This window comes from Neomonachus schauinslandi, chromosome 5 (assembly GCF_002201575.2).
Source record: "Neomonachus schauinslandi chromosome 5, ASM220157v2, whole genome shotgun sequence".
Lineage (NCBI taxonomy): Eukaryota > Metazoa > Chordata > Mammalia > Carnivora > Phocidae > Neomonachus > Neomonachus schauinslandi.
In genome coordinates, this window is record NC_058407.1 from 110,566,536 (window position 1) to 110,638,624 (window position 72,089).

At 47.0% G+C, this 72,089-nt stretch overlaps 1 protein-coding gene across 1 annotated transcript; it reads right to left on the reverse strand.

Annotated features, from left to right (window-relative positions):
• Nucleotides 1-2,986: 2,986 nt before the first annotated feature.
• Nucleotides 2,987-28,950, reverse strand: JCAD (junctional cadherin 5 associated). The gene is given in 4 exon segments (XM_021686520.2): nucleotides 2,987-4,980; nucleotides 10,623-14,425; nucleotides 28,672-28,778; nucleotides 28,780-28,950. Coding segments are annotated over 4 exon segments (4,116 nt in total). The 3' UTR covers nucleotides 2,987-4,945.
• Between the last annotated feature and the right edge of the window lie 43,139 nt (nucleotides 28,951-72,089).

The window sequence follows — 72,089 nt, forward strand, 5'->3', positions numbered from 1 at the left end:
GGGAGCTCGGTCACCCAGGAAATACTCAGTGGAGACCAAGAGGTGCTGGAAGTCCTTGGACCGCCCGTTCCTGTTAGGACACCATCTGAGCTGCAGCCGGTGCAGGGACCAGCCCTGAAGGCCCACGGGGCAGCTCGTGCACCCACAGCCAAGGACAACGGACAGAGGTACTTTCATGCAAAATGTTTATTTGGAATACGTGTGCTACTGAGCAGGCCAACCATCCGGAACTAGCAAGTCTTTACATTGTGCGGAGATACAAGAGCTCCCTGAACACATTCATCTGGGCTTTACTCCTCTTCACCCACCTCCACCTCTCGTCACCGTAAGACCTCTGGTGTGGCCTGATCTGGGGGTGATGAGCCGCGGCTGGAGACTGCCCGCTACCCGTTGGGTCTTTTCCTGGGACCCTCTCTACCTGCCTCCTTCCATCTTCATGGTACCCAAAGAAATGATAAGCAGATACAGAGTTTCTGTGGGGTTACGGGGCCTTGTATTCACATTTGGGAAGTTCTTCTTTGTTGTTGTTGTTCTTCGAGATGCTTCTGCTTAGCTTTCCTGACAGGCCTGGGCGTGAGGGCTCAAATTTCAGCTGATCCAAGTGGAGAGTAATTCATTGATTTTTATAATCTGTAGGTTACTGCTTTTCTCCCTGGCTGGGACATATGGTTTTCATTTCTAATTTCTGCCATATGCTTCTCAAATTGAACTTGCTTTTGTCTCTCTCTTGCTCCGTGACAGTGAGTGTCACACACGTCAGCCCTGCCACGGGGTGGGGGTGGGGGGTGAAGGAGAGAAGTCTCGCTCCTCTGGCTTGGCTACAAGCCGCAGCAGACCCGGCTTCTGTACGGAGAAGGGGATGGATCACCTTATGGGGAGCGCTTCCTCCTCACCCCGCCGCCCCCCAATCAAGGCAATGGGACCAACGGCTAGATAGTCTGGACTTGCCTTTGGGTTCAAGTTTCAGTCACTGCACAGAGGCCACAGAACAAGGACCTCCCTGTCTTCTGTAATAAACACAACTGTGACAGGGGCTCTCAAAAGTCAAAGCCAGGAATCTGCAGGCACTCTGCCCGCCTCTCCGCACTGCTGATGAACCCAAGGACTGTTTCGATGGGCAGCTGGCTAGACCATATTGACCTTTTAAAGAGGCCTCAATCTGGACTGTAGTCTTAACCACTTTTTTTTTTTTTTTTTAAGTAAAATGTGAAGGCTGGGGACCTATTCTCTCCTTAACCTTATTTTACCATCCCCCTCCTTCTTCGCTTGGTGGGTCCCAGGGTGGACCAACCCACTCTCCTGGAACAGGACCTCCCACCATGCAGACTCTTAAAGGTCACTTGGAATCTGTCTCTTAAATCCTGTCCTGAGTAGCAACTCTCCTCCCACAAACAGATGCACAGAATCTGCAGTTACAAACAAAAGAAAAAGCAAATGCGAAAATCCCCCAGGCCTGGGAGCGCTGCAGCCGGAGACTCATCCCACCCCGAGAGCACAGACAGTCTGGCTGAACAAGGCCCGGACATGCCAGTAACTGCTCACGAGAGCTCAGGAAACCGGGAGGGTTTCTCTGAGCCCGGCTCTTTAGGGAGTGGGAACCCGGCTGTACTGGTCACTTTCCAAGAGCTGCTAACCTGACACTTAATTGTGTCCTACTTCATCATTTTAAACAAAACAAAACAGAGCAAAACAGCCAAGACGCCCAAACACAGTCTTTGGCGGGGGGGGGGGGGGGGGGGTGTCACAGATGAAATGGTGGCTTCATCATATTTTCCACCAGTCCTTTCTGCTCCGAGCTGGGAAGGAGTCAACAGTGGGGCGGCTGCGCCCTTCCTCCTCAGAAGCCCGAAGCCAAGCCACCACCAGAGTCCGTCATCCTGCTGCTGCAAAACGCGGTCAGGGGCTAGTTCCAGAGTCATCTGAGTTCACACATTTGAACTTGCATTAACCACAACACTTCAACCAACAGTCAAACAGAAGAGAAAAAGTTCGACTTAGAAATTGCACATGGATCGAAACCTTCACCTACGATTCTAGTAAGGAAACCAGGATCTCAGCAGATACGTTTTCAGGGACTTTTAAAGAAGAAAAGCATTCTGCAAACGCGCGCAGGAGCTGTGTGCCTTGGGCAGGCAGTTTTCTGCAGCCTGCAGAAACATAAGGTTGAAAATGATATAATGAAGGTACTTGGTTTTCGGTAATTTTGAAATTTTCTTCAAAGCAAGGCAATTACAGCTCTATTACCAACATGTTTTCCCTTCTTTTGTAAATCAAAAAGTACAAATACATTTCATGTGCAATTCCTCATGTAATGTTGAGTCCAAATGGCCAAAGGTAGAACTTTTAATTTTATAAGCCCCAAATTATGAAACACCAACAGTTAGCATACATACAAGAAAAACAATGACAAACACAAAATAGGAGAACTTTTTTTTTTCCGGCCACAAATAATAATGGATAGTTATATATGCATGAGAAGTGGTAATAGTAAAAGAATAATTAGCATTAAGTTCAAAACTTCTGGGAAGCTATTTTGGATTAGAGAATGTATTATTTACCTCAGAATGTGCAAGCTTAAAAGTCAAATTGTCAAAGTTATCCCCCCAACACACAACAAAAGATTTATATACAGGCTGGAATCCAGATACTAAGGTTCAAAGTATAAATATTGATAATTTCAACTAAATTCAGAATGGTTTCAGAAAGATGGTACAACTTAGAAGAGAAACTGAAAGAGTATCCTATTTTGCTTTGTGATATACGTAGGTTACCCTATTTTTTTCTCTTCAGGATCCTTTTCTTTCTCTTGAGGAATAAGCTAAAATGTAGTTATTTTGATTAAAAGAAGTTTTTAGACGGGATCAACATTTTGAAGAGGAAGTCAGAACAGAGATCATAGATATGTGTATATGTATGTGTCTATGTATGTACGTCTATATACGCACACCTTCTTCCTTTTGCAATTGAAGGAGAGAAGCAGACCCCACAAAGACCTCCAGGTAGCCACCCTCGTTTGGTTCTAGTAGACGACTTGAGTGATTCACCAACTATAACAGGCTAACTGACCTCTTCCCCATTAAATGTTTCCTGGGAAAAAGTTTCTAACCATTCCAAATGCTGAGACTTGGCCCATCTCATTTGCTGGGAAAGCAAGAGCCTACTACAGCCTTTCACAAGAGCCAAAATCTGGAAAGAAGTAAGAGTAAGAACCAAGAGTGCAGATAAGTGTATTTGAAACGATTGTTCAGAATTACTTAGATTCTGTGTTGTTTATTACAGTCCAAAGACATGAAGTTCTTATGAAATAAAGTCATATGGTACAGATAAAAATGGGCCAGAGTTGTTTGCAGGCCAAATTGCAGACCACCCAACAGTTCATATTTTAGGAATTTGAAACGCCTAAAAATAGATAAGGTGGTTTCTCAAAGAAAAAGAGAGAGAGAAACAGAGAGGGAGAAACAGAGGGAAGGAAGGAAAGAAAAGGGAGGGAAAGAGGAAGGAAAGAGACAAGAAGCCATTCAGGAAGTGTTAGCTAACAAGATACCTTACTTCAAAAGAAGGGGCAAACGCATAAAAATGCATAAAATTTGTGCAGGCTACTGCAATAGTAAACACAGTTGAATACATAGGCCTTGGAGTAGTTTTGTATTGGCATATATATAATGTCTCTGGCACTTTTAAAAAATATGCAGAGACTAATAATTAAGGATCATTCTAGATAAAAAGACAGTATTTTGTAAAGGGGCAGGGGGAGGAAAGTCTGGTCTCAGGGGAGATCTCCACAGACAGATCGAGATGAAGCTATGTTTTTTGGTAATTCTAGTGGATATGGCAGCAAAAATAGTTGCAAGGATGTTGGCTGGTTTTGAGCAGGTTATTTTCAAATATCACCTTACAGCTACATTTGCAAAAGCATCTTTGTGAAAAGTTCATTTTATTAACCCTGTAAAATGTCTATATGGACATCTCTTTCTAAGATAAAAGAAAAGGAGCTGAGTTGTGAGGGGGTAAGGGATGTGTGCTTTAAAACAAACATGAACCCTTTCTGGGTTCCTCTCACACAAAGGGATACAGACTCTTAAATAAAATAATACTTCCTTAAAAATCTGCCACCTCACAATTGTTTACATCATAGAAAAATAGCATTTTTTGTAAAAAGAAATATAGTTACTTTGTTAAAATGGTCTATTTTAAACCAGCAATTATTTTTCATATAAAGAATTTCTAAACAACCATACAGAACATAAAAATAGATAATACTGAGGGCAAAGCAGATGATGGCGTGTTTGCGAATGATCAAAAGTATTTCATCGCCAGATAAATAATACTCTGAGTACATTATGGTACAAGTTTTAATCTTTTAGGAACTTAAAAAGATATTGCTTTTATTCTCTGATGGCAAGTTACTTATAAATAGAGTTACTTGCAGCAGCAGAAGGCCAAATTGATTAGAAATGGGTCGTATATATTCATCCCATTTCCCCTAAACTCAAAGTGCTGGAACGCCGGGCAGTTGGCCCAAGTCCCAAACTCCTTATTGTGAGCATGGACCACAGGCCGTGGAGATGCACAGGGGAATTTATGACATTCACAGTCCTTTCAAAATCATTCACGTTCGAATTTTCACATAGAACCAGATTAACACCAAACTATTTACCAGCTTGGCTAAATCCATCATTACGGAAAGTTTATGTGACTCTACTTTCTAAATAGAAGTATTAACTCTTCATATTATGAAAACAGATGGTTTCAATGGACTACTGCTTTATTTCCACAAAGTGATTCTGTAGGGACGAGGAGTTTCTTGGTGGCAGTGGGAGAGGCTGCGACGGGATCTACAAGCCAGCAGGTTCCAGCCTACACGCGGGCGAGCCGGGAGGGCAGGCCAGACGAGACGACACCCGGTGAGTAAACTCTAGCGATCTCGGGCTTCACTGGCATCTCCTCACACCCTCTCCACTCTGCTAGGGTCATAGGAATCTGTGAAAAAGCAAAAAAAAAAAAAAAAAGCAAAACAAAAAAATTAGTGGTATATTCAATTAGTGTGTTTTCTGTTTAATCCTCAGACCATAAATAAGTATGTTGAGGGAACAAAAAATCCACAAGTGTAAAGTGAATGCTTAGACATTTAAACAATATTGATTTCACCGAGTAAGAAACTATCATCAAAAGAGTGTTTTAAAAGGACATGTATGATCATTACCTAATCACAGATGGAAACATGTGAGTTGCTTAATTTTTTTTAAAGATTTTATTTATTCATTTGAGACAGAGAGATAGAGAGAGAGAAAGTGCATGAGCAGGGGGAGAGGCAGAGGGAGAGGGAGAAGCAGACTCCCCAATAAGCCGGGAGTCCGATGCTGGGCTCGACGTAAGGCTCGATCCCAGGACCTGGAGATCACGACCCAGGCTGAAGGCAGATGCTCAACCATCTGAGCCACCCAGGCGCCCCGTGAGTTGCTTAATTTCTGATAGTTCTTTCCTGTGGTCCACAGTGGAAGAGGAGGGTATCGGTAACACTAAATGCAACACTGGTAAACCAGCAGTGCTATGTCTGGCTGATACTAAGGATCTTTTCTTTTTTCTTTTCTTTCTTTCTTTCTTGTTTCTTTTCTTTCTTTCTTTCTTTCTTCCTTTCTTTCTTTTCTTTCTCTTTCGCTTTTCTTTCTCTCTTTCTTTTCTTTCTCTCTTTCTCTTCTTTTCTTCCTCTCTCTTTTTTTGTAAATTACAACTCTAATGAAATCTTGCTTTAAAAAAAAATGCATCTTGGGGCGCCTGGGTGGCTCAGTTGGTTAAGCGACTGCCTTCGGCTCAGGTCATGATCCTGGAGTCCCAGGATCGAGCCCCACATTGGGCTCCCTGCGCAGCAGGGGGTCTGCTTCTCCCTCTAACCCTCCTCCCTCTCATGCTCTTTCTCTATCATTCTCTCTCAATAAATAAATAAAAATCTTTAAAAAAAAATTTCATATAAATGGAAAAAAAAATGCATCTTTGTGGGGCACCCGGGTGGCTCAGTTGGTTAAGCATCTGCCTTCGGCTCAGGTCATGATTCTGGAGTCCCAGGATCGAGCCCCACATTGGGCTCCCTGATCTCCTCTCCCCCCCTCCCCACTCATGTTCTTTCTCTCTCACTCTCTCTCTCAAATAAATAACTAAAATCTTAAAAAAAAAAAAAAAAGCATCTCTGTGATCAAATGCTGTCCCTGAAAGGCTTGAGGACCCTGAAATCCTGACCACTTGGCTGGCAATGAGAGGCCTGCTGTCCCTGACTGCCACCAGCCAGCAGACAGGCCCCAGGATGGACACATGATTGGTAGCACCCTCTTCTAGGCCTTCCCACACACCCGGGTGTACGGGCCTGGGCCATCGCGCTGACCCATTCCACAGCCCACACTGGAAAATCCCAACCTGGGCCCAAGTGAGCGGTGGGGTTTCCAAATGGGACACCATACACAAAGGACAATGGTCTGGGGCTGCCATGAGGGCTACAGCTGGGTGATGCTGAATCTGACCCCCTGGGGACTCAGATCTCTGGGACCCAGTCAACCTCGAGCTCACTTGTGTGCCTCCTCTAATCAGAATTTCCTGCCACAGCAGCACAAAGGTGTCCTAACTGTTTAAGAAAAAACACTTACGAAATTCGGAAGGATTGGTAGAATTTGACAGTTATAAACACTACTGCAAAACAATCTCTGCTCAAATCTGTCTGGACCACTGTACATGACGAAGACCGTATAGATCCCAATTTCTCTAGCAGCCGAATGTTCTCCCACGCCTCCCCCCACTGTCTCAACTCAGCCCCGATCCGGTTACGATCCATACTACAACCGTGACGACGACGACCGTGCTTAGGGCGCAGAGTCAGACGTTAGAAACCAGATAGGACACAGTGCCTGCATGTAGGAAAAGCAGTCTGCTCCACCTCCAACATGATTTGCTGCACCAAGTGCCCACGTGGCTAAAAGCAAGGGGGGCTCAGGCGGGTCTGCTGCCTTCTGATCTTTTACACTTGGCCACACCCAGTGTGATGACACAGGATACCGACCGCCGAGAGCAGCATTTCTGTGCTCAGTCAGCCTCCTGGGTGCGGAATCCGAGGGGGCCCTCCTCTGAGCAAAAACATCTTTTTCTCCACTGGAAATGGGGTGGGCGGTCACTAACGGATGACGCGGCGGGAGGGGCACATTTTCAGCTGCTGAGAGGCCAGGAAGAGCTTGAGCATCTATTGAGCCTCAAGGTACATACAGTGGGCACTGAGCAGCTCACCTTGGGCCGGGCAGAGGGAGACACCCCCACAGAACAGGCCTGCACCCCAGAGCCTCACTGCTGAAGCTAACGGCCCAGAGCCAGGGAGCCGGGGAAAGAACTCTGGAGGACAATAGGCTCCTTCTGTGGGTCGTGGATGGTGTAGGTCCAATAAAAATACAATGTGAGCCACATAACGTTATTTTAAATTTTTCTAGAAGCTGTGTTAAAAGCAAATAAAAGGGAACAGGTGAAGTTAATTTTAATAATATATCTTATTTCACCAAATACATCCAATTTCATTTCGACAGGGAATCAATATAAAAATAGAGAAACTTAAAAAAAAATTTAGACAAAGTCTTTGAACCCTGGTGTGTATTTTACACTTGCAGCACCTCTCAGTTTGGATGAGCCCCATTTCAGATGCTCAAGGAACCACATGAAACCAGGAGCTATCATCCCAGCTGATGCAGGTCTGGAGGACAGAGAGGTTACTCTGAGTCGTGAGAATCCTGGCTCCGGTGGGCAATATTTCAGCTGGAGACCACTCACTAAGGCCTACCCTTGTGGGTATTTTGTGCATTAACATGCTTGAGAGCTACTGACCTCGAAGCTGTGCTGATATCCAGCCTTCCCCCGAGTGCCATTGCTTGGCACCTCACACCCTCCCAGGATGCAGCCCCGGCCTGAAGCAGTCTCTCCGTGTTCTCTTCCTGCGCCCACACAGACAGAGTCTGCCACGGAAGCTACGGAACCAGCAGGCTCTGAACACTACCAGTGCCTGGATTATGCTTCCAAACTGGAACACGATCCATCCAGCACAGATGGGATTTTGTCACCTGAGTTAGTTTTGAGGTGCTGCCTTCTTAGCCGGCACCACTAAAAAGATGTCAGCTGAAAGGACCACCTTTAGGTTGCAATAAAGGTATTTATGATACAATGGGTACTACACCACCACACAGATCATTAAGTTCTAGAAGGGCGTGTGTGCGTGTGTATGCTGGGCAGGGGGACGTCACAGATATCCGTGACATAAACTTATTTTAAAATTCCAGAACAAAATCTGGATCTAAGTGGGCTGTGAATTTGGGAGTGGTGAAGTGGCTCCTGCCCACCGGGATGACGGGAACAGAGGTGGGGTGGGGATGGAGATGATGATTCATGTGTGTAACATGATAAAATACATCAAGAGGAAAACAAAATCCAAGAGTTTATCAGCAAAAAAAGCAACAAGGCTTTATTCTAACTTGTGAAACAACAACGAGGGGAAAAGCTAACATCTCTCAAAGCCTGACCATCTCCATCCTATGATCTGCATTCCTCTCAAAATGATTTGGGACAGGCCTGGTGACTGTCCCATGAGGGGCCGATGGAGGTTCACCTGAGCCCCGGCACGTGTACGAAATCGTCCCTGATGGCGTCCTGCTATGCAATTATTTAAGAGGGTCAGAGGGAGCCATGTGGCATCACGAGGAGCTCTCTGCCTTTAGATTTGGGGTCATTTTATTATTTTATTATGTATTAATAAATGCATCAGATGGAGAGGGAAAAAAATTCTACTGATTGTCAGTAACTATAGTTTAAAAAAAAAAGGTTATGAAGAGCTGTTTCTAATGGCTGGCTAACATTAAAATTGGCATTATCTACATGTTTTCAGATACCTGTCCAACCCCATCCACATGCCAAATGATCAAGCTAAAAAGTGAGGGAGTGCTTTACTGAACTAGAAGTTTTGTGTTAGAAAATCCTCCCAAAATATGTGGGCCGTGGACTGAGACACAGAAATCTTGACAAACTGGCGTTTTAATATAACAGGATTTGTCTCATTTTAAAATCCTTACAGTTCTTGGGATGAGACAGGACAGAGGAAGAAACTCATTTTAGCTCACACTTAAAAGCAAGTGGGCATATTTTGGGTGGGGAGAGGGAGGGACCAGGAGAGGAATTAGGCTGAAGCCTAATAAGTCCCAATAGCTCAAAAAATGGGCCATGTAACACTTTTTTCCACCATTATGGCAAGAGTTGCACATCTTAGTGTTCTCTTTCTTGGCAAAGACCAAATTTGTCAAGTCAGATGATCCAAGAGGGCCCTGACCAATGGGTTATTTCAATCATGTATTTTGTATAAGCAACTGAGCAACACTTGGCTAACACTCCCAAGAATCATAGTGCATTTGTGGGAAAATGTAAAAACTGCCACGGGGATGTTTTGTGGAACAAGAATTCTGGACTTTTCTAGCTGAAATAAGGAATCTTGGCCATTGACTTTTAAATCCTTGGATTTCCAAGTAGGAAACAGAGAAGGTGGGGGTAAGGGCACCGCCCTACAGTAAGACCAGAGGGCGTGGCTCAGGAGGGGGGCCCGGGGCCCCTGGTCAGCGAGGTCACACACACGAGGGCGCAGTTTCCCCTTACTGTAAAAAGGTCCGAATGAACGATTCAAGGTCCCTGGCTGTCTGCGGTTTACGATCAGGCCTTTTGACATGTCCCTCCACTCTTCTTTCTCATTAGTTCTAGAATGTATCATTGCTAATTCCCCAGCCCCTGAAGAAAATGCTGGAAACAGAGTTGCCTGTTTGTGACAGAGCTGAGAGGTGAGAAATCCCTGTTGCTGCCACCAGGAACACACCTCGTGGTTTGACCTGGAGCAGCTCTGAAGGCGTTAGGGTGACCGAAGGGAGAGGCCCGCAGGCCTGCGCGGCCCTGCTGCCAAAACCCTCCGTCCTAGGCTTTAGCACTCAGGCCTCAGGGGGCCTTCTGGGACAGAGCTGATGGGTGAACCTTTTATAAAGGGGTAGGGTGTTGAGAAAGTACAAACTGTTCCTTTTATCTCCTAAACCTTTTTCAAGTTTCATAAAAGGTGTGGTAGCAAAAACAGATAAAATGGGGGACAAAGGATTTTGGAAGGTGCAGTGTGAGACACAACATCATGGGCTGGGCAGTTTATATCATTATCTGGGTACGTTTTTCTTATCAGAGTTAATAAAGAGCGTGCGGGTGGTCTGGGTGAACGCTTGTTTTGGGAGAGAGAGCAGACTACCCACGTTATGGCCTCCCGCAAGGCTCATCAAGGTGTTGCGCCAAAGCTGGAATACTTTACTGATTTACCTCTTCATGGTAAGGGACCCAACACTTGTTTATATAGATAACTGTATATAATTGTTTGCATAGGTAATTTCCATAAAGATATAATCCTTCACAATACACCACAGGATCTTGATTTTTAAGCAAAGCCTCTGGATAATTCTTTGTAAAAGGAAGAATCTTTTGGAACAATAATTCATAATCTCAACTTCACCAATGCAGGATTTTCATCATCCACCAACCTGGTGTTTTCTCTACTCTGAGAACGCCCGCCTGCTCGCCCAACTCCTCACCTGGGCACCAGAAATCCTGCTGGACGTTCTTCTTGTCCCTCTGTGCCGACGGATGCCCGTCTTCTTCCAGCGAGGGGGCACCCCTGGAGACAGAGGGGGGGTGCCCGGCCTTCTGCGACAGCTCCCCAGCATTCAGAGACACTGGGCCTCCAGGTGGCACCCCGGGGCCCCTCTCGGCCTTCAGTTCCTCAGCCTCCTCCATGGAGTCAGTGCTCCAGGAGCTCAGGAGCCTCATCCGAGACACAGAACTCACCTCCTTCATCCTCATCAAGCGGTCAGGGTCTGCTCTCCTTGGGGGGGAGGCCAGTTTCTCTTGTAAACTTTCGATCACTTTGGAAGTGCTTCTGAGCCTCTTTTCCGAGCCTGACACACTTGGGGTCCTCTCTATAAAATGGAACAGAGTGGACCTGAAGGGTGGTTTTGTCCCCAGGTCCTTGTGATTGAAGGCCTGGGACTCCTGGGGGCTGGGCTGAGGCTCGGGATTGGGCTGAGGCTCGGGGCTCGGGGCCTTGCTGGGGACAGTCCTGTCCACACCTGAGTGCTCAGCAGCCCAGGGAGCCCGACGGGCATTCTCCCTCTCCCCGACAAAGAGAGGGCTTTCGGTCCAGCCGCACTTTCTCCTGCCATAAAAGGCGTCCATGGACACCGAGGGGTCATCCGGCTGGGCTGAGCTGGACACAGACTCCTCCCTGGGGGCCTCCGGCCCGCGGGCACTTCCATCAGGCCCGGGATGCTGGTTCTGTCCCGTTCTCCTGGCGCCCGGCAGCAGGGACTCCACGGCCACCTCAATGCCCAGGATCCTCGCAGCCCTCGCTTGAAGGGACTCATTCGGGGGGATCTCTATTGCACTCGCTTCTCCTAAAGACCCATCTAACTTATCGGTACTCGGCTTCTGTGCAGGTGGCAGCCCCACAGACCTCAAGTCCGGTGCGGAGAGTCCTCGGGGTTTGCTGGCAAGAGAGAGTGGGAGCAGCGGGCTCCTCTCCCCTCCAGCCCCAGCCTGCCGAGGGGGTGCTGTGCTCAGCTCCCCAGAAATGGAAACACCGGGCAGCTCCTGACTTCCCTGGGGCTGCCTCGGTTCAGCTGGATCGGACGAGGGCGCTGGTTTTGTGTCACTTGACCTAGAAGACGTCACTCTTTGCAGCGGACCCGGGCTGACAGCTAGCTTGTTCATTCTGTGCTCCACCTCCTGGTGCCCCTCCTCTGCGACCGGGCTTCCGTGTGCCCACAGCGAGGCTGCACCCCTGCCACCACCCGGCCCCACCGTCGTGGGGCCCGGGGACTGAGGCAGGACACAGGGCCCCCCGGGCTTCTGCTCCTCGCTCCAGCTCTCAGACTTGCTCTTCACTCTTCCCGGCCGGGCCCCGGGCTCCTCCAGCGCCGGCCTCCTTCGGGGTTCCTCAGCTCTCCAGGCCCGGCTGGCTTCACCGAAGCCCCAGTTCTTGCCTTCGCATGGCCACTCTGTGTCACTGTCCTCACTGCGACTGTCACTGCCACTGTGACCGCTTTCCTCCTCTTCCTGAAGCTCCTTGTTAAAACTTTCTAGCTGGCTGATCAAGTCCCAGGGGCGCCGGCTAACGGGCTTCAGGAGAAACTGCCCGAACAGCTGCTTACTGTTGCAGGGGCCGGTGGTCTCCCCCTTCACAACCTCGCCCCGGGACACGGGGCTGGCCTCGCAGCCACGGCCATCCGCGCTGGCCCGACCGGGCCCTGCTTTCGGAGCGGGTGCCTGGTGTATGCAGGACGTAGTCCTTGAGAAAGCGCTGTTGCTGGAGGGGCTGAGGGACATTTGACCTTCTAGGGGAGGCGCCTTTGGCCTCTGGTTCTGGTCACCGGAAGCTAACACCGCGGGCGCGTGAGCTTCGGAGGCCAGGGGGTCTGGAAGTCTGGGAGTCAGTACGGCTTTTGGGGACCCTCCCAGCTTCTCAGCAGAGAGGGGCCGTGGGCTTTTGGAGTCCTCGGTGAAAGTGGTTTGTGTTTGCTGATCTCTGTACTGGTGTCCTGGCCACGAGCCAGAATACTTGAGCTCTCTGTGTTTTGTAGGGTGAATGAATCTGAGGTCATTTGTTTGTTTGCCTTCTTCTGGTTCCCCCAGATCTTGTTTCTGGAACTCTGTTCTCCCAACCATGCTTCCTGTGAGAGCTTGCAGCTCCAGGTCGGTGGAAGACGTGCTCAGCAGACTTTGTTCTTGCAAAGCCAGGCTCTTATCAAGCCCATTCTTTTTACCAGTGCTCTGTTTTAAGTCATTGTTGTTCCTATCTATATCTGGCAGATGCGATTCGGATTTAACTGGGATGGAAACCAAACAAAATATCGTCTCGTTCATTTTTTTCTTTGAACTTTTCTTGGTCAGAATCCCAGTTTCAAATTTCTTGAGCTTGGTTCGAGTTTCCCAGGTACTCTCGCCCTGCGGGCTGGGGGAGGAGGCTGGGCCTTCTGTGTGTCCCTGCTGGCCACCCCCCGTGGTAGGCCACTGTCCTCTCATGGCCCCATGGTCTCGTTGCTCAGGGAAGCCGCTGCTCTCTGCATCCCTGGGGCGCGGGCCCCACAGCCACCGGGGACTGGGATCAGTGGTGGAGGAGCCACTCACACTGCCTGGCGGCGTCACTGCACTCTGCGGGCTCGAGACGGTGCCATCGTGTTGACTGTGTCCATGCTCAGGTGCCGGGGTGGCGCCGGGGCTGGGGTTGTAGGGCTGCCCATCAGCCGTTGCTTCCTGACAGAAGCCCTGCAGGTGGGCCAGTTTAAAATGTCGGATCCGTGGGTCGTCAAAGGGAATATACAGAACAGAGCTGTCATAAGCGGTGGTAGGCCGGGGCTGCAGGGGGACCCCGCGAGGAGAGTGTGGGCTCACACCATACTCGTTCTCGGGTCCCGGGGGGCCGGGAGGAAGCGGACAACCCGGGCCCGGCAGCTCCACTGGATGCTGCTGCTGACGGGGACCACCGCACTCGGGCCTGGGCGCTGCATCCTCCACGTAGGGGTTGGAGATGTGCTGGGGCGGTGACCGGTACGATGGCGGAGGCACGTACACCGGAGGCTCTAAACCGGAGTCAGATGCACACAGCTCCAGCCTGGGCTCGTGAGTTCTGCTCAAGTAGGAGACACACAGGTCTACCTGCTGGCTGACTGGAGAGTCGCTGTTCTCCACTCCCACCCTGGAGTGCTGGTGAGAGTCGTAGGACGGGGGCTTGAGGGGTCGCCCAAACTTGGGCCGGGGTAAAGGGACCGAGGAGCCGCTCTTCTCAGGGTTCCTTGTGGATTCCAAATTTGGTGCACAATTTGGGGGATAAAATGGGATTTTAGGAACACCTGGAAAATGTCCATCATTTAATGGAATGGGGATGTCCATGCAACTCAGGCTCTCGGAGGAAAGAACCCTGGGCAGGGACTGGGATTTCCCTTTGCTTTGGGAATTCAATGCCTGCTCTCCTTGCATGAATGGGTACAGATCTTGAAATAATTTCTCCCCATCACCATCGGACATCTGCCTCCCTAATTTCCTTGGCTGGTTCCAGCTCTCGAGGCTTATATTCTGCCACTTGGCAGGTCCCGCCATTCTCAGCTCTTCTTCCCAAACTGCTTTCTTCATCACATTCTCTGTCCTTCCTCCAACTTCCCATGGACCCTCCCTTGCGTGGATGGGCAGACCTTGTGCTTGGGCCATGCCTCTGACCTCCAGATCTTCTCGGTCCCTTGGCCCCAGCAGGCCACTGACCTCCTGCCCTCTTCTTCTCCAGTAGGCGTGGTCGTGAGCAGTCTGGGGTTGAGAGGACCACCTTAGCACGGGCTGATGATAAAACCTACAAAACAAAGAGGCACAGAGGTTATACCGGGGCAAGAACCACATAGAAGAAACACGTCCTTCTCTGCTTCTGTGACTGGCGTTCCGAGTCAAACTCAGGTCAGTACTTCTGCAAAATATCTTCCTAACCAGAGTACTTACAGACTTTAAAGAGAACATGTCCCACTAATTATGGTTGGAAGGCAGCCACGAGTTTTGCCACCAAGGGCCTAGGAGTGGCAGCAAGAAGCTGCCCACAAGAACATGAGGATGTTGGTGGTACTTGAGAGATGTCAAGGCTCTTAGAACTTCGAAGTGCCCGAGGGAACAAGGGTCAACTCGAGAGCAGCATTTCTCAAAGTGTGGTCATGGGCCACTAGGAGTCCACTCCCTTCTGAGTCCTGACAACTGAGCTCTCCCGGGAGTTCGTCTGGGAACCTGCTTCTCAGAACTCCACCCCAGGGCCATGATTCTTAACTTCAGCGTGGGCAGGAAGCATGAGAAAGGGTTGCTTAGGCACAGACGGCCGGGTCCCATCCCCAGTTTCTGATTCAGCAGTTTCAGGTGGGACCCCACAAAAGTGTATTTCTAACATGTCGCCAAGCGATGGGGTCCCAGGCACCCCACTCTGAGAACCATCACGGCCAGTCACTGTGAACCAGGACTTCATGTTAGAATCCAGAGGGCCTTCCCAAGTCCCGAGGCCCAGACATATCCCTGCTCTGTCACGTCAGAGTCAGAGAGGCGGGAGGCGGAGCCGGCAGTGGGGTTTCTCCAGGTACCCGGATATTCCCAGTGTGCGACTGAGACAGAACCAGGGCTTCAACAGAGTTCCCGCACTTCCCTGATGACAAGAAGCCCCCAGTGGGCTCGTTAAATACACACGTTACCAAGTCTCTCTGGTAAAAGTTCAGATTCGGGAGGTCTGGGTCAGGGTCCAGATGCCCACATTTGTAGCGAGCACTCCAGGGGAGTCTCATCTTAGGTGATGTAGGAAACACTGCTCGGGCTGACCTGGAAACTCACCAGGAGAAGAAGGGCTCTGTCGTGCGCCAGGACCCCCAGGGCAGGCAGGAAATGGAAGTACCAAGTGCCAGCCTGCTCCCAGCTTGCCGCCCATCACCTGGCCACATGTCAGAATTTCCTTGAGAGCCCCCCAGTCTAGCCAGCAGCATGACACCAGTATATTTTGCCATCCCCTCAAATGATCCTAGCACGCACCCGGGGTTTGGAGTCACTGTTCTAACGCAGCCAAAGAAGAAATCTGCACAGCACTGTTGCCCTGCGCAGAAAGTCAGAGGCTGCTACAAGCGACTGGAGGCTAGGGGGCTAGTTTCTCCATAGCGCGGAGAAGCCATCAACCCAAAGACATCATGGCACGCTCAACTGCTCTCATTAACAGACAGTGTTCCAACTCCAAAACCGCTACTGGGTTTTGAAATTATAAAAGCAATATGCATTTGTTGTCCAAAATCTGGAAAAATAGAGGAAAGTACAAAAGACAAAACCTGCTTGTCATCTTTCTCACCCAGTGACAGTTATTTTGATACATATGCTCTAGGCCTGGTGTAGGTGAGGATGCGGACTTTCAAAGAGCTGTGGTCTCTGCTAGGGATCTGGTTTATGTGGACATTCTCCTGCACGCGTAGTGCGGCCAGCAGCTGCTACGTACGTGGCCGTTACTACATGCTCGGCCCACGCCACGGGCCTTCTGTCCGTTAACGCACCTGTGCTCCCGAGACAGGAACTGCTGTCATTCCCATTGGACCGAGGGGGAAACGGAGGCACAGAAGATAAGGAACTTAACACTAACGTGCACTTGGGCACGTATGCTGTCTCAGGCACTGTGGGAAGGATGCCCAATATCCACTGCTCTCTCTCCCTTTTGCAGATAAGGAAACTGAGGCACAGAGAGGTTCGACATCTCTCCCAAGTTACACAGCTTGCAAGGTGTAGGGACCGCTTCAAACACAGTAAGTTTGACCCTAAATAAAGCCCATTTGGGTAGGCACTCCATGTCACGTCTTCCGATGTAATGCAAAATTCCTCAAGTGCATAATTTTAAAGGATGGTTGTTAGTATTGTATCATAGGGACAGGATTCCTTTAATCACTGTTAGGCCTCTGTAGAGGACATTCCAACACTCTCTGAGAAACACTATTGTTCGCAAACACTAAGCAGGTCGCAGATTATACAGAATAAATCCTTAGAAAAGGAATTAGTAGATCAGGGGCGTTATGTTGTCTCTATTGTCAAATCTGCCCTTAGGCCCACAGTTGCAATTTACTCTCCCCCCCAGATGCAGAGGAGAGCCAGTCTTGCTGATCCTTTCCCATCTCTGGTTGTTACAATTAAATTGTTTCCTTATTAGATAAGTGGAAATAACTCCTGATTGGTTTCAGTTTGCATTTCAATGATTACTAGTGAGGGTAGCTTTTTTTTTTTCCATGTCCTGAGGTGTCCTTTGTGGTTTCAAAGGATTTCTACAGCGCAGCCCACTTTTCAGCTGACAGTGGAGTGAGGATGGTGGGAACGGGGCCCGTGGGGCTGCTGGTTCTGGGCAACAGCAGATGAAGGCCTGGGGTGGGGCAGGAGGGTGAAGAGCTGCCAGGAACTGGCTGAAAGGGGACCATTCCCAACACCCGGGTGGAGGCTGCTATTCCGCGAGCCTGAATGGTCAGTAAACAGTAAACATCCATGATCACCATCATCATCATCATCATTACAGGCATACCTCACTTTACTGCGCTTCTCAGATCTGACCGTTTTTACAAACGGAACGTTCAGGACTTCCGTGGAAGAAGTCCCTGCAGATGGGGCGGAAACAGCAAGAGAACCAGAATTAGAAGTGGAGCCTGAAGATGGGACTGAACTGCTGCCGTCCCGTGAGAACACCTGAATGGATGAGGAGTTGCTTTTTACGGACGAGCAAAGAAAGTGGTTTCTTGAGATGGAAACTACTCCTGGCGAAGATGCCGTGAAGATTGTTGAAAGGACAACAAAGGATTTAGAATATTCCACATATTGAACTGATAAAGCAGCACCAGGGTTTGAGAGGATTCAGTCCAACAGTGAAAGAAGTTCTACTGTGGGTCACACGCTATCAAAGAGCATCGCATCTCACAGAGAAATTGTTCATGGGAGGGAGAGTCGACCAGTGTGGCAAACTTCACTGTTGTCTTATTTTAAGAAATTGCCACAGCCACCCCCACCTTCAGCAGCCACCAACCTCGAGGCAAGATCCTCCTCCAGCAAAAGGATGATTCGCTGAAAGCTCAGATGGTGGTTAGCATTTTTAGCAATATTTTAATTTTTTAATTTTCTATTTTTTTAAGTAATCTCTAGGCCCCATGTGGGGCTCAAACTCATGACCCTGAGATCAAAAGCCGCATGCTCTACCAACGGAGCCAGCCAGGTGCCCCCATTTAGCAATATTTTTTTTATTAAGATTCTATTTATTTATTTGACAGAGAGAGAGACAGCGAGAGAGGGAACACAAGCAGGGGGAGTGGGAGAGGGAGAAGCAGGCTTCGCGCCAAGCAGGGAGCCTGATGCGGGGCTCGATCCCAGGACCCTGGGACCATGACCTGAGCTGAAGGCAGATGCTCAACGACTGAGCCACCCAGGTGCCCCTAGCAATATTTTAAATTAAGGTACGTACTCTGCTTATTTAGACATAACACTATCGCGCACTTCAAAGACTATGGTGTGGTGTACACAAAAGTTTAATATGTATTGGGAGACCACAGAATTCATAACCGGACCTGCACGCTCTCTAAGGCATGCCATCATCAGTACCACCATAGTCGTGGTATTTTGGAATTCCTTCTTTGCCTCAAGTCCTGCTCCCACCCCTGCTCCAGATAACTTTTTAAGCAGCCACTTAAAGCAAAACTGAGTTATCGGTTGACAAAGCAGAAAATACTTAAAATCAGTTTGAGGTAAAGCGTTTGCCACTGAGCAATCTAAATGCTTCTGCATTTACCACTTACACAGAGTGGCGGTGGTCTTAACACGGGGCACGGCTGAAGGTCAGCTTCTTCGTTTGCTCTTGCTGTTGCTGAAACTTTGTTCTGAGCACTTAGGATTTGAAAGCTTAGCAGAACTCTTCTTGGGGCAGGTTCCATAGGGACCGGGCAGGGTGGAAGCCCTCACCTGCACCCTCCTTGCACAGCCCCGCCCCCACCTGAGTGAGCCAGCAAGTCGCCACCGTGCGCTCCAGAGGCCACAGGCCCTTCCCTGAGGAAGTCCTCTCTGACCGCCCGTCCATCACAGATGCCCCGAGAAACAGCAGAAGATGCACGGACTGCAGGGTCTTAGACTCTACACGCAGTCCAAGGGCAAGACTGAACCACTGCAACTTAGTAAGAAGTGACAGTTGTCATGGACCCAATTAAGAGAGAGTCAAGAGGGCGCCTGGGTGGCTCAGTTGGTTAAGCGACTGCCTTCGGCTCAGGTCATGATCCTGGAGTCCCAGGATCGAGTCCCGCATCGGGCTCCCTGCTCGGCAGGGAGTCTGCTTCTCTCTCTGACCCTCCTCCCTCTCATGCTCTCTGTCTCTCATTCTCTCTCTCTCGAATAAAAAATAAAAAATAAATAAAAAATAATAATAATAAAAAAGAATATTAAAAAAAGAGAGAGAGAGAGTCAAGAATCTCCTTTCTTGCCTCTGTTCTTCAGCAGATAGTGAGTGGGCTTTATATACCACACAGCTTTAATAAGCACCGTTCTTACTCCTTACAGTCCTATAAACATTCTCCTGGGGCACCTGACTTTATGAGAAAAACCACATTGTGTGGCTTTTGCTCATTTTCTCAATGGATATTCTGGTTTCTCAGTAAATGTGTGGTGTGCTTAAGTGCCAAGAGATGGCCGGGATCCCAAGGTGCTATTTGTCTATGGACGTTCCGTGAACATGATCAGAAGACAAATAAAGGATGACATAAATAGGGCAAGAATAGTCAGACTGTAACTACCTACACTAGTAATGTTGTCAGTTTATTCAGGTTTAGGTACCCCACCTAAAAAGGTTACACTGTATCACTTTAACTTTGTCACAACTGCCCTATCTAACTAACCAAAATGGCTAAGCATTCTGGATTCAACTTTTTTCTATTTGTACAAGACAAGGTCATCTGGGAAATAATAAATAATCTATATAATAGAATATGCTAAAGAACCTATTTAACAAACATCTGTCCTGTACCCAAGATGCCTGACTCAGACAGGTTCAAGTGGACCCCACCTGGTGACAGTTCTGGTCAATTTCTCCCTCAGACAAGTTATCAAGCATGGGTATCTACTGGCTTCAATATGTGATGTCCATTCTCCGCTAAATTGTGTGTTCCCTCACATGGCTTCAAGGCCAAGAACATTTTCTCGTACCTTTGAGGAAATGAGATGAGATCAAATTTTTCTTTTGAAAAAAATGAGAGCTAATAATTTACATCTTAAACAAGTTAACAATGTGACGTTTTACAAAAACAAGCTGAACACATTAATACAGGGTGGGAAAAAGATAAGAAAAACAAAGTGGAATGTGAGAACTCAAATAAATTGTGTGGACAAGTTCAAAGAGACAGCAGGGTCTTTCTACGGAGCGCCTGGGAAAGCAGGACAGAGGTGAGGCAGACGTTACACTTGCTGACAGCCCCACGCCTTATCACAGAGAAGAAACAACTGATAAAAACTGTTTGGAAAGTATCTGAAAGGTGAACACGTGAAAAACAACATGTCCAAAGGAAAAGAGGCAAGCCCATTCGCTGAATATATAAAAGCTAGTGGTGAAAAAAAAAAAAAGAGACATTTCTATGAGTACATTCATGACTCATTTTCAACCACAACAAAAAATACTGTTCTTTTTTTTAAAAAAAAGTAAAAGCCTACTTAGAATGGCAACATTTGACATGACTTGTAAACACGGTTTCACACGCTCCGGGATCACCTTCTCAGTAGACTCCAGGTCCTCAGGAGCTGTACTAACTTCTCATCCAGGCACACAACAGCCTAGCTCTGCGTCGATACTGGTGGGCATGGGAGAGATGCCCTCCCTCCTCCATGAACAAAATCCTGAACCTGGTTTCCCGGGGACAGCCCCCAAAGTCTAGCCAGCAGTGCTTCCCAGTGGAGGTCCGGGTGGAGGGTGGGAAGTTCCACTAAAGTGGACTCCAGGTCCCGTGATTTCTTCCAGTTGGCAAGCCTGCCAGCCTAGCAGATGCTGGTGCTGCCGATTGCCTCCCCACCCTACTGGTCACATCCTACAGGATGTGGGGGACAGTTGTGGCATTCTGCCAACACTATTCCTTCAGAAGCCACTCCCTACTCCAGATGGGCCCATCTTACCCAGATGCACAGTCACTTAAAGAGCCTCCCACTCCTCGAAGGAGAAGCTCTCTTCTTCTAGATTGGCAGAGGCGTTGGGCCATCTCTTTAGAGTGACTCATATTCACCAGTCCCCGTGTGAGATGTCTGTCTGACATGTTTCTGTGATGGGGTCAGCCATCTACTGCTACAGAATTTGCTCTTAATGCTCCCCGGGCCTGGAAGCCTGCAATTCTATTTTTCAGTGTGCCCTGGTATATTCAATACGCTATACTGTGTAAATAACCCACTGACCCAGGGTAATAAAAAGGTCATTTTGGAAAGGAAAATATGAGGTCAAGAGAAGAGTAAGATTCACATATGGAGGGTAGCATAAATATCAGTCAGAGAAGATAAGGCTCCTTTGGAAACATTATGGATCAATATCACTGTTGAGCAACAATTCAATCTGAACGAGAATTGTTAGTTGTATTTACTACCGGTTACTAGTCACCATCTGATAAATTTCTTAGCAGCAAGAAGACGACAGAGCAGAGGGGAAAAAGATGCTGGTGCCTGCAGTCAGGCCAGAAGGAGCCCAATGAACCTATGTCCACCCCCAGGGAGGGTTGCTTCCGGTCCACAGGAGAGTCAGGGCTGTGGTCCTGCCCCGGGCTACAGGGAGCATCGGTGGCTTTGGGCTTCTCAGTGCACCAACAGGGAGGGTATGCCAATGCCCTGAGGGGATCCTGAGCACCCAGCCCACACACCGGCTTTCCAGACCGTGCCTTCCGCAACATCGCTTCCCTTCGCTTTGTCTCTGATTCTTCATTTACACTCCAGTGATGGGAATAGTTCCTTCCTTTCTGAGTTCGTTGGGAGGGCTTAATGAGAAGATACATTCAAACTGTTTTGCGAAGTGTCTAACATACAATAAGCCCTTGGTTTTTTTTAAAAAAACAAGTATTACTATTATTAACCCAATTAAATTCTCAGCAGCATCGATCATTTTGAAATTCTTTTCTTTGCCACGTCCGAGGAAGGAGGTGAGGGGCACAAAGGAAAGAGAGAAGAACTGAGTGTTTGTCTTTTGTGATGATTATTTTAGATCCGTATTGTCTTTTCGAAGTCGTAATCAATGGGCCCTCACAATAACAGGAAATAATGATATAGCTGACTGTCATAACAAGACTCCGCCCCTCCGGTGATGGCTGGTCTCTAAGGAAGAAGCTACACCCGCTTCCACAGTGATGATGGAGAACAGACCAATATTTAGTTTATTAAAACAAAGCAGGAAGAGCAAGCTCTGACCCATTTTTTTGCCCATAACTCTAATAGGTGAGGCAAATACTGAATTTCCCCTTTTCTCTTTAATAAGGACATAGTTCTACTGTGAAAATGTCTTCGCCGGCGCAGTCTATATGGTGTCGCCATCAACAATGAAGAAAAGCCACCCCTAATTTCTCGCTTCTCTTTCACGATCCTATCGCCACCAACCCCGTGCTCACGTGGACATGCAGCGAGCCCTCTCTGTGCCTCACAGGTTAAGCTCCGAGCAGTGAAGAGTGGGGGAGGCAGCCTCCAAGGAAGGTCAACCAGACCCAGAAGGGGCTAGAAGGGACGAGCCCGCTCTCTGTGTAGACAGATGAGGACACTGTGCCCATCATCAGGTACAGCAAGTACACGTTAATGCATCAGCTTGACTCTGGTCTCAGGTTCTTTGAACCTCGTCAAGAACTCAGAGGTATCATCATCTCTGAAACAAAGTAAACTGGGACTAAAGACGCACTCAGGGCTCTTTTTGGACCTGTGTTTCGTCTTCTTATCACCCAGTGCGCCTCTCGCTTGGGTATCTCCTGGCTTCCTTAATGGACCTAGTTCTCTGACCAAAGAAGGCACTCAACTCACAATTCTCCTCTTGACCAGGGCCCAGCTACCCAGACCAATGAAGCTCTAGGCTGTGCTGCTGGAGTCTCCCCATTAATTCTAGAGGCACCTCCTCATCATCATCGCTGTTCTTCCTGAAGTCTCATGTTCAGAGGGTCTAACCTGCTTCTTGTCGGGAAGCACTGGCAACAGGAAAGCTACGTTGAGAGTGTGTGCCGGAGGGGGGACCGGCTCCAGGCACGTCTGGATGGTGGCAGCGCTTACAACCAGAACAAGGCACCTCGCAAGAAGGGTTTACCAAAAAGACAACGGGAAGCATAGGGGGTCGGAATCTGCCATGTGTGTTCACGAACTCACCAGCTCAAACAATTCGGACCTTCCTCTGTGAAGAGGTCAGAATAATACCACCTAATAATTAGGATATGAAGCAAGCAGCTAAAAGACAAATAATGTTTGTGGAAATATAATTTTGTAAAGAAAAATAGATACACGGAAACAGATGTTAAACTTGAAGGCTTCCTTTTTGGAAAACCATTATAAGCAGGCTATGACTTGAGAGAAGCTTAAAAAGCCTCTGAGAAGTGACTGTTTCCCATATCCAGTAGCACCATCGAGAGCAGACATCTGCTGATCAAATAGAAACCTCCCAAGATGAGGCCCCGACCACATCAGAGACTCGTCTAGGTTGCTACGTCTCTCCTCAGTGACGCCTGCCACTGATGACAAGATGTAATTGCAAGTTATTCTCATGGTTAACTAACAAACAGCTTTACCAGAATTCCTGGGGCCAAGCAGAGAAGAACCTATTATGGTATGACTTTCAGATCCAAACTCCTGCTATGTTAAGTTATTTTACAGCTTCCTCTGATTATAGTCTTTCAGCGGAAACACAGTAAGGAAACCGTGAATGCCTGATAACGGCCTTCTACATATTTTAAAAGTAGCGAAGTATTATGCAGTAATGGCTACTTACATCTTAAGCATGCCGTTTCCTCCATGTATAGATAACAGCTCGCCTTTCCCCTATGCCCACTTCCTCTGTTCTCTCCTTAATCTTGGTGCGTGCGCGCGCATGCGCACGTGTGGACAACCCAGCCTTGGAACAACACAGTATGTGCATCGATGGCTCAACTTCATGCAAACTGATGAACCTCTCGTTATAATCTTTGAACACAGATGTAAACGTAAGCTTTCAGAAACATCCTTTCCATATTGCCAGAGGGAGGACACAGACGTTACATACAATGCACTCCAGAAGTATCTGTTGTTGGTTATACGGCAAGAAGGGAGGACACACTAAAAATCTAGCACCAAATCATGTGATATATAGAATGCTGTCTGCAGTTTTAAGACACCCGTGGTTTTCCAGCTATGAACCTGTCGATCCTGTAGTGACATCTGATGTGGCCCATGAGGTTTTTCCTGTACCATGTGAGTGACTTTCGTGCAAAGCCTGCAGCCAGCTCCAGCAGCACAATCTGCTAACCGAGACCATTTAGGAGTGGTTTAGCCTCGAGATAAGCTCTCCGGAGTAACTGACTTAAGGGGGAAATGCCAAGTCTCTGGAGTTACTAAATGAATGACCTGTGAAAAGAGCACATGTTTGGGGGTGCATGGTCAGCACTCGCCTCCCTCACCCGCAGCCCCTTTATCAAGCACAGGTGAAGATCAGACATCCACATCTGGTCATCTCCTCCTCCCCGTCCGCCCTCTCTTCCCCTATCCAGCCCCTGCTCCCTGTCCCCGCTGATGGGACAGGGCTGAGAGGTGCTAACCAAGGCCCAAGCCCAACTACTGAGTCCTTCTCTCAAAAATTTAAGAGGCATGGGTGGTGGTCATCAGGGGCTTCCTGAGCCATCACGTAGAAGCAAGAGCAGAACAAAAGTCACTCTGAGCCAAAGTTACTAGCCAGTAGGGGCTGTCAGTGAAGGGAAGAGGCTGGTCTGCAAAGGAGGGAGCAGAAGCACCGGGAGATGCAGAGCCAGGCGACAATGGGGGACAGAGAGCGGAGAGGCCCCCAGGGGAACCACTCACGACCCCGAGAGAGGGCGACTGACTACCGATCTTGGGTCCCAGCTTTCTCATCCCCACATCAATGAGGCCCCGCTCATCTTCATTTCCTACCTGTGGGTGCTCCGCGAGACTCCCCATTACAGCCTCACGACAACTTGCCCTTGTCATTCGAGCGGGCTGGGGTCTTGCACCCACAGAATCTACAAAGGAGGGACACTTCCCTGCCAAGGCTATTCGGCCTCCTGGGACTTTTGCTGAATCCCGTGTCTGTTCCTTCCTTTCCCTTCCACCCTGTTCGTCCCCCAGGAGGTAGTGGTGTGGACGAAGCCATCAAAACTGCCTCTTCGGCTGCCCAGCCTGGGAAGTCGGTGCCCCTCTTTTCCACAATGGAACCTTCCCAAACCAGCCTCGCCCAGGTCCTCTCGCTGGAAAAACCTTCTCTACTTCCCATCCCGTCTTCTCCCAGTGTTCTGAAATACTCAGCATTTCCACAACTGCCTGGGCATAGAAGTACTAGGTTTCATCCAATTTATTTTTAAAAAATGTGTTGAGTGTTTAATAAACGCAAAATTCCTTAATAGGAGTTAGCAAAACCAGAGATGAATTCGCAATGGTGTCAGCTTTCGGGAAGCGGACAATCCTGGGGACCAGGAGATGGTGCTGGTAGAACACCCGGGAGCGAATCATTCCCCCAGAAGGCAAGCTGATAGGAGGGGCTGCTGGTGGGAGCTGGGAGGAGGGGCTAGGGAGGAGGGCTCTGGGTCGTCCCAGGCAGGGCTTGGTGCACAGAGAGCACACAGCGGTGTGCCCAGGAGAGGGCACAGGACTCGGGCTTGGAGGCGGAGGCCCGTGGGGCCCATCCCGAGCTGGGGGTTGACATCGCAGGCAAAGTCGAGTCAAGGCTCCATATTTGAGGTTTGTTTTCTTTCTCAATTTAACTGGATCTAACCAGCCCTTACATAAGAAACGCTGTTGGAAGCCGAGGTTAATTACTGAAGGAAAGACCGAAGTGCATCATTCTCACCAGACTACCTTGACGTTCGAGGCGTGCCCCCGACGCGGGACAACACGGCCCTTACGACACACATGGAGCGGCAGCATTGCGCACGCGCGTCTCATCTAGGTACGGCAGGATGCATTCCTCATGGAGCGCCCCAGACAGGAAAGGGACGCAGCTGTGCTCTGAGAGACACTGCACATCCGCGCATGCCAGGGGGAGGGCAGAGGACAAGGAAGTGAGAGACGACAGTCCCCCACACAGCAGCAGAGAATCCCATGCCCCTTTCAAACGGGGACAGGCCTCACGTGGGGAGAGCTGGCCACCAGCCTGCCTGGCAGCCCCGGCCTGAGGCCCGAGCCGGGCGTCCCTCCGCTGTGGCCCCGAGTGAGTGGCCCTTACGACATGCTCTGGGCTTCATGTCCTTTGGCTGTAAGGACACTGCTAACCTGCCATCCTACCAGAATAAGACAAACCCACCTTCTTTGGGCCCCTGTGGCCTTCCCAACCACTCTGACCATCTTCTTTGGGGAGGCTGTGGGCACTGAGGCCAGGTCTGCAGTGTGGGGACACGCTCTAGGGCAAACCTCACCCCACCCAAGACACTGCCAGAAGAGGAGGCCCTCCTGAGCCGGCCTGGTCTGCTGGCTTGGAGTTGGGGGCCCCACCTGCCCCTCCAGACCCAGAGACCAGCCCCAAGTGTTACTGTGTGGGAGAGGCAGGAAGCAAGACCTAGCAGACGGAAGGCTGGGACTTGGCAGAGAACCACTGATTCATCCCGATTCAGAATTCACATAAGCCAAAGTACTGTTGGGTTTTCTTTTTCTTCAATTTCCAGGCTTTAACTCCTAGCACCTATTTATTTCCTCTCGAGACATTTTTTTTCCTGAAAAGAAATTCTCCTGCCTACCTTTCTGTTCGCTTTTCTGTTTGCCTCCTGTTTCCAGTTCTCTATAAGCTACTAAAGGAAGAAAACATCTTTTCAATTCAATCCAGGAAGCCTTGCAGCTGGTCTCTGAGGCTCTGGGCACTGGCATGGAGTTTTGCAAACATGTATGCATATTCTTTTTACTCCCCAAGGCAACCTTCCATCCAAAAGCTACCCTACATCTCATAAGTTAATCAGCCAACCTCAGAAATGGGGTGGGGGTGGGGGGAAATGGCCGGATCTGTCGAGAACTCTGTCATCTGTATGAAGACATCCCAGTGCTACCCAAAGCTACTTACATGAGCACTTTACTCATGACAGAAAGAAAGACTGCCTATAGATCCGATTATGCCTACCTACCTAGAGGCTGGGCTGTGAGTGCTTGTGGTCTCAACAGCCTGTTAGCACTAAGGGACTAGAACATCTGAGCAGGTTGTAGATGAGGCTGGGAGCCACGCGGCCCGCCCAGAATTCTAGAGGGGATTTTACTGCCCCCTCCTCTGATCTGTGAGACTGAGGGAGACCCCACACAGCCTATAAGGCCCATCTGCAGGGATTCCACTGCCACAAATGGAGTCTCCTGCTCCTCAACAGTTGTTACAACAGTGGAAGAAAGAACTGAATCCATGAGCACACGTTAGACACACTATGTATCCAGCACTGTAACAAGCAAAAACAGACACGGTGGAGAGCCTCAGCGCCCTGAAATCCTAGACAGAAGGTACAGACACACTCAGCACAAAAGCTAGAAGCAACAGAAGGCAGGACAGAATCGTGCGCAAGTCTGCGTAGTGTGATTAGGGCTGTCCTAACTCTGCCGACTCATGCGTAAGCGGCCTCTCCCCAAATCCAGCGTGGGCAGGTATTTCAGGGCACGTGGCTGAAGAGACTGACACCCAAGACAGTAGTGGACACAAGTGTGAGTCTGAAGGGCAAGGTTAAAAAAAGCAGCTTTAAGTCTCTTTCCATTCCGGGTTTCCTCCTGACCCTGCCACATCCGTGGTCGGAGAAACACAGCTCCCGGGGCAGCATCAGCCTGCTCGTACCTCCCCGGGCACCAGCAGGGCAATTGATCGCCTTCGCTTTCACTCGATAACCAAGGTGCTGAATGCCGTACATTTTAAGAATAAAATCCCTCCCGTTTTCATCTGAAAGCTGCCAACCAACAAGGAAGATCCTCTCCGTGAAAAGGTGACTTTGAACCATGGGAGGTGGGTTCATTTCCCCAAGACTGAATTCACTCCCCTTTTTGTTTGCTTGGTTTTCTGCTTGTTTGTTTCCTTTGAAGACAGGCTTCTGCTTCCATTTGTGTGTGGGTCCATTTCTTGTCAGTTACGCACAATTACATAACATGCTCTCCACTGGCAGAGCCCTCCTCCCCCAGGCTGAGCCTGGTCCCAACGCAGTGCTGAGGACAAACACACTTTTATGAAGTGATGACATGGGTTTCCTCTCGCCTCAAACTGTGTGCATGGGGGTCGCAGGGCTCCTCTCCCATGCTGGCTCTGTGGCAAGCTGCCCGAATTCCCTCTTTTTTAGCCCTCCCTCCCCCAGCCAACCTGCCCTCTGGTTGGTTGTAAGAAAACACCCACAGATACAGCTGTATTCAGACGGGACACCTATATGGGGGCCAGTGTGTGCAAGGGAAAGATGGGTCAGGAGCCAGTGGAATTATACGCATATACAAGAAGAAAGGTTTTCTTCATCACACACCGAGGGCGATATATACCTCTTTCAACTCTGTAATGTACACAAGATTGAAACCTATTAATAAGAAAGCCTAATGGACTAGGAATGTGTGCCTGACAGAAACTAGCTTTTACAGAGTTTTGAAATGATTCCTAGCTGAGGCAATATGAGCAGCTTGTAAGGGAAAAGAGAGGGCGGGTATTAGAATGCCGTGTGTTTCACGTGATAGGATTCATCTACTCACCACTATTTACTGAAGGCCTCCTATGGCCAGGCCCTGGGCTCCGTGCTGCCTGAACACCCCAGATACCCCAGTGGAAAGAAGTGTCCTTGTCTCTCACCCTCTCCCTCCCCGGCTCCAGCCAAACACAGGCACTGAGGGATCTGACTTCCGTACCCACTGCCAAATCCCCAAGACAAAAGACAATGGTGGGTTCACATGGACGCTTACCCCAGCTCAGAAGCTCGAGAAGAAGTGCTCTGGGGCTCTCCATGGGCTCTGGGAGCGCGGTGGCTGTTCTCTGAGGTGCTCACGTGTCCCTTCCCCTGGGACGGCTTGCTGGGGGGGGAGGGCTGCCGGGCCATGGTCACACCCATTCAGCAGGCCCTGGCCAGCTCTGGTGCGGTTCCTCGCTTGCCGGTGGCCCTCGCGCTCATCCTCGCCGGGCGCTGGGATACTTCGTGACACCTTGTATCCATGAGAAATCAGGAGGTCTTCTACGCTGTACATAATGCCCTGGCTTCATCAAAGCTCAGCCCCTGGGACCGTGGCGCTGGCAGGACCCACACTGAAGGGACAACAGAGAGCGGGTTTGTGAGGAGTCACTGATGCTCCCGGAACCGCGCCCAACACCTCCCGCTGTCTTTACTCCGACCAAAACCAGGGCCCGGTTATGCGCACAGCACGGTGCCCACATCGGCCGGGAAGAAGAAGCAAGGATCGCTCTGCCTGAAGTTATTCTCCATCACATTCAACCCGAGAGGGTGGCCGTGGACGCGGCACGGGCCCCGAGGGACGTGGCGGGAAACCCGGGGGCCCCACCCTCTGCCGGCAGCGTCTTGTAGCAGAGTCTGGGACCGTGTTTAAGCAACGAGATGATTAACAGTGTCCACCGTTCCCTCGCCCCGTCCTCTGAAAACAAGGGGTGTAAGCAGAGAGGACAAAATAAACAGAGATTTATTTTTGTGTAATTGTGGGGGAAGCCACAATTACGCCTGGGAGTCTCTAAAAAGAGCAACGACCAGTGCCCGGCTTTACCTTATTACCCTTCGCGCTTCCATCCTGTAGCCCTACCTTTGGCTCTCCGAGGGCCGAGCGGGCCCTGTCAGCAGCCGAGCCCTGACCCAGGAGGGGCCGCGGGGGAAGCCCCTAGACGGCACCACAGCAAGGACCCCACACTTCTCCCCTCCCCTGGGAAATCTGTAAGAATCAGATTTCTCCCCCAAGAAATCTTGGGGCAGCTTTTCCCTCTCTGAGCCTGGGGTGGCCACATCCCAGACGCCAGCAGGGTATATGACTTCAACAGCGCCTCCTTCCCAGGGGGCCGCCGTCCTAAGGCCCAGCACCTGCCGAGAACAAAAGGAAGGGACTTGAGAGCCCATGTGTAAAAACAGGTGGGGCTGCCATGTTTATTTTTACACAAGGGAATCTTCTTTCCTGTGTCTTCCGGCGGTTCGGGGATGGGCCGCGCCTGGAAGAGCTGCAGGAGGAGGCCAGCGGCAGCCCCACTCGGCCAGGGCGGAAAGCGCGCTGGCAGCCCCCGCGAACAGTGGCCGGGAAATGCCTGCGGGCCGCGCACAGGTGAAAGGGAGACGCATGTGCTTCCTGCCCGTGCCAATCCCAACTGGGGCCCGCCGTGCCATTCTGCTGACTGGGCGCCTCCCTGCTCTTCATCACGTGCTAGATGATGGGGGAGGGGGCCCCCAAAAGTCCGCCGTCAGCACAGAGAGAGCATCAGACTTTGGAAGTGGTAATTTCCCATTAGGTCCCTACAATTCATGGAAGGCTGACGAGCTCTGGCAGTTACTGTACTGGTGGAAAACTCTCCAGAGCAATTCTGCCCCTCCTGACGCCCCTGCTACGGGTCTTGCAGGGGGTTGTACCACTTGGGTCATTCACGTAGAAATGGAAGGACCAGAGCGGCGAGCACTTGTTCTTTGATTCAACAGAGCAAGTCACTGGACTAGAGTCTGCAGGGGAAAGTGATCCCACTACAAACACGGGACTATGGGAACACAGAGGCCAGGCCACCAGGCCAGGGTCCTCGTTTTGTTCAGGGCTACCCGCCCCCCCAGCATGTAGCACACAGTAGGCTCTTATAGATAACTGTTGAATGAATGCACAAATAAGAGAAAGGGACATCTGAGCTAGGTTTGGAAGAATGATTAGGAGTTCACTAGCTCAACTGCATGCATGTGTGTATGAGAGAGGGAATATAGATTTGGGATACAGTTATCTCAGAAGTAAAGAAATGACATGGCGGGCGCCTGGGTGGCTCGGTCGTTAAGCGTCTGCCTTCGGCTCAGGTCATGATCCCAGGGTCCTGGGATCGAGCCCCACATCGGGCTCCCTGCTCAGCAGGAAGCCTGCTTCTCCCTCTCCCGCTCCCCCTGCTTGTGTTCCCTCTCTCGCTGTCTCTCTCTGTCATATAAATAAATAAAATCTTAAAAAAAAAAAAAAGAAATGACATGGCAACACAATCCTGGTAGCCTAGACCAGGGAGGGTCCCCACACAGGCTGGCTCAATGTCCCACATCCAGCAGGCACCACAGTTAACACTGGAAGTTAGGTCTTACTACACTCAGTTTCTCTCTTGTGCTAGGTCAGGCTCTTGAAAAGCCGAGTGTGCTATCCTCCAAGTGGCCATGCAGCACTCAGAGGAGAGGGCCGTGTCCACCACAGAGCCAGCAGGGCTGCAGTCCACTGCCAGGGTGGGAGAAGCATGCATGTGGGGCATTCTCCTCCTGGGGGAGGAGTTGGTCCAGTTGGTCTAGCATGGCCACGTCAGCAGGGTAATCCTATCTCGCAAACCCTCGAGTGGCATGACGACCCAGGCCAAGCCGTCTTCCAAAAAAGATTCAAAGTCTAAAAGCCATAACTTGACCTTACAGGTCTGAGGTCAAAGGTGTACTGATTACTGGAAATGTCTATCTAACTTGTTCTGTCTCACGGAGGCCAGTTTCCCGTGGGGAGCGGGAGCACAAAGCACAGCCACTCCAGCATGCCCGGAGCCGTGCAGGTGAGCCAAGACGAGAGGGGTGACCCGCAGGCCCCACAACCCAAACGAGTGTTCCCAGCCGCCACCCCATCCACGAGGGCTTCTCTCCCTTCGGCTGACACTCTGCACCCTCGGATCCCAACTCAGAGCTGGGGTTTCTCCTCATTTCCACAGCCCTGCTGAACATCACTGCTCCCCTGAAACCGACATAGTTTTTTCCGATCCCTATCAGATTCAGCTTACTTTCTTTAGCATCCTTATCTATTTAAGACTTAATGGGCTGCCTCAAGAGGTAGCAAGCGCCCCATCACGGACACATCGATCCCAGCGGCCACCAGAAGACACTGACGTGCTGAGGAGACAGGCCTCCGGTGAACTGCTGGACAAAAAGCTGTCCTTTTTAAAGCTTCTTTCTGATCCTGAGATACCAGCATTCTAAATCAATAGTAATTAATTGGATCGCCCACCCACCAACTTAAACTCTTGCTGTAAAGACAAACACAGAGAAATCGGACATAAACGTAAGTTATTAGAACACTAGATTTAACAACTTGGAAAGGTATGTGTACAGTTAAAATAATGCCGTATCAAGTGTGATGCTGACACCGTCCCAGCCGTGACCCCTGGACTAAGTGACTAACTGCACCAAACCGCAGTCTTCTGGGCTGCTAAATGGCAACGCTCCTCTCTTCCCCTCCCACCAGACTGTTTTGAGGACCAAGTAAGAATGTGTAAAAGTGTAAATCAGCACGTAAACACAAGACGGTGGATTTAGCATGCTACAGTGGCCCTAGTTTGTCTCTGTAGAGTTACTTGCCTTATGGAAAGACTTCACATCAGTTATTAATTTTCACTATGAAATTCAGACCATTTCCCAATTCCTCTTGTGTCACTTAGGATGTAACTTTTGATTTCCAAGGTCATGCCTGCTTTATATCACCCATATATCTTGGATGGATACTTCAATCTCCATCCAAGTCACTAAGAACAGTATTATTTTATATAGTCCAAAACATTAAGACACAAGTCCTGAGGGCCTATAATGCACCAGGCCCTGAAACTATAATAATGAATAAGACACATTCTTTGCCCCTGAGAATCTTACTGTCTTGCTGTACAGACTGCAGGAAAATAGGCAGAAGGGACCCTAACCTGATCTCAAGGGGTCAAGGAAGCTTCTGGAAGATTGCTTCTAAGCCAAACGAATCCTCCACCTCAAGGTAGACCTACACTGTAAGTATGATTTTCCAGACAGTTCACTTAAGAAATTTTTTCCTTCACTACTTCTGTTTGTTTCCTTGTATTGAATACTCATAGTGGGACATCTAGGAAGAGTGTTCACAACACTGCAGGTGTCTAGATACAATCTCAGCTACGGGGGTGACGTCCAGCATGGGCTGGACCAGAACACAAGAGACAAATGAAGCCACTTTAAATATCTTTTTCATCACATGAATATCTAAATACCATTCATACAGAGGAAACATTTAACATAAGAACAAACAGGTTAAAAGAGAAAGCACACCTTATTTCATTTTATGCTCCCAGCAAGCTTCTAAGGTAACCATGAATGTCTCCATTTTACAGACAAGAAAACTGAGGCTGAGAGCCTGAGCTTGTAAGTGAAGATCTGAGGTTCAAACCAAGGTCTGTTTAGCTTCAAAGCCCTTGCTACTTGCCTCTATTTTAGGCTTGCCCATCTAAAGTTCCTTCCTATTAAACAACAGAAGTTTCCTAATTTACCCAATAATGCATAAAAATAAACAAGAAAAGATGGAAGGCATGGTGGCATTAAAATGAAAAACTGTATTTAAAAGGAAAAAAATTTCCTTTGTTCCCTTGGATTAGGATGGCTCTTCTACAGGATTCTTTCCTTAAGCACACCGGCACACACAGGCCATGCGCACACTCGTATGTACATACGTGTCCACCCGTACATGCATAAGTGTACCCACGCACAAGGCCTAATGCCTCGCTTGACTGTGATGGTTTGATGGCAGGGCTAGTATTAATTTTAAGTGCTCAGGAATAGGATTCATTCACAAATAGACTGTCATTGCTTCGTGACCTTGAGCAGACCTCAGATCATTTTTGGTTTCAGGCTCCTACAGAGCTATCATAAAACCTGTTGCGTGACTCTGAGAAGCAGACAAACTACATCCACAATAAATGGGAAAGGAAGGGGAAACTTTGAGGAAAAAAAAAAAACCCTAAATTCTAAAAGAAAAATGATCGATACAGAAATAGTCACTCTTATCTACAACACGGATAGGATTTGGACTTCGTGTGAGCAGGCACTGGGAAACCACAGAAGTGTTTGGGCAAATGGGAAAGACTGTCTGACAGTCTGGCAGGAAGGTGGAGGATGAAAGTGGTTAGAACAAGGACAGACGTGGGGACAAGCAGTTATGAGTCTCTTTTATTGAAACATGCAAGGGTGGTAATTTTCAAGAAAAGAAGTGCAATGGATTTTAGTCTTGGGTAACTAAGATAATGGTCATTTCATTTAGGAGAAATACAGAAATCATAAATAACTATTGGTTGGAGAAGATGACAGGTACTTTGATTTTAATTTAACCAACCTAGCCCCACAAGATTATCTTTCCCCAAATCACTTCCAAATGGATTTTTATCAGATTATTTGTCCCATCCGAAAAACCTGAATGAGACCACTTCAAGTAATTTTATTTTGTGGTAGATTTCTAAGTTCTTTAAATATTAGCCATGAGTATTTAAGCACAGAGTTGTCCACTCCTTCACTGTAGGGATGAGATTCTGTTTCTCCACGTTGCTCAGTACGTATCTGTTATGTTGAATTGGGCCTGAGACACTGCACCAAAGAAGGGAACTTCCCTGGGCTTCAGTCTTCTCCAGAAGAAGTAAAATAAAGTTGAACTAGAAGTTCTTCGGGGTCCTTCTAGCTCTAGAAATCTGTCCCTCTCTCGAGCCTGTTCACCCTTGTGATGAACAGCATGCATTTCTAAGTCAGCTGGCCACAGTAAAAAAGATACAGCTTGTGGCCATGACACAGAGCAAAGCTAAATAGGTCATGTGAAGATAGAACCTCTGACCTTGGCCCCATTAGCACCCAGAAAGGCCAACCAAGAGAGCAGAGCTGAATGGCCACATACAGAGAAGAGGAGGCGGCGGGGCTGGGCGCTGAGGCCACAGACTACACCAGCTAGTAACTCTCCATCCAGAAGTCCCGGAGCACAGGTATTGAACACTTCTTCCAACTTATATCGCTCAGGACACTTGGGTCACAGTGAACGTGCCAGGCACGGGGCTCTGTGCTGGAGAACAAAAAGACACAAGCCCTTTCAACACCCTCCCTTGCAGATGCTATGGTCTAGGTTGTGGTGTGTCTATTACAGGCATGCTCATCACCAGAGGCTAAGATTGGCACATGAATGTTACTTTGTAACAAGTACCATTTCCTCCTCCCTTTACATTTATAAAAATAAAAAGTTTTTATTCTCATATTTACAGTTACAAGGCTCCCCAAGACAGTGAAATAAAACTATTAAAAAACACATTAGATCAACCAAAACTTTTCTCCCTTTTTAAAATTTGCCTCGAACATGAACTGAAAATTAATAAAGGAAAGAGACAATACCCAATTAAAAATGTAAAACAGATGTTTACTCTCAGCAGTAATCAAAGATATGCAAATTAAACCAAAATGCTATTATTCACTGATCAAATTACTGAAGCTTTCAGAAGGCAGTATTTGTTGTAGGTGAGGGCATGATGAAGGGTTTTCCTATTTGTGGGTGTATGACTATGTGGGGGGCATCTGTGTGTAAATGGGTATTTCCTTTCTTAAAAGTGATTGACATGCTATAAAATCTTCAAAAATCAGAAACCCTATGGGCTAATAACCTTATATCTTGGAATCCATCCTATAGAAATAATCAGAGATACCCACAACGTCATCTATAAAGATACTTACCCAAGTTTTAATTATAATAAATAAAAATTTAGATCAAATAAATTTGTCTAATTTTTTAAATGTCCTTTTAAGATATGGTTTAAAAAATCCTGATGCATCCACATGGTAGACTAGTATATGTATATGCATGTATAAAATATGTTTTCAGATATACAATGGCACAGGGAAATGCTCATGGTACCACATTAAATAGTAAAGACAGGATACAAAACCCTATGTTCTGTACAATAGCAATTTCATACACAAACACACACACACAGGAGAAAAGACACCAAAAGGAAACATATCAAATTATCAAAGGTGATACGGGATTCTGTTTTTTTTTAATGTCCTTATTTATACTTTACTATATTTTATGAGGTCCTGTCATGAAATATATTTGGTAGAACCATATGAAGTTGCCATGTTGCAGGAAAAAAACTGGTCAAATACTGGCACTTTCATGTACTTTAACTTGATATGATTTCACCATCAGAAAAAAATTTAGGGGCACCTGGCTGGTTCAGTCAGTAGAACAGGCAACTCTTGATCTCGGGGTTGTGAGTTCGAGCCCCATGTTGGGGGTTGAGTTTACCTTAAAAACAAATATTTTAAAAAAAGAAAAAAATTTAAGAACAGTTTCTTAAGTAGGATTAGGAAAACGTATCTTTGAGAATTTGGAAGACTTAATGAAAATAAAAGAAACACTGAAGAAAAGAATAAACGAACAGTGAATTATATAAGGTTATAAGGGTCTAGTATATGGTACATGTGTCATATAACCTGTTTCCAGTAAGCCAAAAGTTACATGTTCTGCTGATAAAATCTAATACAAGATTACAAACAGCATCATAAAGGTCTTGATGAGACATTGTTACTCTTCTAGAAAACCTAAAACTTCGCAGTTATATTCACTGACATTCCATACTTAAGATGTAATTAGTCCCTCAAATTGTTGGCAGTTCACTGTAAATATTTCTTCAACTGATAACTTTTCAGTCTAATGCTGTGATTAATATATAACAAAGTACTTGCTTTAAACAAGAGGTAAATAGCTAAGACCTAAAACAAAGCAGAATGGGGCACGTTGCTAACTGATATACGGACATCTAATGCTTTCTATGGGTTTTTTTTTAAATCACAGAACTATGTGTTTTATTATGAGCAGTAGGATTCCATTTCTCTTTTCAGTCTTAATAATTCAATCAAGACCTCCACAGTCCCAGGTGAAGTTCTGGGACAGTAAGCGCTCACACACTGTTGTTACCATTGCACAACAGTGTGATGGCCGGCTCTTGCCAGAGCCCTCAAGTTGTTAAAATCTCCTAAACATAAAAAGCGTATTTAATCTGTGAAGCATTAATTTTAGTAGAGCAAACATCACTGAGTAGAGTTTCTTTAAGGTGACCAAAAAAAAAAAAAAAAAGGAGGTGAAAAACTTGGGTCTGAGATCAAAAGGATCCTGGAATGCTAATCTTGCTGGGTTGGGTCAGTGTTAAGGCACTGATTCCAAAACACAGAGAAAGAGAAGGAAAGTACCAAATGTTATGTACTTTATTATTTTCATAAATACTATCTCTTCTAACTTTCTGTCTTTTCCCCCCAAGACTTGTGTGAACACACACACACACACACACACACTCCTGTCACCTCTTTCACCTCTAAATTCTGCCACACAATTATTGCTTTGGCGACCTCAACCTCTTTTTATGAGACCCTAAGTACCTCATTAACATTTCTGAAAGATTAGCAGTCATTAAGAAAAGGAGTGAAATTGGATAAGATTTTTTAAATCTTCTGGAATTTTTGGCTATTTGCAAAAATAACTGTAAAACTTACAACAGATTAGAATGTAATCCCACTACCATCATGTAAATCAAACTCCATGTGTAAAGATTCCTGATGTAGTCTATTAAACTTAGAACACACATAGTTTTCTTTTAAAATATCTTTAGGATAAAAGAGCCGAGGTCTTATGATAATGTTAAAGTTTAAATTATTTCATATAACTTGTACATTATTTTCTAACTGCAAAAGTCATGTAAAGTTATTCTAGCAGTAAACACTGCAAAATTCAGTGTTTCGGTAAAAAGTAAAAGTTCCAGTAACCCCACTGTGCCAAGAGATAACCACCACCAAGAGTTTGGTTTCCATTTCTCCTACTATTCTTTGTATACACCTACAGTTGCTTTCTGTCTCTCCCCTTTTTTTTCTTCTTTGAAATATATCTTGGTGTCCCTTTATAACAAATTATTTCATTTACATACAGAAGAAACAAGCTTAGAGGTAAGCTATAGAGAGATCACCAAAAAGCAGCAAATTACAAGGATATTTTGTGGTCTAATAATTAATCTTTACCAGTTTGGCCTGGCTGTTCCCAACTATATTGTCTACAGAAAGTTTTTGGAAAATATACTTAAAGACAGTAAAGGTAATAATCCAAATTTTAAACAAGATACCATCAATTTAAATCGAGATAATTGAGATTTTAGTATCAGGGCAGTTCCTATAGTTTTTCAATGACTTTTAGCGTTTAAAGGCTATATCAAAGTATTGGAGACTGACCTCGCCTCCCCTGGGCTGCTAGCCCCAGCAAGTCAGTGTCCCTCGGCATTCCTTAACTCAATAGACTCTTGAAACAAAGCACAATAGCAAGGTTTTAATGAGTGAGATAACCCTTGCCATCCAAAAAGTGAAAAACAACATCTGTTAAAAAACCAAATAAACTGCAGTAATGGGTTCAGCAATAGGCCTGAAATAGGATTTCAGAGAGATAGTCTTTGCTTATCAAAGTAAAAACTACAACAGAACAATTGTTTCAAATCCAACGCTCTGTGTTCTAAACTCTCCCTAGATTAATTAGCGTGAAGTCCCGCCAAGCTCATTAAAAGAGAAACTCTGGACTCCTACAGCAGGGTTGGTGTTTACTGTCCTCCCAAACTAGAGGACTCTCTAGCAAGGACAATGAGAACTTGGCGGAACCAAAGACTTCTGGGCTTTCTTTACTGATAGCATTTCTAGTTTATTTTTAAACTGCACTTAAAAAAAAATTATACTCTAAGGATCTTTTCAGATTTGTGTGCTTTTTTTTTTTAACTGAAAAACTGGTCCTGATTTATTCTCCTTATGTACTTCCAATCTCTAGTTACATTTTCTAGCTATTGAACGATAAGCCCTATACCTCTGGAGTCTGTGACTACTCGGATAGGTCATTAGATAACTCTGATAAGCTTGTCAAGCACTCCAGAGCATGTGAATACTTGAAGTTTTAGTCCAAGGAGGTAGAAAGACAAAATTCTCTCTCTCTCTCTTTTTTTTTTTTGGCACAGACTTTCTCCACCCACCCAACCCCCTTAAATCTCTTGGGCCTGCCAAGGGCCTGACCTTCCATTCTCTTCAGCACAGGGGTGAAGTTTGCCAGGAGGAAGGCCCAGCAGATTAAGGCCTCCTTCAACAAATATTTGCTCACCCACTCTTGGGGGAGTGAAACTGTTTGCTACATGCTGTCTGCCCAGAGTAATAGTTAGGGACCTTCAGGACCGCTCTTCAGCTGGTGGCCAAGATTGAGACACCTAATATCAAGGTAAAAATTCAAACCCACACAACATTATGAGAAACCAAATGAATTTACCGAATTCCCAATTTCACATGCAAACCATCACAAGTCCCCTGAAATAGAATTTGCATGTGATTTCTAAAACAACTATACACACTTGCCTTGCTGCATGGTCTTAATCCAGTCACCTTAAATTCTAAAACTGCCTGACATCAGGCACTGTTTTCCTGAAGTTTAGCCTGCAACCACTCACGTGAATACTGAGTCTGCCATTTTTGTCTAAGTATTTCTGGCTGCCTGAATCCTATGTCCCTCTTCTCCCAGGAATCCTCTCCCTCCCCCCCACCCAAGCCCCCACCACACACACACACACACACACACACACACACACACACCATCTTCCAACCCTCATCTCAAATCAAATTTCTTTGCAAACCTAAAGACAAAAAGTCAGAGAAGGAAGACATGAAGATGTAGGGAAAATCTCCCAAATGTATGGTCCACACTACTTCATCCCTCTCCCCAAGACAGGCCAGGCAACTAGATTAAGGGAGGGACAGGCGAGCATGGGGGTAGAGGGAGGAGATGCAGGGGATGGGAATGAGGGTGGCAGGGTGTGGGGGTGGAGGGGAGGGTGATCTGCCTAAGCTAATTCCCCAAAGTCCTCTGCTCCTACAGAGTGTGGATGAGCAAAGAACAGGGCATGACCAGGTTGCACTGGCGTAGAGTTCTACGTTTTTTAAATTTTTTCTCCAGTAGTGAAATCACAGCTTCTTTTGCAAACCCCCAGAAATATCTGAGGCGCAGGGCGCTACCTCAATGACAAGGAGCAAGAAGGGAGTTTTCAGCTGTAGGTGCTGAACCCCACTGTGGCCAGGGCATCTACGCAAACCCTAGCATTCTAGGGTGATCTGATGGCGACTGGAGGGTGGGCGGAACGAGGGTGCTCAAGAGATCGGAGTGCGGAGACCTGGACAGGCGGGCAGGCAGGCAGGCTCCAGATCCCACAAACGAGCTGATTAACGAGATTTACAGCACTCTCAGGCGGGGCTCTTTCCTTTCTCCCACCCTTTTCCCTCCCCTTTTTTTTTTTTTTTTTTTTTTTTTTTTTTTTTGCTTAACCACCAGCGGCCGGGCGGGCCGCCCCAGGCACTTGCTGGGAAGCAGCGGCGGTTAGCGCCCTAATCCGCGGTCCTGACTCCGCAGAGCCGGGCGCGCAAGGCCCGGCGGAGACCCGAGCAGGGAGCGCGGGGCGCGGCGGCGAGCTCTCAACGTCCCGCGGGCTGGTCCGGACTGCCGGGGGCGGCGGAGGGGGGGAAGGGGGGAGGTGGCCACCGTGAGAACCGGGGACCTCGGGGACTCTGAGCAGCGGCTGTCAGTTCCTGGGGTGATGTCCGCGAAGTCGGGGCGCGCAGGCGAAAGGGGGGTTGGCTGGAGCCGGGCTGGCGGGGAGGACGCCGAGAGGGGAGACAGCGACCCCCGCCGTCCCGGGCCCTCCCCGCGCAAGGGGCCACGCGAGCGCTAACGCCAGCCGCGGCCCTCGGCGCCGGACCCTGGAGTCCCGCACCCGGGCTGGACGCCTGAGGGGCGGGGACGCCCCCTCCCCGCAAAGCGGGAGCTCCCTCACCCCGAGGCTGCGGGCGTGGGGCCCGCGGCGGCCGGCCTGGGCACCGTGCGGGACGCCCGGGGCGGGGGTGCGGACATCCCCTAAAGCTGGGGGAGACTCGCACCGGAGCTACGTCCGGGCTGGAGAAGTTGGGGGCGAGCGCGGGAGGCTGGGGGCGAGGCCCGCATAGCGCCGTGGAAGCGGGCTAAACGGACGGCGGGAGTCAGGAGGGGCGAGAGACGCCGGGACTTACCGAGCGGCTCCCTCATGCTGCCCCGCGCCGCCGCCGCCGCCGCCGCCGCCGCTCCGGCCGGCCGGGGACCAGCGCGACCCGCCCGGCTCGCTGCCACCACGGCCGAGCATGCCCGGAGCCGCCGCCGCCCGCCCCACCCACCGCTCGGCCTCGCCCCGCCCGGATCCCCGCCCACCGCCCGACTCGCCCCGCCCTCTGCCCCGCCCCTCCTGCTAGGCGGCCTCCAGGCTCTGGCTCTCTCCGCCGGGGGGCGGCACCTGGGTGGGGAGCCTAGCTAACCCGCCTCGTGCGGGCCCTGCCTGGGTGGGTCGCTCTAAAGGCACAGGTTAGCTGGACACCCTTCTCTCTTTTCCTGTCACTTGGGTTTGGACGGCTTTGACCCTGTGCTAATGTCCACACACACACATACACAAAACAAATATTCATATACAGATGCACACACATTCATGTATAATCACACACAGACGCACACCAACACACGCATATACAGTCACATACAAACTCACACACATATACACACACATGCACAAAGACATTCACATAAAACACAAACACCCATACATCCATACTCTTTCACAAAAACACAATCAGGGAAGGTGTGAAGAGCAGAAAACGGTGCCCGTGACAACAGCTTAGTGCTTGGGATTTCCTTGTTTAAAAAAAGACCTCTAAGAGTCTTAGCTATAGGCTCAAGGAGACTTTAGAGGTCAGTTAGTCTATCCTCTCTTGTGACAGATGGGGAAACTAAGGCTGGGAGTGGGATTTGCCTAAAAGCGAGAGTAGGAGGAGGTCAGTGGGAGAGTCCAGACTGGAATGAACAGTTACTCCTCGCCCACTGCATTTTTCCCTGGCAGCAGTAATTAGACAGCTGCCAGGTCTGTTCAAGGGCAAAAGTCCTTGTACTCTGGAGGGTGGAAGAAAGACATAAAGTGTTCAATTTTGCTGATGAGCTGGGGAGAGGGAGAGAGTGTTGGCTAAGTCAAGTCCATGGGGCCAAACGTGGATGGCAGAGCAGACTGGAGTCCCTGCAGAATGAATTTTTAGAAAACCTCTTAGTCACACCATGGATTTAGGGTTGTGCTCACTGCCACAACACCAGTAATACATAAAGTTATTTGCACTCTCACCATGGACGACCCCAGTCTGAACCCTTCATATGCATTATTTTCTCGTAATCCTCACCACAGTCCTATGAGGGGGTGCCCTGGATGCTGGGGCTCCGGGAGGCATGCAGATAGAAGTTGCAGAATCTGGCCAAAGACCCCTGCTCTGAACGCTAACCACAAGGAGCATATAGGCTAAGAAAGCAAAAAAAGCCAAACACACTAGTGCTGGAGAAGAAAAACAATATAATCCAATGCTGTGTGTTGCATTATCTATAATGCATCCAAGGAAACCACATCGGGGAGATGGGGCAGACAGGACAGCATGATCAGGTGCTCGAGGAAGGCACAGATCCCAATTTGGGGTGCTTCTGCCACTTTCTAGTTGTTTTACTTGACTTCTGTCCACCTCAATTTCCTCTCGGACAAAATGGGGATGAGGATAGTGCTCCTGTCCTAGGAAAGCCATGGTACTGGCACAGAGGGAACGTGCAGGAACTGGCAGCTCCCACCACTGGTATTTGTACTAACAGTGTTCTGTGGGCTGGAGCCGCCAGGGAAGGCTTTGTGGGGGGCACCCGGAAGGACAGCTGCATTGTGTCTAGGCAGAGGCAAAGGACATCACCTCCAGGCTGAGGGAGTAAGATGAGAAAAAAAGAAAATGAATCACAGAGGCTTTTGTGGAAAATCGTAGTCCTATGCAGTGGTGACATTACTTCTTGCCATAAACTCGTCTCTCAGGGACAGAGTGTTTCAATGACATGCAATTCCCATTTGTCCTCAATTTGTCAACTCAATGAAATAACTTTTTCTTCTTGTGGAACACCTATATGTGCCCAGTACTCTGCAGACACATGTGGAGCCAAATGTTCCTGCAAGATCATTTATCAGCCAGCAAACTGATTAGAACAATGTTATATTGTTGGGTTTCTGGGTCAAATCCACAGAAGTTTTATAATGTAACTGAAATGCCGTGTGGTTGTAGTAGGAAAAAAACAAAACAAAACATTGAAGCAATGCTAGGAACTAAGCTAAACCCACCCAAATAAAGTTTAATGAGAGATTGCGTTTCAGCAGAAAGGTTGATAAAGGCAGATTTAATTAGAGGAAGCTGATGAGATTGAGCTACTGTGGATTCTGAAGATGACTTTGCAATTCTGAAGATTTTTGAGGTTTCGGAGCCCTGTCTCTTTATCATGACAACCTCATTTCAAACTGTTTGGCTTCCCTCTTTCTCCAGCACTGATACATCACTAGCCCTACTCTATTGCTTTCCAGCCATGACTAAGGCCATTTGAAATGAACAAGCAGAATGAAAACAGGATAGAAGGCGGTGGAGGAGCTGGGAGATTTTTCTGAAGATTTGAGAATAGAATAATGATGAAGGAGGTAAGGTTGAAAAGATACATGAGTATGAGGGGGTGGCTGTCTGAATTATAATGTAAGAAGACAAGAGGCAAAGGGGAGGGCGGTGCTTCCCCAAACGAGGATAAAAGTTGGTAAGGTCGGTCCACTGGGCCAATGTGCCACACTGGTGAGCAGTACACAGCCACGAGACCGTGGACGTGGCACATGAGAAACCAGCTCTACATCCGCGTGTAGTCTCATGTCTTCTATATATGCATGTATGCATATGTTGGTTGTTGTGTTTTTAGAAAAAAAGGAATTTTTTTCCTAAGTCAGGGCTTTGTAACTCAGAAACCACCTGCATCAGTTTTATTTTGACTGTAGGAAGAATCACATTCCTTCTCCTCATCACCACCCACCCCGCTTTCATGCAACTTCAGTCCCTTCCTCCTACCTGCTTGATTTGGGGAGGTTTAAACACAGAGGAAAATATCTATCTGCTGCTTCTGTGATATGTGATATAAAATATGATTTAAACCAACTTGGAGCATGATGCCGTTAGAAATCCAGCACTGGCCGGGGAACGTGCACCAAGATCCAGCCCTGGGTGCCCGATTGTCCCCGCCTTTCTCTGAGTCCAAGAGAAGGGATCTCACAGACTCAGGAAGGAACTCAGATTATTGAGTCATCAGGGCAGATGTGCGATGACCAGAGAAAGAATGCTTAATGGCCTCTTAAGAAAAAAGAAAAAAGGAAAAAAAAAAAAGACAAAACCGTTGTTTCTTTAATTCCCTGCCTTTTCAAGGACCTAAAATAACCCTCCTCCCTCCTTGCTTTGGGGCTCTTTTGTGATGACCTACTATAAGGTTTCCTTTAGCTGACTTAGATATTCTTTGATGTTTTTCTTAGTCTGAAAAACACTACCAGTTCTAATTTTTTTTAAAGATTAATGTCCTTGATAAAACCTTGAAGTCCTTCTTGTTAACTCGTTCTGAAAGTCAGACAATAATAACTATGTAAACATATGCATATGTTGATGTCCACAGGTACCAAAAACCTTATTTTTTAGATAGTGACATGCTATATGTTAATTCAGAGGCTAGTCTGCGTAATTTTTTTTATAAAGATTTTATTTATTTATTCATGAGAGACAGAGAGAGAGAGAGAGACAGAGAGAGAGAGAGGCAGAGGGAGAAGCAGGCTCCCAAGGAGCAGAGAGCCTGATGCGGGACTCGATCCCAGGACCCTGGGATCATGACCTGAGCCGAAGGCAGAGGCTTAACCATCTGAGCCACCCAGGCGCCCTAGTCTGTGTAATTTTTAACCAGGAACTTGAGCTCCGTTTCTCAAAGTGCATTCCATGGACCACTTCATTTAAGATTAACTGGGGGTTTGACCGAAAGTGCCTGAGCCTGATCTGCATCTGACACAATCAGAATTTCTAATTACTACAGTCATCAGAAGTCATCAACATCATTGTGTGATGGTGAGGAGCAGCAGAGCAAAGTCTCTTGGGAATAAAATGCAAGAGGTATCTGTTAACTGTTGATTTACGCGATTTGGCACCAGCCCAGACAGAAAACTTATAATCCTGGGGATTAAGAAAGAAATCACAAATGTTTTTTAATCCTATACCTTCACTCTAAGGAGAGTGAATCTGCATGGTTTTTGCATGAGAAAAATCATTTTTAATTATTTGCTACCTCTTCGTCAGCTTTTTCCTCCATAAGGCTACGCATTAATGGGAAACAGCCTCTCTGCCTCTCTCCCAAGCCCTGTCACCACCCTAGCGTAGGGGGTTGCTGTTTACTAGTGGTTGACAGAACATTCCAAGCATCCCCCTGCCTGCAGTCTGCGATTCTTTGCCAGATTCATTAGGAAAATCCTGTTTTCCTGTCCTCCCAGGAATGACAGTGGCTGGCTGGGATCCCACTGGTACAAGGGAGATGCACATGTGACCTCGAGAAGACAGAGGTGTGGTCGGCACCAGAGTGGTCCCGGCATGGGCAATCCTGAGCTGCTTCTCTTGCCATCACACACCAGCTAATCAGGAATCAACCAAAAAGAACTCCAGCATTTTCTTTAACCCCGTGTGACTTTTTATTTAAGAAATGGGAACTATGTGAACAACAATGAAACAAGTTGGTTACCAACATTAATTGCAAGAAAGAAAGAAAAAAAAAAGCTTCCTTTTGGGGCAAGAATGACATATTGGCCTTTTAATAAGTCGGTGATGGCTAGCAACACAGAAATGACAGCATGTTGTGAGAGACAAGTGGGAACTACCTTTCATTTAATGTTTCTTCTATGCCAGGAGCTTGGCTAGGCCTTGACTTGTGTCCTTCCATGTATGTAAGGGCAACATCTATTACCGGGGTGGAATGATTTCGAAGTGATTCTAGTTGAGCGTTGAAGAGAATGGCAATCTCCCATTTAAGAAAGCTTTCTATGACTTTGTGTGTTTGCCTCTGTGAGGTTCCTACAGCATTCTGCTTAAGCTGCTATGCTATATCATGGTCTACCCTGCATTTGCTCTCTTGGCATATGTGTTTAGTTCAGCTCCTAGATTCTGAGTTCCCAGTGGAACTGATTGTTCACCCCTGTCCCAACCGTGTTTTCCTCAGTTCTGTGTTTGTCTGTTTGGCATCCATCAATTATAGTAGGGGGCCAACCTACTGGCCACAGCTGTTTCCAACCCCCTGTGATGGAGAGCCCATCCTCTAAACCACCTCCATACCTACCTGTCACACCCCAAGCCAGGATGTCCCCCGGCTTGGGACCGCCCCTACAGCCCTGAAGCCCACTAGAGTTATTCAGATCAGCCGATCCTCAGCTGTTTCCCTAGCCATGCCTTGCCTTTTACACAGAGACCGCAATAAAGGCCATGGTCTATGCTTTCCCCGTGCTCCTTCCTGTCTCCTGATGGACACTGGTGCTCGCCCCCCCCCCCCCGCCGTGGCTCTGCATGGCATGCCACGCCTCATGTTTCTAGAGGAACTGTGAGTAACTTTACTCTTGGCTTTCAGGGGCACTGACCTCTCCATGTTGTCACTCAGTCACCTTTATAAATTGAGACCCAAGTACAAATCAGTCCCTCTGTCTACCACAACCTAGCACCTTATCTTTGGCAGCTGGATGAAACAATTGTCTATTGAACTGAATTGGTGAGTATCTCTGAAGCGGAAAATGATCACTTAAACTCACACCGTACAAATACCGAGTTATAAATCCTCACCAGATGAGTGGGGTCAAAACACTCAGCTGAGGGTCAAAGGTTACCAAAGGAAAACCGGCCAACACTTCTAGAAAATGACGAGGTTTCCTTGAATTATTTATCTGCTTGGTGTAAGTCTGTTTTTTGAGTTTTACTTTTGCTTTTTCTGTGTTCTGCCTTAAAAACAGCTTATTGTCCTCAAACTCTGCTTATTTGCCTCTTAAGAACCTGGGTGATGTATATATCAAGCAGATGGCATGCTATTTGTCTCTTTGGTTTAACCCACCAGAAATTAAATTTCCTAAAAGCAAACAATATGAAACATGCAAATAAGAGAGGACAAAGGGAATAATTAGTATTTTGTAGGAAGGCGACCAATAGACATGAAACATAGTTCAGAGAAAAGAAAATAAATCATTAGCGAAAGTCAGCTTTTCATCAGCAGTGGTTAAAAAGTAACAATAAAAGTCCGAACCCAGTGTCTCCTTTGGCTAGAACGCTGGTGAGTAAGCTCCAGGACAGCAGCTGCAATGTTTCTTTTGTCACCCACCCTCCCCTGATAACTTGGTTCATTTTTTCCCAGGCTTTGCCGATAAGGCCCAGCAAGACTCCCCATTCCTGCAACTGCCATCACTAGAACCTCTGTCCCGCCTGGGAATCTAGAGCACATTTCTGCCGTCAGAGGCTGAACGGAGTACAGTTCTGAAGTCAGCTGGAACTGCATGTACTTTCTAGTTTTGTCAGCTAGTGAATGTATTCGTTCTTTGCCTAAACGTTTTTACAGTCTTCCCTATAGTTCTGGATGCCTGGAATGTGCATCAGACCTTTTGCTGAAACCACCAAATACCTGAAGGTTACCATAACTAACTAGTCACAGATGTAGTATTAAACCCACCCCTATTTTCCCCCCCTTCTCTATACAGCATACACTGGAGCTATAATATTATACATTCTTGGAACAGATGATACTCATAAACAAAACTAACATCCTTTCCAGAGAACACTGCCTTTCTTATTCGTGGTCAAGGGCCACCTGTTTATTTTATCAGGGGCCACCTGTTTATCAGTAGGCAAACCTATACATGAGGTTATGATGGATTTTATATGTTGAAGGATTAACAAAATGTACAAGAACATTTCCGAGGGCGCCTGGGTGGCTCAGTCAGTTGAGCGTCTGCCTTCGGCTGAGGTCATGATCTCAGGGTCCTGGGATTGAGTCCCACCTGCACCGGGCTCTCTGCTCAGCAGGGAGCCTGCTTCTCTCTCTCTCTCCCTCTGCCCCTGCCCCTGCTCATACTTGTGTGCTCTGTCTCTCAAATAAAATCTTTTTTTTTTAAAGAACATTTCCTACTTACTAATTCTTTGCTGCTACCTCACAATAAATTGTTCAATTATTTTTTTTTTAACTTTTCCCAGCTTTCCTAACGAACTGTAGGGCACGAGCACATAGGGAAGGGAAATACTGACAGAGTGAGGAATGTGGGGACAAATTACTCTAATGTTGAAGCGATTGCAGGATAGCAAATCTGATTTTCAGCCATTTGATGTTAAATTTTAAGGTCTTAATAACTATGTTTAAAGGAATATATTAAAAGTTAAAAGACAGGGGCGCCTGGGTGGCTCAGTCAGTTAAGCGACTGACTCTTGATTTCGGCTCAGGTCATGATCTGGAGGTGGTGAAATCCAGCCCCGAACTGGGCTTGCACAGAGTCTGCTTGAGACCCACTCTCTTACCCCCCCACCCCTCCCCCACTCACGCTCTCTAAATACATACATACTACATACATACATAAATACATAAATAAATAAATAAAGGAGCCCACTTTTTAAATAAGTTCCCAGATTCTAATGAGCCCTGAAGTTTGAGAGCAGCAGCTCATGACCTATCTTAATATTAACCTGCTCCTACGGAAAGGTTCTTCTGGTCCCACCTCTTCGCTGGCTCCGTAGGTCTCATTACCTGCCAAGCGAGTGGTTGCCCCATTGGGGGAAGCTGAATGCATTGACAGTAACGTGCCTCCCAATTACCCTGCTTGGCAGGAGCTAACATAACCTGAAGGAAGAAATACTTAGGCTCCAGAGTCAGGCAGATTTGGCTTGGAGTTATATGTTGCGTTTATGAATTGGGCGTCTTCAGTTCTCTGAGCCTCAGTTTATAGGATAACAAACCACAATTCATCTATGAGGATTAAATGAGATATTTTGTGAACGTCTTCAGTACAGAGTCAGCATTCCATAAATGTGAGCTCTTCTTTTGCTGCCCTCTTCATCGGGTTCATGTGAGAATGAATAAGGGAAATGCAGAGCACCTGGCACATCATAGCCCTCTGCAAACACAAGCTATTAGTATCTTCAGTTTTGGGCAACTAAATATAACTTATGAGCACAGTGCCTTCGTTTGTTGAGAACCAAGGGAGGAAACTATTTCTATATTCATTTGCTTTTTATAGGAAAAAATGTTACAGAGATACTAGATGATTAACAAATTTTAAGACTGTTCCACTTAGTCTTTTAGATTGGAAAGCCAGATTGGCATTTCCTTCCTTCCTTCCTTCCTTCCTTCCTTCCTTCCGTCCTTCCTGCCTTCCTTCTTTCCAGACAAGAGAATAGTATTGCAAAGAGCATGTGCATTTTCAGGTTAAAACGAAGTGTTAGACCTCCTTAAAGCTACTGAAATAAAGAGTTCAGTTCAGATACTGTGTAAAGCAGGATATTTAGAGATACCTTCACTTTTCCAGGGAGCCCAGGTATCACAAGATTCCAAGAGAACACTTTAATAGGAGGACTCTTGTTGGGACGCCTGGGTGGTTCGGTTAGTTGAGTGTCCAACTCTTGACCTCAGCTCAGGTCTTGAGTTCAAGCCCTGTGTTGGGCCCCATGCTAGGTGTGGAGCCTACTTAAAAAATAAAAAAATAAAATAAAAGGACTCTTATTTAATGTGAAATGTGAAGTCTCCGAGCTTAATCTGAGCATATGGCTCTGTGTGTGTGTACATGTGTAGGGCAGTAAAAGAACTAGCTTTCAGGATTCAGAAGACCAGTTTTGGCCCAGTGACGAGAGGATGAATAAATGTGTTAGAAATCTTGACAAAAATACTGTGGACTAAATAGCCATCTGATACTAAGCCAAGTATATCCTTTGAAGCATACATGAACAGGATAAATTTACATGACTCCTCTTTTGGATATTAACACCTACTGTACCTGTGGCTAGCACATTACTGCACTGCTTTTCACCCCTTCCTTCCAAATGTAATGGAAGGGTGCCAGGTAGGCAACCGGCCAAGGTGAAAGGAATGCAACCAGATTATAAACTCACTGAAAGTTTCAGTGATTTCAAGGTTAAGAGCTAAGGTATCTTGGGCCAAATTCTCTGGCCTAAACATCCAGAAGAGTCAGCCTGGCTACCTGAGCCTGGCTTTCAAACATGCCCAGGTACACAGCATCTCACTTGATGTCTGAGCGGGTCACGGCAGGGAGAGTGCTGATGCGTATGGTTCTGCATCACCCAAACACACCACAGCAACGGTTTCAAGGGAAAGGCAAGATCTGCAGCTACGTGCTCACCTCCAGCTGCCAGGGATCCCCACATGGAGGAGGAATCCAAAAGGCTGTGGATTCCTCTGAGCAGGGTTGTGAGAGAGGAAGGTCACGGAGCATATATTACCCATGGCAAGCCCACCATCACATCCCAACACAGGATGCTTCTCATATGTGGAGCAAAACCTGCTTATTCTTGGGAGGCAGACCCCCTCCTTTGCATTTCTCACCTCAGACTAGCTTTTAGAGGCTTTAATTATTTAAATTCTGGTCACACAAACAGAAATCTATATAGACTTCTAGGAAGCATCTTATTCTTCCGTGGGGAAAAAGGCCTTGGAATCCAGAATGGAATGGGTCAGGGTTGTCCTTACCTTTGAAGGAAAGAAGTGTGCTTTGGAAATGAAGGATATAACGCAAGCACAGTTCCCCTCCGCTCTCAGGAAAAAGCCCAGGTAATAGAATCTGTCACAGGTTGCTTTCAATATGTTTTTAGTAGGATTCTTAAGGAACAAGATGCTCTTCTCATTAGACCTGTTAGTCTGGTGTCATTTCACACAGCTTTATCCCAACTCCATGGAATGGCTTAATTGATTTCACATTCCTGTCAGGACCGATGACACTGGGTAATTGTTATATAATAATTGAACTGACGACCAGCTAAGGAGATCGAGTGCCCAAGTTTGCTCCGACTTTGTTGGACTTTGAAGCGAAGCTGTACCCCAAGACCACTCTAGGAACTTATATTCATTCTGGATAAAAATGCCTCCATAAATGGAAGCCAGTGCCACGTCAGAAATGCCAAACACCAAACACTGGCAGGTGCCAACCTGTCAGTATCATGCCATCAGATTATGGAGCAGCACAGTGGAAAAATCTGAAGTGAGTAGCAAGGGAGGGGAAATGCACTCGAAATTAGGGCAGTTTGTTTTTGCTTTACTAACATCTGCCGAAGGGGGAAGAAGTCCCCTGGAAGACTCAGGGTCAAAAGCAACAGAGCTGTCCTGCTTCCGCGTCTGCTCTGTTCCCCACAGCCTGCCACGGCTGTGTGTATCCTCATTATATTACAACACTTATTCCCAAGCATTGTCACTTGTTTCGAATCTTCTCGACTGAGATGACAAATGGCGTTAGCCTGATGCTTCCTGGGGCATCCGTGTTTTCACTTCTAATTTACAAGTATGGTTCAAACAGGACTTTTTGAGCATTTGGTGCCTACCCAGAAATCTGACAGAGTTACTTCTTTCTAGAGGTAGAATGCCGATGCTTTTCTTTTGTCAAAATAGCTACACTGTCCAGGTGTTTGTTGATTGCAGAAACCACAGCTCCAGCTGAGTCACCAAGTGTGGTCCTCCGAGAGGGTGGGTCTCACTCAGCCAGATGTAGAAACAGGACTTCACGTTTCACCCCAGTGCTGGCTGGTTATCCCTGCTCGAATTTTGCAGCGCAGTTGTGAAGGGCTATCTGTGTGCAGTTAGGACAATACAAGGACACATATGTGGTCCTGGGTAGAACGGCATTGCGAATCACTAGAGTCTGTATTAGGTGGGACTGACAGAAGGCCTGTTACCCTCAACTTCACCGGGATAAGAGTCAGCATGAGAGCAAAGCCATCACGCTTGTCAAGGGTGGAAGGAAACAAAAGACATCCTATAAGCTGGTGAGAACCAGCTGGGAAGGCTGAATTGCTCAGGCCCATGTTTTATTCATTTTAAAAGGGTTTCTCAGGGAGAGGAGAAGGCACATTCCCCAGCAGAACTCACTTGCCCAGAATGGCAGGCAAATAAATGGACATGTATGTGATTGAACTTGGGAAAATCTAAGAAGACATTTGGAATTGCAGAGAATATTAACAAGGCTGCTGCAAGCCAGCCGGAATGGTCCAGTGAAACCTGCCTCCCAGAGCCAGAGCTTCTAGTCTTCTGTGTGACAAGGGGACACACGGGGTGTGGCTTCTTTCCCAAAACCTGAGCAGAAGATGGTACCCGGAACTGAGCTGCCTCTGCCCTCGGCAAGGAATTGAACAGAAGAAACATACTTTTCCGTTTATTTCTTCTTACCATTTTAACCATTTGTAAGCGTACAGTTCAGTAGCACTTTGTACATTCACGAGTGTACAACCACTAGCACTGTCCATGGTCAGAGCTTTCTCATCACCCCTCACAGAAACCCTGTAGCTGTTAAACAATGATTTCCCACTCATCTGTCCTTTCAGCCTCTGGCACCCTCTATTCTATTTTCTCTTTAAACTTCCCTATTCTAGGGCCGCCTGAGTGGCTCAGTCAGTTAAGCGTCTGCCTTCGGCTCAGGTCATGATCCCAGAGTCCTGGGCTCGAGTCCCGCATCGGGCTCCCTGCTTGGTGGGGAGCCTGCTCCTCCCTCTGCCTCTGCTCCCCGCCCCCCACCGCTCATGCTCATGCTCTCTGTCTTTGCCTCTCTCTCGAATAAATAATAAAATCTTTAAAAAAAAATAAATTTCCCTATTCCAGGTACCACATAGAGATGGGATCCTATTAATACTTTTCATCTGTCACTGGCTCATTTCACTTAACATAAGGTTTTCAAGCTCCACGTTGGAGCATGTGCCAGAGTTTCCTTCCTTTTTAAGGCTGAAAAATAGTCCATTGTGTGTAGAGACCACATCTTGTTTATCCGCTTGTCTATCGATGGACATGTGTTGTTCCACCTTTTAGCAATTGGGAATAAGGCTGCTGTGAACAGTGGTGTAGGAATAGCTGTCTGAGTCTCCGCTTCCAGGGTTTTTCAGTAGGTACCTGCGAGCGGGGCTGCAGATGATACGGTAACTCTATGTTTAACTTTCTGAGGAACTCACTGTCTTCCACATTGGCTGATCCATTTCTCATTCCCACCGGCAATAAACGGGGGTCTTAATTTCCCCACATCCTTGCCAACACCTGTTATTATTATTTTTTTTATTTTCTTTTTTAAAATAGCCACCCAGATGGGTGCGAAGTGGTATCTCATTGTGGTTTTGATTTGCATTCTGTGCTCTTAATAATTTAGTCACTAAAGATAGGGATGGGGGCACCTGGGTGGCTCAATTATCTGCCTTCGACTCAGGTCATGGTCCCAGGGTCCTGGAATCCAGCCCCACATCGGGCTCCCTGCTCAGCGGGAAGCCTGTTTCTCCCTCTCCCACTCCTCCTGCTTGTGTTCCCTCTCTCGCTGTGTCTCTCTCTGTCAAATTAAAATAAAAATAAAAAATCTTAAAAAAAAAAATAAAGATAGGGATGGCTTGTCCATTGAAATTTCAGTAGCTGGCCCTGGTCGGCCAAACAGGGTGTGTGTGAAGCCTATTTCCTGACAAATCTCGGAGCCGCTCTGCAGGGATTCCATCTTGTAACTGTCACAACCACATAGCGCATGGGGACTGATTGCAATTGTAGAAAGGCAAACGTCTGAATCAAGAAAGACACTTTGCACTCCCAGCGGGCCGGATGAAGGGTTTCTTTTTTTAATGTGGCAGTATCCGAGACCTGCCGCTTAGTGCAAACCCAGGCAAATCACCCATCAGGCCCGGGAAGATAGTTGAAATAGATTCTTTCATGGCTGAAAAGCTAGACAGAAGGTGACCGTCGCAGGGCTTTCTGCTTTTGAGGGAAAAGCTGATTGCTCTGACCCGACAGCAAGGCCAGTAAATTATACCTGTGATAATTGGAAAGAGCTGTCTGTGGAACGATCCATCAAGAGAAGTTGCTTCTCGGGTGATCGGCCGATGGCAGCAGACCCCTTTATACTCCTACATAAAAAGGTTGCAGGACAACCGTGCGTTCCTCTTTTGAACTAGATCTATCAGAGCTTTTCTCCCTGGTGACACTTAGGAGGATGGTGACCCTGATGCAGGGACTGAGGCTGGCCATACTCAGGACAGAAGGTGTCTTAAATACACCGTGGTAATGGATGGTGAGATGGCATGGTCATCTTTTTCGTGTGCCCCTGAAGCAGGCAACTGTATTTGAGGTTGTGGAGATGGTGGTAGGAGCTCCCCAAATCTGGCTCCAGTCTCTAGTTGTGAGACTCTGGTGAGGCTCTTCTGGTCAACACTGGTGAAATTGCTGGTGATCCTGGTCTAGGGATCTGCCTTACTTCGTTAGGAGGTCAGGTCATCATAGGAGCTTCTGGCTGATCGGCAGCAGCGTACAGAAAGGTACAAGTGAACTTTAGAGTGATGGAGAGATTACTGTTCTAGATGGGGCTCTTTGAGTTGCCAAGGAAGGAAATTTCTAAGAGAAAGAATCTGATTAGTTTACTATCATCTCTGGGCAGAGTTTATTTGTTTGTTTGTTTGTTTGTTTTGCCAAACCTCTTCCTAGATTTCTGGCCAGGGATTGGCTGACCTTGTGTCAACTCACTGACCAGGTTCCCATGGGCGGTGGCTGAGGGGCTGGGTCACATGAGGCACAACATGGCTGCTCCCATTCGGATACTAGAGGGCAGCGGGCAAGAGGGCTTCTGCACTATCACACCTGTGGTTGATGGGTCTCATACACTCACAGCTGACACTGCACTCACAAAAACCAGACACTAGGACTTCACATTTGTCTCCCCTGCTTAAAGCTTAGAAGGATTTCTGCAGAGTATGAGAATATGTTATAAAAAGAATTCAGCTCAGGTCTTACTGGCACAGTTATTCCCAATTATTATTCAACATTTGTTTAGTTTTTCAAACAACACCCCCTCCTGAAGAAATAACCAGAATGAAAATAATATTCATATAAATCTCTTGGCACAAAAAAAATCTCTAAGTGTTTCCTTAATGAGTTACCTGAGTTGAGTAGTTGAGATGTTTCCCACAGTGAGTCCAGATGGAATTGATCCTCTTACTGTCCAGTGGTTTGATCTAATTGTCGCTGAGTGGGGAAAAAAAAAACTGTTCTTTTCGGAATTCTCATCTTCGAAGAACCGCCAGGTTTCGAAGTATCACTTGCGCCTTTCTTCTTAAAGAGTCAGTGTTTCCTTTCTCTCCCTTCCCTATTCCCATCTTCAAAGAACGTCATGAATGACACCCTCCTCTCAGTTCCTGTGGCTCACGGCTTAGAATCACCTGCAGCCCCTCCCTCCCCTCATGTCTCTTTCCCTAACAGAAAGTCATCACTCTGTGTCCTTTTAGCCCGTCCCTTCCAATATATTCCTGCAGCTTTGGCAACAGTGTCCTGTCTGGGGCTCCGCCCCTGGCCTTCCTCTACTCCCGCAGATTTCCCACACAAAGTCAGGAGAACAATCTGATAGAAACCTCATGCAGATCACCCTACTCCTCTGTTTGCAAACCTATGGTAGAGCCTCCGTTGAGTTCAAATCCTACATCGCATGCTTCCTACATTAAATTCCTATTCGTGTGCTTCATGGATTATCAGCCCTCCCTCCAGGGTCCACTGTGAGAGATCTGCTCCCTCTCTCGGCCTTTCGACAGGCCGTTGCCTCCTCTGGAATGCTCCCTGTCGTCATCCCCCTCCAGGCCCCCTTTGAGTCCAATTCCAGCAGCTATCCCAGGATTATAGCACAGGCCTGCACCTAAGGAGGCCTTCCTTGAACTGCTCTCCTCCGGCTCAGCCCATGTCTCTTCATCTGTGGCCCCTCCTGCCCAGCTGGCTTCTGGAGCTCCTCTCCAACCTGAGACCAGGAGTCTACCAAGACCTGTTCTCAGCTTAAAGAAAAAGGAAAGCAAACTCTCTTTTCACCAGGGCGGTCCTGGTTTAAGGCTATACCAGGTACTGTTCATATTTCAGATTCCCTGAAGAACAATAGAACATCTCCCCGTGGCCAAAATCTCCTTGCTGCTGACCACCCAGAGTTCCCCAGGTGAAGGCAAATGCTTCCTGAGGTCGAGTTTAAGAAGCATCAGTGTTGCCTGGGAGGAATAAGACATGAACTCACACCACGGCCTAGTTTACCAAGTTAACTAGAGAGTAAGGAATGAACTCGAATAGAGGGCCACTATATCTGGATATTTTATGCATCAGTCAGGAATTTTTTTGCTGAAAATGACAAAAACCCAGTGTGAACCAGCATATGGCCATATCAGAGATTCGTTTGGCTCACGGGATTGAAGAAAGTGTCGAACACACAAATCAGAACCTGGAATTCAAACGCCAGCAGGCACCACGGTGGCACCAGCGTGTCTCGGACTAGAAGAGAGACCAGTGTGGTGGAGACAGGCCCCTGAGAAGACAGCACACGGCTGCTGCATGGCAGCTTCTGGAATTGGCAGACTCGTGTTTGGAGGCCGTCACTCCGACTCTCGCCTCCAGCATTGCCTGCGAATCTGGAGTAATCTTAAAGTGCTCTTGGAGTTTTCAGCGATAGCAAATGTGTGCATAACTAGGCGTCGCAGGTATATTTGTTTAAATATTACCTCTTCAAAGCCTAAGTGTAACTGTGTTTTTGCCTTTTTCTTAGAAATGAATAATTATGAATATATATTTATACATCTCACACATAAGGGTGATGAGAGAAACCTTTAAAAGTGCTGTGGAGCAGATGGTAGTTTTAGAACAAAACAGATCCATTAGCTGTCAAATGCAGCTTCCCGAAGGATGAAAAATAGAGTCAGTTCCCAGGTAGTGCTAAGAAAAGCTCTCATTTATTCTAATCCCTTAGGATATGGATTCTTTTGTAAAAATTCTGCTATGGGAAGGCTATGACAACTCGCTATTAAGGAATGTCACAGAATGCAAAAAAAAAAAAAAAAAAAAAAAACCCAAAAAGACTTCTGATCAAATGGTTTGAAACTTAATTCAAAAGGTATTTTAAAAGGTGATGCAATTGATTCCAGACCAATTCCAGGTGCACATCTCCACGGTTTTCCAGAATGCATAATATTCCTGTCCTCATTTGTAGAAATGTTTTATCTTTTAATATTAAACATAAGAAGGAGGGAAAAAAATCTCCTATTTTACGGAAGTTAGAGTTTTCTAGAACTGGAGAAACCTTCAGAAGTCGTTACAGATGAAGCAAATTACTTATCTAGGGCCAGACCGTGGTTTAGAACCAGAGCAGGTGCTAGAAACCAAGCATCCTCTCCGGTGCCTTCCCACCACCTCCACCCAATGCGCTTAGCATTTTCTTTTTCTTTTCTTTTTTTTTTTAATTTTATTTATTCATTTGAGAGACAGAGAATGCGAGCGAGAGTGTACAAGCAGGGGGAGCAGCAGAAGGAGAGGGAGAAGAAGCAGACTTCCCACCGAGCAGGGAGCCCGATGTGGGGCTCGACCCCAGGACCCTGGGATTATGACCTGAGCCAAAGGCAGATGCTTAACTGACTGAGCCACCCAGGCGCCCCCTAAGTGGGCATTTTCTAAAGGACCATTTCTACAAATAGTCACTCATATTAGATTTTCTGCCCATGTGGATTTATGTGGATCTACTGAATGATTTGATAAAAGATTCTTAAACAACATTTTACATGACCACAAAGAGTTTCCAAGATTTCAAATATTTTTATTTATGGGTGTCTGGCTCTACTCAATAGAAACAGCAGAGTTCTTTGTGTACCAGAATATAGAGCTACAGACAGCCGGGAGAGTTTTAATTTAATAGTTAAACCTCAAATGCCTATCTGCTAAGTCATCGAATCTGTGCTTAAACAACTCGATCCATAATTTTACATGGGCATCAAATGAAACTTCTATCGGCCCTAACGCAAGTCAGTCCTGAATCAGAACAGAAATACAGGCATTTAGACCAAAAGAAAAAACAGGCAATCAGACAAAACAGTTTTAAAGAATCTGAGAATGTCTCTTATTCATGAGGTGGGAGAGTAAATTAACTTGAAATAAAATCATTATATTTTATATATATAAAATCAATAAAATTACACTCTGGAAATCATCACAGTCACCCAGTCCATGTTCGTTCCGTTTTCTGCCTTCATATGGTCTTCAGATTGGCTTGCCCTCATCACTTCCCCCACAAAAGTAAAGTCACAATCCTGATCCTAGACCTAGCAATACACTTGAATCCTGACACTAGAAATGCAAAAAGCAGGTATTCTGCTCTTCACGGCTGTCTTTTCGTCCAGTTATACAAACCGTTTTTTTGTTAATTAATCCTTTGGTTTCTTTGTGAACTCAAGGTCAGTTTTTTACATTTTCACTCTTTCAAGAGGAGTAATTTGATTGTCTTTTGGTTTGACCTAGACACTTGGTGTTAAAGTCAGTGCCTCAAACTATGAAGTCAGGCAAAGCTTAAATAAAATGATCCACTATACAATGAGCACAGTGTGGCCCAGTTCTGTGTGGACCATCTGCTTTATCTGCCACTATTTTTATGTGACTTTGTATTGCTCTTTACTCTTCAGTAGTATGACTACATATGTCCCTTTGTCTTTACTGTAAGATTCCTTCTAGCTCAAAAAGTCTGTATGAATAAAAGTCATTGATTTCAATAAATTTACCATCCAGTTAGAGAAAAGATGTGCTGGATTGTAATATGCAACACAGGTTCTGCAGAAACTCGGAGAAGATAGAGGCCAGTGAGAGCCATGACTACCTGAAGGGAACGAAATGGGAAGAAGGAAGTGAGGGGCTTCCGAGTGAGGGACAATATGAGTTATGAGCCAAAGAAATGAGAATGAGTTTCAAGAACCAAAGTCGTATGTTGGAAACTGTATGTGTAAGTTGGAAATGATGGGCTGACACTGAAGATTCCCTCTAGTCACTGCAAGTAGGCCAAGAGCCCTACTCCCTTGCATCACTGATGACTCAGTTTACCTATTCTATCTAAGGGTGCCCATGGGTCTAAGGTGATGGCGCCCAATCCAGGGCTTCTAAGTGCCTTCTCTGTTCACCCACACAGGAGGAATCTATGGCAGCAGGGAGAGTTAGTTAAATTCTAACACCAATCTAGTCTTCCCTCTAGACAGTTTGTTTGTTTAAATGAACTCCTTTGAAAGGTTAAAAATTGAAATGACATGGCAAATTGGGTGGGATTGTAGAGACAAAATGTATAAAACTCTGTATCTCTGCCAACTCTTTTGAAAAATGGAAAACTCAGACTTTTTTTAGCATCAAACTGTCACCAGAAAAATAAACCAGTACATTTAAATTTTTTTTATAAAAGATCTTTTCCTCGAGGAAAAATTAACTTGTATAAAGTACACAAAAGAAGAACTGCCCAGCAAAACAATTAGAAACAAAGTCTACTTATTATCTGCCTCTTTTGGGACATTGAAGCTCTCCCCTCCACAAAGGACTGAGTTGTCCTTTGGCAGACAAATCCGTGTAAATGATGTGTCAGCTGTGCAGGGCTTTAACCCAAAGGGTGCGTTTTACTGACAGGGCGGAAAATAGAGTCTACTACTGAGTTCGAAATTAGCTGCGTTAGATACATCAATCTAGAGCTCGCTTCTTTTGTATTGCCTGCAGGATGACGTCAGTAGGCCCAAGGTGGGAAGCTCAGTTATCTTAGCTTCGGATTTTCAACAGTGACTTTTGCGAGCTCAGAGTCACATCACAAAGCCAGATCGTTCATCACTACCTCGCCTGGGTATAAATCCAGTCCCACTATTGAAAAGAGCTGTTCAATGCTTTTTTTCCAACTGACAAAAGGCATCCTCACTTTTGACCATGGTCCTTCCCGTAGCTCACTCGTTGGATGAAGAGATGGGGGATATCCACCTAGCTTTTTCCAACCAGTAAATCTGAACTCTTTCCAATCTGAGGCACATGATTTAAAAATGTTCATATACTTCTTATAAACAAAGAAATTCAATCGACCCGAGAAAGTCAGAACAAGCTTTCTAAAAGGCGTATTGCTGTATCTCTTCTTTTTAAGGGCAGAGTGAATTTCTTAGTTTTGGTAGATTTTTATGTCTCGCTAAAGAACTCCACTGTTACTACCTGTTAGGGGAGCAGGGTAGGAATAATGGACCGAACCCCAGACTTGGGCTCTGGAGACTTGGGTGGGAATCCTGGCTCTTCTGAAGTAGGAACACCTATACGACAGAGGAAGCCCTATTCCCCGTTGGTGACACAGTCATCCTCCAGGATCTCCACCCCTCTGCGCACACTGTACCCCAGGCACGAGGCGAAGTGGTATCTCACTGTCAAGTCTGGGAGGAACTGAACACAGCTCAGCACCTTCTTTCTTCCTGCCCCTGAACCTTCCAGTCAGCACACACACCATCCGTCGGTCCTCAAGCCACGTGGTCACGGTTGTTCAACAGCAACACTGTCGGCAGCTGAAAGCAGATCTAATTCAGGGGCCTGGTATTCAGCCCGCTTGGCCAGTAGACTGAAACCACGTTCTCCGCTACCATTTTATCAGTAACACAATTGCCTGACTCGACTGGTTCCAAATGTGGCAGGGGAGAAGTCAGCAGTGTTTGTCTTCATCCCTCTTCAAAAAGACCTAGCATGGTATCAAGAACCTCCTTGAACATGAGTAAATTTTTGCTTAAAATTAATGAAGGTCGATAGAGTGGAGCTGGTGGGAAAAAGCAAAGTAGTCTGAGTGCGAACATTACAAATAAACAGTTTGAAGCGGTTGATCCAGCTTCAGACACCCGAAGATAGATCATTGGTATTAGCATAGAAAAGGGCAGTATTTCTCCCCACGGGAAGTTCAGATAGAATGGTCTCCCTTAGACGTGCTAGAACACAACTCTGTTCTCAGTCTGTTGGTCTCAGCCAAAGCTGGAGGAATCCTCGCTGCAGGCCTCCTGGTTCCTTGGTTTATTCAGAGCAAGTGGACAGATCTGCCAGCTCAGTGTTCGGGCTTAAAATCAAATAGTTTGGAAGACAGTAAGATAAAGTCCCTGATTCAGTTTCTTTCTCTTTAAAAACAAAACAAAACAAAAACCCAATAAGGTTCAAAAACACAGTGATTCAAAAGCAGGAACTAGATGAAGTCCATTTGGTTCCAAGGCCTTGATCTCTATCCCAAGGAAGGACATGATGTATAAAAAGTAACTTAGGCTCACTAACCAAAATCAAGAAGGGTTTTTTTTCCCCCGGTTAGGGCAATTTTTAGAAGCCACAGATGACAGAAGGGCTCTGGTTCCTCAATCCCTGGTTAGCTTCTGTGATGGATACAGCGCACTGGGGTGTGAGAGACTGACCACTGGAACGGGAGTTGAGAGACTGGAATTTTCCTAAATCATCTATGTCCTTGATAAGTCACTTTCCCTGTCTACATCAAGGTCTCCCCATCTGTGAAACGAAGGGCTGGGTGGCTTGCTTCCTGGGGTGGTGAGGGTGGGCCTCCTGCCTCCAGCTGCTTCAGTCTGGTGAGCTGAGTGGAACCGCAGTGGTCTCGGTGAGCGGAACCGCAGCGGTCTCGGTGAGCGGCTACCTGCGAGAAAGCAGGAGGAGCATCCGTCTCTCCTCATCTTGAATAGCACCTCTTCTCTCCCTGCTTCGTTTGGCTGCCCTATTTGGCAGCCGCTTGCAAAACTACTGCTGTGTTTCCATCTGTCGAATCTCAGTGGAACATCAGGGAGAAGGGGTGTGAAATGTGGATGCTCCTTCCATATTTTTGTTGTTGTTGTTGCTGCTAATGGCTATCTAGGGACAGAAATGTTGGAAGACCTTTGTGGAAGTCCCTTCCGAAATACATCAAAATATCTAGAGTTCACTGGGTAATAGTTCCATAGAATATAGGCTGGCCACCACCATGTTTGTAGCCAGTGACGCCGTCTGATTCACCCAAAAGAGAAGTCACTGTAGATGAGTTAATCACTTGGACTAGAACAGCAGGTGCCTGCTCTCTAGCAAACAGCAAGACTTTTCTGTATTGGGGGACTCCTAAAGTACACACACATACACACACACATCAACTCTGCTGTATAAAAGTTATTTGCAATATATGAAAACACAATTGTTTCAAAATAAATTCAAAATGACTGGTTTGTTTCATTCCCCGTTACGTTTATGAAAATGGTCCAAAGGATGTCTGGGTCCCAGTAGTTAACATCAGTGATCATAACCTGGTTAACTTTTACCAGCAACTAGAGAATATGTTGGTATTTTCCTTCTCAACCTAATGGGTACCTATTTAACTAAATATTGTCATCTTTAATTTAGGGGTTATCAGCCAAAAGCTGCTAGTCCGGCAGTGTGATAAATGGTGTTCTGTAAATTCCTTTTGTTTCCAAAGCCAAGGACACTCAAAATACTCTAAGAATACACCAAGGTCCAAAACTCATCGTGGACACCACCTGCTTACTTGCTGATGGCTTGAGGGACTTTTAGGAGAAATATTTGCATAGGTGATAGGCAGCCACAGAAGGATGGGTGGCTACAAGGGAGAGTTAAGGGAAGAAAATGTGAACATTCTAGATCTTATCCTTGTCTACTCCTAAATCCCTTTCCATCCTCAATCAAAGGTCCCATCCGCTCCTGAGAAGCAGGACCCTCGAAACTGAAAATCAAGTCGCCGCATGGAATGGGGTACGTCCGGGCCTCTGGGACACAGCTGTCCTCACCAGGCCCGAGGGTGGGCCATGATTAGCTCGGTGTCTGTTTGCTTCTGCTCTAATTCACATGCTATTGATACATAAGATCGGGGGCATGAGAGGGAATCGGCGCCAGGCCCCAGGCAAGATTAGAAATGGCAGCCTGGCGCAGACACAGCCCTGGAGGACAGGGAGCGCAGGCCTGGGCCCCCCCAGCCACGCTCATTCCTCTCCTTCGGGGCCTCAGGGGCAGAGGCTCGTCTTCATCTTCGTGGCTGAACAAAAGCACTGGAAACTCTGGAGGAGTAACAATGTGGTGACTTAAGACGACTGGGACATTTGCGAGAAGCCCTGCAATATGATTTCTGACAGTTGTTTGGCATAATTAAAAGATCACTAAACAGCGCTAAGAAAAAACTTTTCAAAAATAAATGCGATTCTGGATGAGATTCTAATGGCATAATGGAATTTCTGTTTAAATTTATCTTTCAAGGAAGTTCCTGTCAGAAGGAGGGGGTGCTAACACATGGGAACTGACGTCAAATTGTCTGGGATGGGTGTGGGAGTTTAGAAGGTGGAAAGGCATAGAAAGCTATTTGAATTTCCTCATGATGGCAATAACCATATTCTAAACTCTATTCAAGTTCAGGAGAACACCCTCCTTTCGGTCCAAAATCACAGAGTCCCTTTTCTGTGACACAGAGAGATCCTCTGGAAGGAGAAAGGTGATTAGAGAGTGGAAATAAGGGCAGGGACAGAGATTGGGGAATGGAAATGTGGGGGTCCGAGCAGGGCCATGACAGCAGGAAGGGCCAAAGACATTTTTGCCTGGCAGGGCCAAATCGCAGCTCCTGGCTTATGGTGGCAGGCGGGGCAGAGAAGCTGAGAGCCTCCACAGTTGCCAAAACCATCACAACCCCCCGCCCTCCCCCATCCTTCCCCCCAGGAGCCAACAGGCCAACCTGAGGGAAGAGACACCTCAGGGCTCTCCTCATGGACACCTGCACCATGGCCAACATCCTGAGGGAAAGCCTCACCTCTGAGCACAGAGCCCGGTGCTGTGTGTCACACAGCCCCCACAAGGAATGGTCCAAGGCTTTAAGAAGGAAGCCTTTCCCTTCCTGAGGGCAGGATTAATAGCAGGGCCAGAGCCGGCTCCTTGGCTGCTGGGCCTTTGCAGCTGGACTGTTCCCGGTTTTGACTCTCTGTGAACGACCCCGAAAGCCTGTGACCTGTAATAATTTGTTCTGCTGCTGAGGCACTAGAATGGTCTGAGAGCAATTGTGTGGGGTGAGGGCAAGCCATTTAGCTGGTGATGAGCGTAGCCTACTGCTTAGCGTCTGCATTTCAACTCAGGTTTCACCATGTTTCTACTAACTTTTTTTTTTTTTATGATTTATTTATGTATTTTAGGGAGATAGGGAACACGAGCTGGAGGGGCAGAGGGAGAGAGCATCTCAAGCAGACTCTGCACTCACGACCCCGAGATCATGACCTAAGCTGAAACCAAGAGTTGGACTCAACAGACTGCACCACCCAGGTGCCCCTAGCTCAGTAACTCTTGTGAGGGGTTCTAGAAAGTATTCTGTTATGGAAAAGGGTCTATAAAGAAAGCCAACTACATATGCTGATTTTGAAAGTGGAAAGAATTCAAAATGCCCTAAGTAAGCTGTGGGTTTTAGCCAGGAAATAGACATTCATGAGAAATTAAAAAATAATGGAAAGGATATACTGTAGAAGGAATTCAACATCATATGTGCAGATATGCTAAGGTCCCGGATGTTAAGTCTACTGCACTTTCCGATTTTGAGATGTGAAAGGCCTGTGCTCTGATATACATCCTGAGACTGAATAATAAAAAGAATGTGCCTTCAGCCAAAACTAAGGTGTCACTCACGCTGGGCATCCTTTAAATGTTGACAAAGCCCACAGGTGGTCTCCTAATTTCTCCGTGTAGATCCCAATGGCATGCTCATTCTAGACGGACTTTTTGGTGCCCACGTATTAGCGCTGCTCACCAGCCCATTGTTCGCCACATCTGGACACCCACGTCACTTTGGGTCATTTGGAATTGGCAACTCAGTGAAATCGGTGCATACAAGCTGCGTGTGGAGACGTGTGAGACAGACATAAGGCCCGCAGCTGGTCCCTTCAGGCAGCAGGACGAACGGACAAAGGGGCTGGACAAGATGCTGAGTCAATAAGGAATGCTGGCGGGTAGGATGGCTCAGGGCCTTGCATTCCTGAGTTCCTGCTGAACTCCAGCCCCTGGTATGAGACCCTCTTGGGTGATCGGGCCTTGAGTCTGGTGGCAGCCCTAGACCTGAGGGAGCCCCAGGGACAGAGGATGCCTTCGGGATGCTGCAACTACTTGGAGCTCAAGGTTCTTCCATAAGCATCTCGGAAGTAAACTCTAAACTCGTTGGTTGTGTAGGATATCGGTTTATTGGCTATTGCTTGCCATCATTAGGCCCCCACCTGAGAGCGTGGGCATCTTGTTATAGAGGGAGGGGACTTCCCTGGTGCTGTCTGTCTTGCGGAGCACTTTGCTGGGCCCCAGGGACTCGGTGAGAGTGAGGTGGCATCTGCCATGCGAAAGGGAAGAACGTGATGCTGCTTGTAGGGTCGCTATAGGAAGTCATCAGGAACTGGCCTTCCTGCATCATCACCACTCGTATTGAAGCCGAGAGGAAAACTCATGAAGTGTGGAGGGGGGAGGGAATGCTGAGAAATATGGGACATATTGGGACAAGTCAGACCCCCGGTGCTGTGGGGTTCTGTCGCTGCCCCAGCGGCGATACAGAATATTCACCTTCTTGTTGAAGGCACAGGAGATTTGCTGTCACCTGCACCCTCCCTCGTGCAGTCCTGGGGGAGATGGAGGGCGGTCTCATGAAAAGAAATTGGGTTTCTGCCTGCTGTAAGCTAGACGCCATCCTGGCCTTCGTAAAGGCCAGCCACCCACTCCTACCCCCTTTCCTTCTGGCCCACGCGTCACAGATGCAGCCTGCCCGTTCTCTCCTTTTCATCACGAATTTCTCTCTCCCGGATCTCACTGAGGTGTGGGGTAGTTTCCCATCTTTTCCACCTCCCACACTCTCTCTGAAAACAAGCCTACAGAGTCCCTCGTTCGGGAGTGCAAAGGAGAGCATCTAGTGCTCAGCAGAGGTAAGGTCCATTCAGATTGTCTAAGGAGGATGTTGGACCCAGCGCCTCAGACTTCAGGCCGGATGGGCTCGGGCTGGTGCATCGTAGACTGTGCTGTGATGCTGAGTCCCTCTGATCATTTCATCCTTTTCCCTGTGGCCTTGGGGCAAACTTTTATGTCCGTCCTTTGTGCCCTAGAACTCTGGGTCCTTCCCTGGTCCAAGCCCCCATTTCTTCTCTCCTGCCTCGAACTTGCAGTTCCCAATGTTGCCCGATGGATGAGCTCATGACTCTCATCTCTTGAAGTTATTATCTGATCCCAGCCCTCGTTCAGTATCGCTGACAGATTATTTACTAGTCAATTATTAAGGTTGATTCTATCCCTGAGTGAACCGTGGTTTATAAGATCATCATTCTAAATCAGGTCCTGGGCCACCCTCCCCTGTGGCCTCCGTAATGGGTGCCTGTGTCCCAGGCGCCTTGTCTGGATTGCTCAGCACTTACCATAGCCTGCTCCTAGCAGCCATAGCCTGCTCCTAGCTTGTCCCGTCTCTAAGCTTGCATCCCCATCCAACCTACCCTAACTTGGGTTTTGAGGTTGAAAGTATGCATTTTGTACTCAAATCTTCTGCACTTCTTATGTAGTGGTATCATAACGTTTATCCTGCTGTGTTTTAATTATTTGTTGACCTGTGGCTCTCCCAGGCCAGACCATAGACTCCTCTTGGGCAAGGACTGCATCTCACTCATCCCTGGATCCTGAGTGCCCGACACAGGACAGGTGCTCAGAAAATATTTATGAGCCACTCAGGTTAGCAGCTGAGGTTCTCTAGGGGGGAGACCTTATAAAACCCAAAAACCCCAGCCTTGCCGTGGGCAATACATTCCGCCGGAAGCAGTGGTAATGACAAATGGCCAAATTAGCAAGAGATAGGCTGTTCGCATTCATCCTGGAGACTTTTTTTTCAGGTTTGTTTGTTTCTGTTTGCTCATTTGTTCACTTTTAAATAAAATGGAACTTCTCTCTGAAACTCATGTCATGTTGGGTCAGCTGACAACAACAGTCAGAGAAAGAATGCTGTGTCCCGCTTTTCTCTTTCACTGTCAGTAAAAGCTAAGGTTCAGTGCACACAAGTCACACCATCACCTGAGGAACTACAAGGAGGAGAAGCTTCCAGAAAGATTCGAGCCGCCTGGACCACAAAGGCCTCCTTTTCCTGTCAGTGCCTTGGTGTGTGCATTTTCCTAACCCACCTCCCAGAAGACAGGGGAGCATGCATCTGGGAGCAGAGGAGCGCGGGGCGGCGGGGGGGGGGGGGGGGCTGGCTGGCCCTGAGGGCATACAAGTCACATCCGCTTAGAGCCAGACTCCCACTGTGCCACCATACCCATCTCCCTGAACCCGTTTCCTCATCTGTTCCATGAGAATGCTACCTATCCTACAGAGTTGTCACAGGGATTAGGGATCCTGTATACATGTCATTATGATTGTGATGGTTATGGAAACCTCTGGGCACAGACCACATTCTCAAGCTGGCACATAATGAAAATCAAGGAATCTCTAATGCATTATTCATCACACCTTGACATGACTTTTATATAACATCCAGCCAGAATATCTTCGATCTATTTCTTCTTCATTTGCTATTCTGAGCTCAGAACATAGGATAACTAGCTCATCAGTTCAACAAGCTGATGTTTTTTTTTTTTTTTTTAATGAGCATCTGCTTGTGCCAAGGTCTCAGGTTCCTGAATGTACCTGGTTTCCTGAGGTTGAGGTATAAACTGACAGAGGCTCAGGTGGTGTCATGGAATTTCTCAAACAGATCATTAAGGCTGCATGGCATGCGTGCAACGTGTGTCTATTTGGAGACACTGTGGGAAGGTGAACCGAGCAAGAGCTCAGACTTTCCAGGGAGCAACTGTAGAATTTTAATGAGCTTTGAGTCCATTGCTCTGCTGGAAATAGCAGATCTCCAAGCATTTCTTCAATAGCATTACAGTAATTATAACAATTCTGAAAGGAATAATTTGCGGGTTGTATTTTCGTCAGCTTGGAGGCACAAGAAGGGCCACATCCAGTTCTGCATTTTGTCCGTGTCTAGAGTCACCGTCAGATAGATGTTTAAAAATATTAATGACAACAGTGTAGATGGTCTGGTCCCTGCTCTCTGCCAACATCTTGAGACAGTACTGCCCCATTCAACTTTCTGCGATAATAGAAGCATTCGGATTTGTGCTGTCTCATATGGTGGCCATCAAGCACTTGAAATGTGGTTAATGAGATGAAGGCCTGAATTCTCAACTTTATTCAGTGTTAACTAATTACATTTAAATCCGCGTGTGGCAGTTGCTACCATATTGTACAGCACAGCCCTAAGCCACGAGCTGAAGCCCACTCCAGCCGCCCTGCCGTCTGGAGCATCAGTGCGCACAGGAGGATACCCAAAATGCACCCAGGGAGCCACGAAGCCCATGTACTCAGGCTGAACTGAAGCCTCCTGATTTGGTTCTCAGATTCTTCTTTCCACAACAGACTGGGGCATTAGAGAGTGAGGCAGACACAATGGCAGCCCCTGGAACTGAAAAAGGTCACAGCTGGACCAGGATTCAAAGAAAAAACAGTCTAGGCTTACTAAGCATAAGGACAAGCAGCTTTTATACCTCAAAAGTACAGTCTTTGATGCGTTGCACCATCGAGAAAATGCTAAGCGTTCAGGGACACAAGCCTTGCGAAGGATAGAAAATGAGCAAGCCTCATCCAAGACCTTTGTCCATCAAAGGTGGGAAAAATATAAGCAGTTTTGGCAATTGCAACAAATAAACTCACCAATGGGTGAGTTTTGGTTATCTGAGAAGTCCAGCTACTGGGGGCATCTCATTCCTCCCATAAGGAAGAAATCAGAGCTCCCTATGATGTCCTCCTGCTCTTGGGATGAAACCCCAGAGAGTGACCATGACTTCCTAGGCCACCGGATGTGGCTTTGTCAGCCCCTCCCGCCTCACTTCATCGCACCCTCCTGACTCTTTGTTCTCCAGCACCTTCTATTTCCTGAAGGTGCCATGAGCCTTCCTCCATAGGGCTTTGCACACGCTGTTCCCTCTATCTAGAAGGATTCTTCCACCCAACCTTCTTCCTCTCCCACTCCAGATCCCAGTTCAAATGCCACTCCTTGGAAAGCCCGCTTACACCGCCACCCCCGCCCCAGCCCATGCCGACCTGGCTCCTTTGGTGTCCATGCTTCCATCTGAACTCCTTTGCCCAGAACACCTGCTTGAACATATATATTCATCAGTGAGACTATCTGATTTATCCATTTGTAAACTCCAAGAAGCAGGGATTGTGTTTGGCCTGCTTCATCCACCTTTGCATCCCCAGTAGCGGGCTGATGCTTAATAGATGCTAAATGAAAGAATGAGTGAATTCCGGTTTGTTTCTAAGATGTTTAGTGTGACAAGTGTCCTCCAACTCCTAACATGTTCACATCTTTTTTTATAAAGCCTCTTTAGTCTCTGGAATGACTCATCCCTTTAACCACCATGCCAAAGTTCTTACCGTCCATAACTTTTCACCATGAAATCTCCAGCCTAAAAATTCCATCCACGGCTCCCTTATTTGCTCCACTTACTACCTTCGCCCCCAAAGCTTCCTGTTTCCTTTAAACAGTTGGCTCTCGTGCTGGCAAGCTGAACAGCATCTGTGCTGCTTTCCTTAACGATGCATTTTCTGGATTTTTCCTCCCACTGTTTCCTTCACTTGATTTCACTGGTAGCCTCTGAACTCCTCATTTGCTGTCTGCCAGGAGAGGTGTGTTGTCTTTTGCGATTTTTAGTTTATTCTCCACCCGGACTTTTTCTGTGATCTCTTCCGTAGACTTCCTCTGAATTTCCAATCTGCCTAGTTTTTATTCTTGTCCTTCGAAGTTTTAAAAAGTGGGGAAAATGAAACTTACAATTATCCCCAATTCTTCTTACTCCCTCCCTTTGAAATGTAAAACAACATTACAAAAGAAAGGTCTCAGATAATCATTTCCAAAGCCTTCAGGGGGATTCCCATCTTCCCATTTTTTGTCTCATTCCAGTTCCCCGCCCCCCCCCAGAAGAAATCAGGGGCAAAAATAAATAAACAAAAAAACTTCCATTAGTCCTAACCGCCTCTTCCCTAAACCCAATCAACTTTACGCTTCATTCTCTTTTTCAGAATGAGCTACCTTCACTGGTTAACTGATTTTCTCTTTTTCATAAAGCTTATTTAGTACCAAATTCTTAATATAAATTACAGTTGTCTTTAGCAAGTATTTACTGAGCATCTCCTATGTGCCTGGCACTGTGCTAAGGAAACAGCAATGAATAAAATGGGGGGAAAGATCCCTATCTTCATGGAGATTACATTTTACAAGGAGAAGTACAATAAACATGAGCATAAAATACTTTTACATAGTGATAAGCTCAACAAATAACATTACATGATCATGGCTACATACAATGACGAAAAGTCTAAAGTTGTAGCTCCCAACCCACAGGAATGTTGTGACAGTTAAGTGAGCTAATACATGTATAATGTATAGAGGAGGATTCATTACTCCGTGGCAATTGTGGCTTTGTTTTTCAGCACAGACTCCTGTCGTAAATTATTTAAAATTATTGTTGTTGTTGTTATTGTTATTGGATGAAAGGAAAGATTATCCGCTCATTCACTCAAGAGACATTTATGGGGTGTCTACTTGTGGGCAAAGTACTCATATGTTTGTGAAGTGGTACAGTGGAGAAGAGAAAATCGGCCCCATTCTGACTTCAAAAGTAGGACTGAAATAATGAGCCAACTCTACTGTGGCCCCTGTCAGGGGAAGGCCAACTGGGCGGGAGGGTGAGCTGGCCCACCACCCTCCAGACCACTCTTGGTGACTCACCTCCTGCCTAGTCAACTTCCCGTGGCACTCGACGGCAGAGCCCCGGGTATGCTTTTGCCGTAATATTTAGAGGTGTATAGTAAGGCTAGGAAAGCCAATAACTCAGATCCAGAGATTCAGAGCTGGAAGGAACTTCACACGTCACACGTCTATTTCACAGATGAGGAGTGTATATCCACACACATATACACATGTGCACACACACATACTTAAATATCCAGTTCTTTTAATACCAAACAAGCTTCTTATTCTTTTCTATTGTGACTGGAATGACCTATAATTAGAGAATCAACGTTTCAATTCAATTCAACCAACGTTTTGTGCTGTTCGGTTATGTGCAAAATAGCATGCAAAGTATCACAGGAAGCATAAAAATGAACAAGATCTTGTTCCAGGTTTCAAGGAGCTTGCTGTGTAACACAGGAGATATAAATTCAAAGTGAGCATGGCTGGTGCTACAATAAAGGCACAAAGTCTCATGGGAACGCCCCCAAAAAAATGACCTCCCGCTTGACTGGTGCTGATTGGAACTAGTGCGCAGAGATGGGAGGAAAGGGCACCAGGAATGCGGGAATCGGGAGCTAACCCACAGAGGCCTTGGAGCATAGGGCTCCTTCAGGAAAGGGCTGTGACTTTAGGGGTGCTGGAGTGTAAGGCTCACAAGGCTGGAGAGGGCTGCTGGTGGGAAGAGAGAATGAAGCACCTTCATGAGGGCCCCCCCCACCCCCCAGCCCGCCCAGGGCACACTGTAGGGCTTGGGACTTGATTCCTTCCCCGGTTTTGAGCAGAGGAGTAACTTCATCAGAGCTGTGTTTTCTGACTAAACTCACAGGAGGGAAGAGCAGCAGGCTGGCGGTTGGTTGAAAGATGGCAGCTCATTCGGTTATTCACGTGTTACCTGCGATAATAATAGTTAACGCTGATTGAAGGTGCTAAGAGCTTTGCATACATTAGCTTACTTAATTGTCATAACATTCCCGAGGGCTAGGAGCTTTTATTATTTTGATTTTACAGATCAGGAAACTGAAGCTTAGGGAAGTTAATGTGCTAGAAAGAGGCAGATTGGAGAACCAACCAAGCGGGTTCTATTTCTAAATCCACCCTCTTAATAGCGGGGCTATATTGCCCTGGCTTGCTAACTTTAGTTGGCAATGATTTTGTTGAGGAGTACCCAGGGGAGAGGTGAAAATAATTTTTAGACACCTTTTATGGCTGGTATCAAAAAAGCATGACAAGAAGATAAGAGCTGAGCTTCACTACGCTTATCACCAGCCCCGTATTGTGGATGACATCTAACCCCTAAGGGGCTCCTTCTGCCAGTTTTCTGGCCCAATTCCTCACCTTCAGCTTGTATGTGCTGAAATCATAAATATAATTTTATATTTAAGAAAATTAAGAATCAGGAAGTTAAGACTATTATAAAATAATTCATATAATACTTTTTGAAACCCGTGGGGTGACTGTTTTATGTTAATCATCTGCCATTATACATGAGTATTGGCATTAATTGACCTTACTGCTTTTGATAAATATAAAAGATCAAAGGCTGATTTTTACAATTTAGGTGCAAAAGTCCACCATGGTGGTTTTCCATCGTATCTCCTGAAATGGCTCAGACCCAGCATCAACCCAA